Consider the following 71800-nt stretch of genomic DNA (forward strand, 5'->3'; position numbering starts at 1 on the left):
GAGTGCTGGTTCAGAAGCTAGACATTTTTCTGGGTTCAAATCCTCATTTACCTCACATCCAGCTGCATGATTCTGGACAAGTAACAACCTCTCAAGTGCCTCAGTTCTCATCCCTCAAAATACGTTACTTAGCATTAGTTCAGATCGCCAGCTAGATCTCTACCATAGATTACTGCTATGGCATCTTAAGAGGTCTCCAGGCCTCCAGTCTGGCTTTTCTCCAATTCAGTCTCTTCAGTGTGGCCAGCATTCTTTCTAAAATATAAATCAAATCATGTTACTCCTTACTTTAAGCCCTTAAATGATTACCCACTGTCTTCAAGAAAAGCTTTAAACTCCTTAACAACGTATATAAGGTCTTTAAAATCTGTCCCTGTTAAATACTAAACCAGTCTCTTATTCCTGTTCTCTGTCATATGGAAACCTCAGACTTACCATGCTATTCTTTGCCTCTGGGTTCCACATATGCTGTTCTTCTGCCTGCAAGCCCTCTCCCTTCTAAACTCCTCTTCCCACCTGTACATACATGTGGTTAAATGGATACTTCTTTATTTCTCTGTTGGGTATCACTTTTAAAAGGCCTTCCTGACTCCTAAAACTGGTCAGGTGCACCCCAAGTAGGTCCTTAGCATCCCATACCTACCACTGTCTTAGCTTTCATTTGTTAGTCTATAATAATTGACTCTAAGTTTCTTAAGGATAGTGATTATGCCTTATTCACAACTATACTCCCCAGTGGTTAGCACAGTGATGGAAACATAGTAGAAATTCAATAAATATCTGTGGAATAAATTAATGAGTATGCACTGTTTGCACACCCTTTTAATTAACTGTATCTAGACTAAAATGATACATCTAACTAATCATGTCACCAGTTTACACAGTCCTTTAATGTAGAAGGGAATTTCTTATTTTTATCACATAACCTATGGAAGGAATGATATGAATACAAATACATCACATTTTGTAAAATGCAGGTAATCTTATGTTAAGATTAGCTTGACTACCAAGTTTTGTTTGTTTTGAGACAGAGTCTCACTCTATTGCCCAGGCTGGAGTGCAGTGACATGATCTCGGCTCACTGCAACCTCCGCCTTCTAGGTTCAAGCGATTCTCCTGCCTCAGCCTCCCAAGTAGCTGGGATTACAGGCATGCGCCACCATGTCCAGCTAAATTTTGTATTTTTAACAGAGTTGGGGTTTCACCATGTTGGTCAGGCTGGTCTCAAACTCCTGACCTCAAGTGATCCGCCCACCACAGCCTCCCAAAGTGCTGGGATTATAGCCATGAGTCACCACACTTGGCCTGACTGCCAAGTTTGTAAAGATATTTTTAAGATTACATTGAGAAAATTCTTAACACGTAAGTGAAAAGAGACAATAAAAGGAGGTTTTTTTATTCAAAGGTATAACTGGATAAGTAGATTTGTTTACAACCATTCTTGTGAAATACTTTTTAAAAAAATACGACCAACTTCTTTGCAAATAGCAGACACATACCTCAACTATGATGACCTAATTTTTGGTGGATAATGTACATGATTAGGCAGAAATAGGCAAGCTCACACTGGTAGATTAACTATCAAATACTCAGTCAAAACTCCGTTTGTGGCCCCCACTTCTTGATCGATTCCTATTCCCACTTCGTCTTCTACCATCTTGTCGACTTCCTGAGCGACTCCCTTGTCGACTCTGTCTACCTGACCGGCCACCAGATCGACCACCTGACCGGCCTGACCGGCCCGATCGACCACTTGACCAGCCACTCCTCTGTCTGGAATTAGAAGATGTGTTTCCATCATAATATTCTTCAATTTCAGGTAATTTGGCTGGCACTGAGAGTATCCAGTCGGAATCATGCCACTCTGCCTGTTAGGGGAATTTACAGGATTAATATAAATGCAAAATAGAAACCATAAGTAAACATGTAAGTATAGAAGACACCTTTTTCATATCTATTAGCTAAAGGCTATCTATTCTGTTAAAGTATCTGGAACAAAAATGAAAACCAGAAAATAAGCAAAAATATTTTCTATTTTCGAGATCATAAATTCATACTCAGTTCATAAATTCTAAAATTAAACTATGTATTACTAATTAAATATACTAATTACATTCTATAAATATGCATTCTAAATAAATACACATTCTAAATTCTAACATTCTAAATAAATATACTTCTATTCTAATAAATCCTAACATTCTAAATATACATTCTAAAATTATACTACATATTACGAATTAAATATACTAATTAAATAAATGTATAAAAGTATACATTATACTCAGTTTATACATTCTAAAACAGCACTATTTGATATCTCAGCACATTTATCTAATAAATTCTAACATTCTAAATATAATCTAATAAATATACATTCAAAATTATACTATGTATTAATAAATATACTAATTAAATAAATGTATAAAAGTATACATTATACTCAGTTTATACATTCTAAAACAGCACTATCTGGTATCTCAGCACAATGCAGATAGGACATTAATAAGTACTGCATTGTTTTCAGCAGGTATACTGACAAGCAAAAAGTAAAAGAGCCCATGATGGAGATTAAATACAAGTCAACACCAGCCAAGGACTAAAAAATGTAGCCACCAGAAACACTTTGATATTGGAGTAAACACGTGAAGATATACAAATCGGTAACCTATAAGAACATCACTATTTTATATCTTGCTACACTAACTGTTCCTTATTGTGATCATGAGTTGGCAAGGAAAGTTATTATTGGCTGGGCACAGTGGCTCATGTCTGTAATTCCAGCACTCTGGGAGGCCGAGGTGGGCAGATCACTTGAGGTCAGGAGTTCGAGACCAGCCTGGCCAACGTGGTGAAACCTCAACTCTACTAGAAATACAAAAATTAGTCAGGTGTGGTAGTGAGTGCCTGTAATCCCAGTTACTCAGGAGGCTGAGGCAGGAGAATTGCTTGAACCTGGGAGGCAGAGGTTTCAGTGAGCCTAGATCCTGCCACTACACTCCAGCCTGGGCAACAGAGGGAGACTCTGTCTCAAAAAAAGTTGTTATTAAGACACCGTTGCTAAAGCTATCTTTCTTTCCAATACTGGTACTTTTTGGGAAAAGACAAACGAACGTACCATTGGTGTGTTTGGCAATATATAACCAAAATTTTTTTAAAAAGGCACTAATCTTTTGGCCAAGCAATCACATTTAAAAAAGAGATAAACATGGCAATGCATAAAGAATTTGCTATACCAATGTTTAGGGCAGTCCTAATAATAGTAAATTTTAGAAAAAATATAAATTTCAGAAAATAGGACACTGGTTAAGAAAACCAGCCACCCAAATTACAGGGAGTAATTAAAAATAAGTAACTGTGGCTGGGTGCAATGGCTCACACCTGTGAACCCAGTACTTTGGGAGGCTGAGGTGGGAGGATCACTTGAGACCAAGAGTTTGAGACCAGCCTGGGCAACATAGCAAGATCCCATCTCTATTTAAAAATATAAAAAGGCCAGGCGCAGTGGCTCAAGCCTGTAATCCCAGCACTTTGGGAGGCCAAGGCGGGCAGATCATGAGGTCAAGAGATCAAGACCATCCTAACATGGTGAAACCCCATCTCTATTAAAAATACAAAAATTTCATCCTGGCTAACACGGTGAAACCACGTCTCTACTAAAAATACAAAAAATTAGCCGAGCGTGGTGGCGGGTGCCTGTAGTCCCAGCTACTCAGGAGGCTGAGGGATGAGAATCGCTTGAACCCGGGAGGCGGAGGTTGCAGTGAGCTGGGATTGCACCACTGCACTCCAGCCTGGCAATAGAGCAAGACTCTGTCTCAAAAAAAAAAAAAAAAAAATTAAAATATAAAAAGAAAAAAAAAAAGGAACTGTGTTGTTGACACAAAAATGTGTCTTTAATATATTCTGAATTTTTAAAAAGACTTCAAAAGCAGAATACTCATTTTTGTTTCAAAGTAGGTATATAAGTATGTACTGAGATATAATAGACAAATTCTTCATTATGGGAATCCAGTAGACAACTTCTTTCTTCAACAGATAAAATACAGGAATACTTTTTTAAAAGAGAGAAAGGGAGCAGAAAGAACCTATATATTAAAAGAGACTTAAGAAACATCAAATTACCATGTATGAGCTTTATGGACCCTATATTTAAAAAATTTAGGAAACAAATGGAAAAATTTAAACAAAATTGGACGATAATAAGGAATTATTATTTTGGGGGAGTTTAATTATGGTATTATGATAATGTATTTTTTAAAGTTGTTAATATTTAGAAATATGCAAATGTTTATGGTTGAAATGATAGAATACCTAGAATTTATTTCAAAAGAATGCAGAAAAGTGTAGATGAACACAGAAATGAAACAAAACTGGCTATGAACTGATCATTGTTGAAGCTGAGTGTTGGGTATATGGAGATTCATTATACAAGTCCCTCATCTAAAAAATATGTTTGAAATGATTTATAATAAAAAATTTTTTGCTGGGTATGGTGGCTCACACCAATATTCCCAACACTTTGGGAGGTCAAGGTGGGAGGATCACTTGAGGCCAGGAGTTCAAGACCAACCGGTGCTACAGACTCTGTCTCTACAAAATTTTTTTTAAAAATTAGCCAGGCATGGGGCCAGGAGCAGTGGCTCACACCTGTAATCCCAGCACTTTGGGAGGCCAAGGCAGGTGGATCACCTGAGGTTGGGAGTTTCAGACCAGCCTGACCAACATGGAGAAACTCCGTCTCTACTAAAAAAAAAAAAAAAAGTTATCCGGGTGTGGTGGCACATGTTAGCCAGGAATAGCGGCACATGCCTTGTAGTCCTAGCTACTTGGGAGTCTGAGGTGGGAGGATCACTTCAGCCCAGGAATTCAAGGTTGCAATGAGTTATGATCATGCCACTGCACTCCAGACTGAGAGAGACTCCATCTCTTTAAAAATACATTTAAGTTTGAGACAGACTGGTTATTTTATATTAAGGAATTCTTCATTGATTTAGGCATGATAATGACATTGTGACTATGATTCCCAAAATATCCCAATCTAAATGTTAGAGAATGTACTCAACTATTTAAAAAGATAAAATTTTTAAAATACCTGTAACCTTTCTGATTCAGTTGTGGGAACATCAAAGCAAACACCCTAAAAGCAAAACAAAGCAAAACATTTTAAATTACATGCATATGTGTTGATTTTTTTATTTTACTAATAATGCATGACTCAGTGGCTGCTTAATATATTTTCTAAATTTAAAAAGTTAACTAAACACAGTATCCAATAAGAATTTACAACTACTGCTAAGAATCTAGAGTATTCTCTAGAAGAGTTTGTGTAGACACTGTATGTTGTTCCATGTGCCCTGTAAAATGATCCTTCTAATAAATTTCTTTTAAAATTTAATGACGGAAAGTTTCATTTATAAAGAGCTGTAACAGGCCAGGCGTGGTAGTTCATGAATCCCAGCACTTTTCGGGGGCCAAGGTGGACAGATTGTTTGAGTCCAGGAATTCGATCGAGACCAGCCTGGGCAATATAGGGAAAACCCCATCTCTACAAAAAAAAAAAAATGCAAAAATTATCCAGGTGTGGTGATGTATGACTGTAGTCCCAGCAACTCGGGAGGCTGAGGTAGGAGTGGGAGGATCACTTGGGTCTGGGAGGTGGAAGTGGCAATGAGCTGAGATCACGCCACTGCACTCCAGCCTAGGTGACAGGGTGAGACCCTGTCTCAAAAAAAAGAAAAAAGCTGCAATATTTATTAGATAAGAATTATATAACCCAAGATGTTTCTTCCATGGTCTTAGTTGTCAATAAGCTGAAAATTAATTTAACACTCAAGTATAGCAACTAGTTTGGCCTATATGTCTTGTTATTTTTTCCCTTCCCTCTACATTTTTTTCCTGAAAGTATGTATTTGTCTCATACTTGCCCCACATCCTTTTTTTTTTTTTTTTTGAGACAGAGTCTCGCTCTGTCGCCCAGGCTGGAGTGCAGTGGCGCAATTTCGGCTCACTGCAAGCTCCGCCTCCCGGGTTCATGCCATTCTCCTGCCTCAGCCTCCCGAGTAGCTGGGACTACAGGCGCGCGCCACCACACCCAGATAATTTTTTGTATTTGTAGTAGAGACGGGGTTTCACCGTGTTAGCCAGGATGGTCTCGATCTCCTGACCTCGTGATCTGCCCACCTTGGCCTCCCAAAGTGCTGGGATTACAGGCATGAGCCACCGCGCCCGGCCACCACATCCTTTTTAAAGGTAAGTAATATTAAACTTTGAGAGAGATGATTATTTGCAATAAACAATCTAGTTAATAAATTCCAAGCTAGAATGAACCTATACAGTAAAGTTAAATTAATAACATAACATCATTTTTCAAAACCATTAGAAGAAATCAGTCACAAGATTACAGTTTTAATTTTGCTACCTAATTGTATTAAAATATTTATTTAATTCATATCATTAATTCATTAACAACGAAGAGCAGGCCACTTAAAAACTAACCTGCATGTCCTCAAAATTACAGAGCTGCTTAACTACTGCAATCATAAGCTACTTAGTCTTACAAAATAAACACACATGCCAGGTGCAATGGCTCAAGCCTGTAATCCCAGCACTTTGGGAGGCTGAGACAGGTGAATCCTTTGAGCTCAGGAGTTCAAGACCAGCCTGGGCAACATGGCAAAATCCTGTCTTTACCAAAATAATAATAATAATAATAATAATATGGGTAGGGTATGGTGGCTCATGCCTGTAATCCCAGCACTTTGGGAGGCTGAAGCAGGAGGATCACCTGAGGTCAGGAGTTCAAGACCAGCCCTGGTCAACATGGTGAAACCCCATCTCTACTAAAAATACAAAAATTAGCTGGGCATAGTGGCAGGCGCCTGTAATCTCAGCTACTCGGGAGGCTGAGGCAGGAGAATTGCTTAAACCCAGGAGGCACAGGTTGCAGTGAGCCAAGATTGTGCCACTGCACTCCAGCCTGGGTGACAAGAGTGAAACTCTGTCTCAAAAATAAAAATAATAATACAAAAAGGCCAGGTGCAGTGGCTCACACCTATAATCCCAGTAGTTTGGGAGTCCAAGACAAGAGGATCACTTGAGTCCCAGAGTTCAAGACCAGCCTAAGGGCCGGGCGCGGTGGCTCAAGCCTGTAATCCCAGCACTTTGGGAGGCCGAGACGGGTGGATCACGAGGTCAGGAGATCGAGACCATCCTGGCTAACACGGTGAAACCCCGTCTCTACTAAAAAAATACAAAAAAAAAACTAACCGGGCGAGGTGGCGGGCGCCTGTAGTCCCAGCTACTCGGGAGGCTGAGGCAGGAGAATGGCGTGAACCCGGGAGGCGGAGCTTGCAGTGAGCCGAGATCCGGTCACTGCACTCCAGCCCGGGCGACAGAGCAAGACTCCGTCTCAAAAAAAAAAAAAAAAAAAAAAAAGACCAGCCTAAGCAAATAGTGAGACCTCATCACTGTAAAGTAGTAAATAAATAAAATTTAAAAAATAAAAAGAATAAACACATGTACACAACTACATACGGTATGTGGCAGAAACTTAGATAACTTGGGTATCAGATAGTCAAACTGAACAGAATGACATAGCTCTAGAGGAATGGGTTACATATATAATGCCCCAAATTTATAACTAGAAACAAACTAACAAAGAGAAAACAGTATTATTCATGCCATTAGGCTTCAAAGAGAAAACAAAATTTGCTAGTGTTTGTAAACATTTGGGGTAGTTGATTAAAAAGCTTTTTAATTGTCTAGAAAAGCCTACCATATTTCCTTTCAGGAGGCACATTCTGGTAATCTGAGACACTGCATTACTACTCAGCTTTCTGTTAAGTTCTTTCCAAGCACAGCTGACATCCTGTATTTCCTCTAGGCTTTCCAGAGTCATGGTCACAAACCCCTTGAGGAATAAAAACCACATTATGTTTGGAAATAAATCAGCAGCAGCAGTACAATGAAATTCTAACTCTATAATCCTTCAAGATGTAACATTTCTTATGAGCCAAAAGTATATAAAACTGCAGCTAAAAAAATTTTTTGAAACTACATTATTAGAATAGTGTTTACAGATAATTGAAAGTACTATCCTATGTATTGCTGCAAGACTCTATTTAATTCTAACCATTATGCTTTAAGAGAGAATTAAGAATTAAGCAAACCAGAGCCGAGAAAGACACCATGGAAGTGAAGAATTAAGGAAATGTTGAGGGAGTCAAAGTCAGCTTGGAGTGAAAACCTTGGCTAGGTGTGGTGGCTCACACCTGTAATCTCAGCACTTTAGGAAACCAAGGCGGGAGGGTCACTTGAGCCCGGGAGTTTGAGACCAGCCTAGGCAACATGGTGAAATGCCATTGCTACAAAAAAAAAAAAAAGAAAAAATTAGCCAGGCATGGTGGCGCACTCCTACAGTCCCAGCTACTCGGGAGGCTTGAGCTCAGGAGCCCAGGAGGCAGAGGTTGCAGTGAGCCGAGATTGCACCACAGCACTCCAGCCTGGGTGACAGAACTAGACCCTGTCTCAAATAAATAAATAAATAAATAAATACAACATAAATTTCTTTAACCTTTTTTTTTTTTTTTTAAAGACAGGGCCTCGCTCTGTCACCCAGGCTGGAATGCAGTGGCACGATCTCAGCTCACTGCACCCTCAACCTTCTGGGCTCAAGCAATCCTCTCACCTCAGCCCCACAAGCATCAGGAACTACAGGTGTGTGCCACCATGCTGTGCTAATTTTTGTATTTTTAGTAGAGACGGGGTTGCTCAGGTTGGTCTTGAACTTCTGGACTCAAGTGGTCTGCCTGCTTCAGCTTCCCAAAGTGCTAGGATTACAGGCATGAGCCACCATGCCTGACCAATTTCTTTAAACTTTTGAAGGACTGTTACATAAGCAAAAATTATTTGTTCTGTAAAGCTTCACTAATAGCAAAAGAATCAACATTAAGAAGACATGGGGATGCATTCAGCAAACAAATATTTATTGAGTGCCCTCTATGTATGTGCCACAGACTGTACTAGGTGCTAGAGATTCAGCAATAAGTAGTCCTTTCTCTCATGGAGAGTAGATTCCAGTGCATGTGCATGTACCTACACCTGTATGTGGGGTTGGGTGGGTACACAGTAAACAAATAAGCAAATATATGGAATATCATATAGTAATAAGCATCACGAATACGAATAAAGCAGCGCTTAGAGAACAAAGAGTATAGGGAGGAGTAAGCTATTTTAGAGTGATCAAAAAAGACCTCTCTGGTATGATATTTGAGCAGAGACCAGAATGAAGTAGAGGAGTAAGCAACATGGTTATTAGAGGGAAAGAACATTCAAGACAATGAAAGTAGGCACAAAGGCCTTGTGTAATAGTTAAGTTTATGTCTGAGGAAAACCAAATAGGTTAGGGTGTCTGAAGTAAGAAAGGGGAGAGTGATAAGAGATTATATCAAGGAGACAGCAAGAGGAAAATCCTATAGGACATTCATGATAAAGACTGGATTTTGGTTTAACCCATGAAAGAAATTTAAAGCCACTAACACCCTGTTTCTAAGATATTTAATCAGAGATTAAATGACCCATCTGCCAAAGAGGGATTCTTTATTGGATGAGGGTTGAGACTAAATAACTTCTTAGGTACTTCTTAGCTCAAATCTCAATGCTTTCTAAAGATATATGTTTTAAATACTGTCTTAACAAGCATTTGGTGGGTTATTAGGGATAGGATATTTGCTCAATGCTAAAGTATCACCCCACAAGTTACTAATTACAGAAAGTAAAATACACGTTTAAAATATGGCAGTTTCCATCTTAAACAAATGCTCAAACTAAGCATTACTAGTACTGGAACAACCTAACATTTTATGCCTCTTGATGTGATGCAGTATGAGGTACATATTAACTATAAAGTACCCTTGCCAAAAATATTTAACCTAAATATAAAAACCAAGCTTTGATATTACTTCCAGTTTAAAAGAGGATAAAGGCAAAAGTTAAATGATGCTTGAAGAGATTGGGACAAATTCAGATAGTGAGATACTATACCAAACAACCGACCTAGACTCTTCACCAAATCAGTAGCAGAAAAAAATTAAAAAGATGGGAAAACAGTTCCAGACTAAAAAAGACTAAAGAGACATAATACCAAATGTAACATATTTAACTAGATTCTGAATTTTTAAAAAGATACATACAAACAGGTATACGTATACATACGGATAAATGGAATGGAGCCCAATAAGTCACTCGAAGCAAAATGACATTTAGCTAAACTATTAACACCTACCAGGTAGAAACCATCAGATACCCCAGCTGCGTTCACTTGCACTACAACAAATAAGTCACAACCAAGTGAACCTGCCCTGCCCTTTTTGTTCCCTCCTACCCATCACAGGGATGTGCTGCCCAAAATTAGTCTGTTCTGTTATTTGAAAATCCCACCAGCAGGCTCTAGTCTTATAGATGTCTCCAGGACCAGGCTCACTAACTCTCTCTCTCCACTCAGACATAAAAGAACTCTTATTTAAAATTCTCTTCACCAAGAAACTCCCCTCACTTACACTTGAATAAGTAAAAAATCTCTGAGCTACCTGCACCAATGGTTCTGGTGTGGTATGTTTTGGCACGTGATACGAAGCTGGTAGCAGGCGAGTTCAGATGGTGTCACACTTACACAACCCCTCCACACACACAGGCATTTACTTACTTTGCATGCTACTGTGTTAATTGTGCAGAGTCTATTTCTTACTTTGCAGGATTCCATGGAAACTTACAAAATGAAATGTAGGTTCTGGTATACAAGTTTCAGTTAACAAAGGTCTGTGCAAAGTAAGCATTTCCTATATTTCTCTCCAAATACCCAGACAGACATTTTCAGGATAATGAGAAAAAAATGGATATAAACTAAATATTAGATGATAATACAGAACTATCATTACTTTTCACAGATGAGCTTATTAGATTGTGGTTATGTAGCAGAATATCCTTATTCTCAGAGGATGCATGTTGAAATATTTAGGGATGATATCACAGTGTTTCAACTTACTTTCAAATGGTTTAGGAAAAAAATACAGGCCGGGTGAGGTGGTTCACGCCTGTAATCCCAGCACTTTGGGAGGCTGAGGAGGGTGGATCACCCGAGGTCAGGAGTTTGAGACCAGCCTGACCAATATGGTGAAACCCCATCTCTATTAAAAATACAAAAATTAGCTGGACGTGGTGGCATGTGCCTGTGGTCCCAGCTACTCAGGAGGCTGAGACAGGAGAATTGCTTGAACCTGGGAGGCAGAGGTTGCAGTGAGCCAAGATTGCGCAATTGCACTCCAGCCTGGGCAACAGAACAAGACTCCATCTCAAAAAATATATATATACTTATAAAGTTACAAAGCAAGAAGGAAGATATTGAATGGTTCCTAAAACAAAGAAATGATAAATGTTTAAGACGATGGATATGCTAATGACCCTGATCTGATCCCTATACACAGTATGTATTGAAACATCACTACATACCCTTTAAATATGTACAATTATTACATGTCACATTTTTTTAAAAATTACAAATTAAGAGCTCAAAAAGGATATAAAGCAAATGATACACACTTTTAACAGTTGAATCTAGGTGGATTGTATGTGGTTACTGCATTATTCTTTCAGTTTTTCTGTGGATTTGAAAAATTTGGAAGAGGTGATTGTCAAAAAAGAATTTATTAGGGAGTAGAAATAAAGAGACCAGTTTCTCATAGAGCAAAACAGTTTTTTTCTGCACAAAAAGCACAGTAATTCACTATACAATATTTACTATAGTTCAATTTTAACCTTTTCCCACTCATGTACAATTTTCTCACAGATTTCTACCTTATCAGAGGTAATCAAAGATCGTGGTTCGAAGCTTGATGCACCAGAAATGTGGGCTAAAGCAGCAGCCAATGCATCCACTGCCCCTTTCTCTTCTATCAGTCTCTGAGCTGATGGTCGGAAAAAATCAACAGCAGCATAAGAAACGGAAGCCAGAGACCTGTGGTTTAAAAATAGTATTCTTGGTCAAGACACAGGGAAAAAAAATAAAAGATAAGAGGATAAATGGGAAAAAGAAAGAGTAATTTTTTTTTTTTTTTTTTTTTTTTTTTTGAGACAGAGCCTTGCTCTGTCACCCAGTCTGGAGTGCACTGGCCCGATCTTGGCTCACTGCAGCCTCAACCTCCCAGGCTCAAGCGATCCTCCCGCCTCAGCCTTCCAAGTAGCTGGGACTACAGGTGCATGCGCCACCATTCCTGGCTAATCTCTGTATTTTTTGTAGAGACAAGGTTCCACCATGTTGGCCAAGCTAGTCTCAAACTCTTAAGCTCAAGCAATCTGCCCACCTCAGCCTCCCAAAGTGCTGGAATTACAGACACGCACCACAGCGCCCAGCCACATTTTTATATTTTAATATAACTAAATGTCTGCTGGTAAAACTGGTGATTAAAATTTTCTGCTATTTAAACAGGGAGAGCTTACAGATGAATAGCCTAATACAAAAGAAACAATTATTCAGCAAGTTCAGAAAGCATACCTGATGGCATCCATGCTTTTAGATTTAACTAAATCCATTGTAGAAGGAACACCTACACGTTTAAAAGTAATTCCCTGAAAATGAAAGAGTTACATTAAAGAAAAATGGAAGTCTTTACAATTAATTCCTAAATTAATATTTTAATAGTTCGTTGAATTTCTATTTCTTGGAGTTAAAGATTTCATAGCCCTAGCAGATTAAAAGATCTGTTTTTTGTTTGTTTGTTTGTTTTTTCGTTTTTGAGACAGATTCTTGCTCTGTTGCCCAGGCTGGAGTGTGGTGGCATGATCTTGGCTCACTGCAACCTCCACCTCCCAGGTTCAAGCAATTCTCCTGCCTCAGCCTCCCTAGTAGCTGGGATTACAGGTGCCTGCCACCATGCCCAGCTAATTTTGGTATTTTTAGTAGAGATGGGGTTTCACCATGTTGGGCAGGCTGGTCTTAAACTCCTGACCTCAAGTGATCTGCCCGTCTCCGCCTCCCAAAGTGCTGGGATTACAGGTGTGAGCCACTGCACCCAGCCAAGATCTGTTTTTTTCTAATAAATAATCAATTACAAATTTCAGAAAGAGAAAAATAATTTTTTGAATTGCCCCTTAGTTACAATCAAGGAATTTCACTTGTAAAACAAGCCTGATTTAAAAAAAAAAAAAAAAAAAAAAAAAAAAGATGTTTAAATCTATCAGCTTTTTTCCTTATTTTACAAAGTATATGAAATAGCATATAAAAACACATAAAATTAGGAAAAACTGAAAATTCAGATCACAGAAAACGTACAGTTTCTAAAGAAACTTGTACCATTACTTAAAAGAATCTTAACTATTATTACAAGACAATCTTTTAGTCACCCATTTACAATGCTGGACTAAGAAGCAGTGAAATCACAATGCACTTCTGATTTTAGTATGAAGAGAGAAATTCAAGGAAAAGATGAGAAAGTCAGCTCCACTGTCTTCAAAATAAAAGCTGTATTAAAAGTCTTGAAGCTAATATAAATTTAGATCTCCGCAGGCTTCACATCCAAATGCAGCTTAAATTGAGAAAAGTTATGAAGACCTACTTGTGAGAATAATTATAAGAACTCTCTTTTAAGGCACCATTTAGACAATAAGTCTGAAATAATTTAACTCTACTTACTGCTTTTTGTTCCACATATCTTAGTTGACCTCTTTCTCTTGGTTGATAAAAACATATACAAATCCCTGTCCGTCCAGCTCTACCTGTGCGTCCAGAGCGATGGATATAGGACTCAACATCCTAAAGATTATAAGAGGTAATACTTTTTAAAACTCTAGCAAGTTCCAGTCATTCTGGAATCCAAATAATAATATATTTATCTCAATCCTGTTGCCCTTTTCAATATTCCAAACAATTACATGTGTGGATTTTGGGGTAAAGGCAATATGATTTAAAACCTTTTAATCCACCTCATCCCAGGTTTCTTTACATGGCAACTTTTTAAAATTCTCTGCCTGATTTTGTTGCTCCATGCTTCAAATCCAAACAACAGAGTTAATCATCTGCAAAGGTATCAGAATCTGATCAATTTAATACCACACTAACAAAAAATGGCTAAGAGCAAGAAGAGATGACATATTTTTCACATCCCAAGCAATATGTTGTAAATCAAATGGTAATTTCTAAAATTGCTCTTATTTTTCCCAAATCAAATCCCATTTCCTACCTGAGGAGGAGAACTTTGAATCACCAGGTCAACTTCAGGAATGTCCAAACCACGGGCAGCCACATTGGTTGCCACCAAAACTTTAAAACTACCTTCTCTGAAGCCCTTTAGTGTAATTTCTCTTTGTGACTGTGCAATGTCCCCATGTAAACACTGGGCATTCTATTTGAGAAAGGGGGAGAAAATTAATTGTACAGTTCATACTTGCAACTGATAGCACCGCAACATCATCTAGTCTGTGCTCCTTTTGCATGTTTTTAAATCTTATTTTGGTAATTTTAACAATGCATGCTTATGTTTAAAAAAAGTCAAACATGACAGAAAATATTTAACATAAAATGTAAAAGCTTCCCTAATACTAGTCACTTAGAAATAATTCACTGTTAGGAGTTTGGTAAATATTCTGTCAGACTTTTTTTTTTTTTTTTCCCCAGACAGTTTCACTCTTACTGCCCAGGCTGGAGTGCAATGGAGTGATCCCGGCTCACTGCAACCTCCACCTTCCGAGTTCAAGTGATTCTCCTGCCTCAGCCTCCCGAGTAGCTGGGATTACAGGTGCCTGCCACCATGTCCAGCTAATGTTTGTATTTTTAGTAGAAACAGGGTTTCACCATGTTGATCAGGCTGGTCTTGAACTCCTGACCTCAGGTGATCCGCCAGCCTCAGCCTCCCAAAGTGCTGGGATTACAGGTGTGAGCCACCACACCTGGCCACTTTTTTTTTTTTTAAATACACACATACTCACATTACACAAGCATATACTATGACTTTATGTATTTATTTATAACATGAGATATTACATAGGTAGGGTTTTGTAACCTACTTTATAAATTTAGTGTATCTTACCTATCCACATCTACAGATAAAATGCTACTGAATTTTTTTAAACTGTATATAATTTATTCATATGGATCCTACTGATGAACTTTTGGGCTGTATTCAAATTTTCACGTTTAGAAACAATGCCGCAATGGGCCAGGCGCGGTGGTTCATGCCTGTAATCCCAGAACTCTGGGAGGCCGAGACAGGCAGATCACCTGAGGTCAGGAGTTTGAGACCAGCCTGGCCAACATGGTGAAACCCTGTCTCTACTAAAAATACAAAAAATTAGCCAGGCGTGATGGCAGGCACCTGTAATCCCAGCTACTTGGGAGGCTGAGGCAGGAGAATTGCTTGAACCTGGGAAGCGAAGGCTGCAGTGAGCTGAGATCATGCCATTGCACTCCAGCCTGGGGGACAAGAATGAAGCTTTGTCTCAAAAAAAAAAAAAAAGAAAGAAAGAAAGAAACAATGTTGCAATGAACAACTTTGTACTTGTATCTCTGGATGCCTCAGTATCTGTATATTTCAGTAGGATACATATCTAGAAGTTGAATTTCTGGGCCAAAAATTATGAACACATAGCATTTTAACAGAAACTGTATTATAAAAAAACAGTATTACAGAAAAAGTTGTATACCTTTTATTCTTCAATACTCTGTATTTATTTCATCATACCCCACCCAGCTTGTATATTATAAATCATTGTAATCTTTGTGAATTTAATAGGCAAAAATAATTTCCCAATGATGTTTTAATTTACATGTCTGTAATTTTTAGTGATGCTGAACCGATTTATATTAGGTTGATCTTCATCTCTGCTGCAAATTTCCTGGTATTATAAATACACTTCCTAGTATTCCTGGCCACTATATTAAAGTCAAAAAGTTCATAACAATGATCAGGCCGGGTTCAGTGGCTCAGGCCTATAAACCCAGCACTTTGGGAGGCTGACATGGGTGGATCACTTCAAGTCAGGAATTCAAGACCAGCCTGGCCAACATGGTGAACCCTCATCTCTACTAAAAATACAAAGATTAGCCAGGTGTGGTGGTGCATGCCTGTAATCCCAGCTACTCGAGAGGTTGAGGCAGGAGAATCATCTGAACCCGAGAAGTGAAAGTTGCAGTGAGCCGTAATCACTCCACTGCACTCTAGCCTGGGCGGCAGAACGAGACTCCGTCTCAAAAAACAAAAGTTCACAACAATAATTTAACCCCAACAGTATTTCAGCCTTGGTATCTAAATAGTTTAATGCATACATGAATGAATTCAGTGAGCACTTGCTATCTGTCTGAATTATACCTGGTTCTAGAACATTCATAATAAGAAACACAACTCTGGGGCCACCAGCTGACAGGCATCTTCAATAAATATGACGTGCTATCACAGGTGTAGGTTCAGAGTGCTACAGGAATACTTAAGAGGGAAATCTAACTCAATCTTGTTTGAGGGGAAAGCAGCACTGAAGCTGACACCTAACATCATAAGGAACCACTAGGTAAAAGAGGGAGCAGAAGGCTAGGGAGATCCTGGTAGAAAGAAATATCATACATAAAGAGTGGGGAGTGAAACCTACAAATATCTGAGCACTGCTGAAACAGAGTGAAAAGGGAGCGGGGGTGAGAGGATAGGGAGTGAGAGATGAGATTGGAATAGAATATAAACTTTATCCTGAGGACAATATGAAACAATTGAATGATTATAAGCAGGAAAATATCATGAACATATTAAATTATACGACCGGGCACAGTGGCTCATGCCCATAATCCCAGTACTTTGGGAGGCCAAGGCAGGCGGATCACCTGAGGTCAGGAGTTTGAGACCAACATGGTGAAACCCCGTCTCTACTAAAAATACTAAAAAAGTAGCCGGGTGTGGTGGCGAGTGCCTGTAATCCCAGAGACTCATGAAGCTGAGGCAAGAGAATCACTGGAACCTGGGAGGCGGAGGTTGCAGTGAGCCGAGATTGTGCCACTGCACTCCAGCCTGGGCGACAGAGCAAGATTCCGTGTCTCTCTCTCTCTCTCTCTCTATATATATATATATATATATTTTTTTTAGGTTCTGTCACCCACCCACCAGCCTGGGTGACAGAGCAATACCCTGTTTCTAAAAAAGGAAATAAAGAGTTATCAGTGGCCTCACTAAGGTGGTGGCAATAACCACCTATTACGCCACAAATATATAATGACCTACAACATGTTGGGCACTAGGGATAAAAAAGTGAACAAAAATAAGACTGCTGGCCGGGCGTGGTGGCTCATGCCTGTAATCCCAGCACTTTTGGAGGCCGAGGCAGGAGGATCATGAGGTCAGGAGATCGAGACCACAGTGAAACTCCATCTCTACTAAAAATAGAAAAAATTAGCCAGGCGTGGTGGCAGGCGCCTATAGTCCCAGCTACTTGGGAGGCTGAGGCAGGAGAATGGCGCAAACCCGGGAGGCGGAGTTTGCAGTGAGCCGGAGTTTGCAGTGAGCCGAGATTGTGCCACTGCACTCCAGCCTGGGCGACAGAGCAAGACTCTGTCTCAAAAAAAAAAAAAAAAAAAAAAAACTGCTTCTGTCCTCATAGTCTTCATATCCTGGTCAGAAAGACGGACATTAATCAAATAATTAGGCACACAAATAAATTTAGATAATGAATGTAATGGATGATGCACGGGTCTAAGAGGCAATGAGGCTTTATAAGAGGACAACCTGACCTAGCTTGGGGCAAGAAAGGATTCCCTAAAAAGTGATGCTTTGGACTGAGATCTGAAGAATGAGTAGGAGTTGTTAGGCAAGGTAGACTACAAATTCAAGAGCTGACCAGCATCGTGGCTCATGCCTATAATCCCAGCACATTGGGAGGCCAAGGTGGGAGGACTGCTGGAACCCAGGAGTTAAAGACCAGCCTAACAGCCATGCGAGGTGGCGGGTGCCTGTAGTCCCAGCTACTTGGGAGGCTGAGGCAGGAGAATGGCGTAAACCCGGGAGGCGGAGCTTCCAGTGAGCTGAGATTCGGCCACTGCACCCCAGCCTGGGTGACAGAGCAAGACTCCGTCTCAAAAAAAAAAAAAAAAAAAAGACTAGCCTAGGCTACATAAGGATATACCACCTCTATAAAAAATAAAAAGTTAGCCAGGTGTAGGGGCACACACGTGTCATCCCAGCTACTTGAGAGGCTGAGGTGGGAGGATCACTTGGTCCCAAGCCGTTGAGGCTCCAATAAGCCACTGCACCACTGTACTCCAGGCTAAGGGACAGAGCGAGACCCTGTCTCCACCCAAAAAAAACAAACCATGGCATGTATGGAGTGTGTGCACAAAATGAAAAAATGAGAGGGAAGTATAAGATGAGGCTGGAAAGGTAAGTAGGGGCTACACCATAACTGAATTCAAGAACTACTAGTTGATGAAATTGCAAGGACATACTCAAGGGAGTAGAAATTATGTATAAAGGAAAGAGATACATTATACACGATTCTCAGATTTTTAGATTCTGCAACTGGTATAAGAAATAAATGTAGGCTGGACGCGGTGGCTCCTGCCTGTATTCCCAGCACTTCGGGAGGGCAAGGCCCGTGGATCACCTGAGATCAGGAGTTTGAGACCAGCCTGGTCAATGTGGTGAAACCCTGTCTCTACTAAAAATACAAAAATTAGCCGGGCATGGTGGCAGGTACCTGTAATCCCAGCTACTCAGGAGGCTGAGGCAAGAGGATCACTTGAACCCGGAAGGCAGAGGTTGCAGTGAGCTGGGATCACATCACTGGACTCCAGCTTGGGCAACAAGAGCGAAACTCCATCTCAAAACAAGAAAAAAGAAAGAAAGAAAGAAATGGACCAGGCTGCTTTGGGAGGCCGAGGTGGGCGGATTACTTGAGGTCAGAAGTTCCAGACCAGCCTGGCCAACATGGCAAAACCCTGTCTCCACTAAAAATACAAAAATTAGCCGGGCGTGGTGGTGCATGCCTGTAATCCCAGCTACTAGGGAGGCTGAGGGAGGAGAATCACTTGAACCCGGGGGCAGAGGACGGACTTTTCAGTTAGTCGAGATCACACCACTGCACTCCAGCCCCCATCTCAAAAAAAAAAAAAAAAAAAATGAGGCCGGGCGCAGTGGCTCACGCCTATAATCCCAGCACTTTGGGAGGGAAAGGTGAGCAGATCATGAGGTCAAGGGATTGAAACTATCCTGGCCAAAATGGTGAAAACTCGTCTCTACTAAAAATACAAAAATTAGCTGGGTGTGGTGATGTGCACCTGTAGTTCCAGCTACTCAGGAGACTGAGGCAGGAGAATCGCTTGAACCTGGGAGGCGGAGGTTGCAGTGAGCCGAGATCACACCATTCTACTCCAGCCTGGGCGACAAGAGCGAAACTCCATCTCAGAAAAGAAAAAGAAAGAAAGAAATGGACAAGGCTGGGCACAGCGGCTCATACCTGTAATCTGAGTACTTTGGGAGACCGAGGTGGGCGGATCACTTGAAGTCAGGAGTTCCAGACCAGCCTGGCCAACATGGTGAAACCCCGTCTCCACTAACAATACAAAAATCAGTGGGGCATGGTGGCACACACCTGTAATACCAGCTATTGGGGAGGTTGAGGCAGGAGAATCGCTTGAACCCGGGAGCAGAGGATGCAGTGAGCCGAGATCATGCCACTGCACTCCAGCCTAGTAAAAAAGCAAGACTCCGTCTCAAAAAAAAAAAAAAAAAAAAAGAAATAAACAGAACACTTTAAACCATAGGAGACAGAATCCAAAAATACTATGTGGCTGGCTGGATGGCCAAGGGTAAGGAATAAATTCAAGAGTGATACACAAATTTCTGGTTTAAGCAACGGATAATGCTGGAGACAGATTGCATATAGGAGTGTAGAAAGTTAATTAATTTAGGTTTAGAAACATACAGGTTGGTGTGTCTGTAGCCAGTAGGTCTAGTATTCTTGAGGCAGATCCCAGTGAGAAAAAGATTTGCCTATCATTAGCGTATACTCAATAACTGGAGCCATAGGAGTGATTAGATCTATCTATACATATTTATACTTCTATATTCCTATACTAATTGACTCCTTGCTTCAAGAAAATAAATGCAGTATGCAAAATGCTTTAAATAAACAATTTTTTTTTTTTTTAAATAAAACAGAGACGAAGTCTCACTATGTTGCCCAGGCTGGTTTTAAACTCCTGAGCTCAAGTGATCCTCCTGCCTTGGCCTCCCAAAGTGCTAGGATTACAGACATAAGCCATCGTGCCTGGCACATCTAAATCTTAAAATGGTACAAAAGAAAGAAATTTTGGCCGGGCGCGGTGGCTCAAGCCTGTAATCCCAGCACTTTGGGAGGCCGAGACGGGCGGATCACGAGGTCAGGAGATCAAGACCATCCTGGCTAACATGGTGAAACCCCGTCTCTACTAAAAATACAAAAAACTAGCCGGGCGAGGTGGCAGGCGCCTGTGGTCCCAGCTACTCAGGAGGCTGAGGCAGGAGAATGGCGTGAACCTGGGAGGCGGAGCTTGCAGTGAGCTGAGATCCGGCCACTGCACTCCAGCCTGGGCGACAGAGCGAGACTCCGTCTCAAAAAAAAAAGAAAGAAAGAAATTTTTAATACCACCTTTTAAATTTTATTTATTTATTTTGGAGACAGGGTCTCACTCTGTCGCCCAGGGTGGAGGGCAGTGGCATGATCATTGCTCACTGTAGCCTCGACCTCCCGGACTCAAGAAATGCTTCTCACCTCAGCCTCCTCAGTAGCTTGGACCACAGGTGTGTCCCACCACACCTAGGCAATTTTTTTATTTTTTGTAGAGACAGTCTCGCGATGTTTCTCAGGCCGCTTTTGAATGCCTGGCCTCAATAAATTTTCCTGTCTTGGCTTCCCAGGGAAATTCTTTTAATTTCAAAAACATCCTTTTATTATTATTTTATTTTAATTTATTTTATTGAGACACAGTTTCACTCTGTCTCTTAGGCTAGAGTACAGTGCTGCACAATCTCAGCTCACTGCAACTGCCACCTCCTGGGTTCAAGCAATTCTCGTGCCTTGGCCTCCCAAGTAGCTGGGATTACAGGCACGTGCCACCAATTTTTGTATTTTTAGTAGATGTGGGGTTTCACCATGTTCGCCAGGCTGATCTCGAACTCCTGATCTCAAGTGATCCACTCGTCTCAGCCTCCCAAAATACTGGGATTACCGGTGTGAGCCACCAAGCCTGGCCTTATTCATTTATTTTTAAGAGATGGAATCTTGGTCTGTTGCCCAAGCTACAGTGCAATGGCAAAATCATAGCTCATTACAACCTCAAAATACTGGGCTAAGAGATCCTCCCACCTCAGCCTCCTGAGTAGCTAGAATCGCAGGCATGAACCATGGCAGCCGGCTCAGAAGTATCCCTTTAAATAGGAAGCTTAATTAATACAATTTCCATAATACACTTTAAGATGCTTAATTTATGCATAAGACTCCCTTTAAAAATATATCTACTATATAAATGAAACGCCCACGCTAGTCTCAAATTCCTGGGCTCAAGCAATCTTTCTATCCTGGCCTCCCAAAGTGCTGGGATAACAGGCATGGGCCACCACACCTGGCTAATATATATATTTTTTTAATTTACTTTTTCTTCACCAAAAGCAGATACTTGAAATACCACTTCATAAGAACAGGACAATATATATACATAAGTATGTGTACATATGTACGTAGGTACAAAATTATGCTAGTAAGTAGCACAACTAAGATTTAAACCCCAATCTGACTCCCAAGTCTGTGCTATTAATCACTATTCTTTTCTCCTCCATGAAAAATATGTAGAGTAAGAATCAGATCCATGAGGAACGCCAATATTTAAAGTACAGACAAGAATACAGAAAGATAAGCAGGAACCGGGAAAGGTTAGCCAAAGAAGAAAATAAACCTGCGTGGTTATCATATAACCCAAGTTAAAAATATTTCAAGAAAAGAAACACCTAATTTTTGAAAGAAAGTTATAAACAAATATACTTTAAATAAGTTGGACAGTTTTTCATAGTGAATTTTTCAATTGCAACACAGGTTTTTTTCTCATGCCTGTAATCCCAGCACTTTGGGAGGCCAAGGTGGGAGGACTGCTTGAGGCTAAGAGTTCAAGAACAGTCTGGGTAACACAAGGAGATCCTGTCTCTACAAAAAATAAAAAATTAGCCAGGTGTCGTGGTGCATGCCTGTAGTCCCAGCTTGTTGGGTGGCTGAGGTGGGAGAATCACTGGAGCCTGGGAGACTGGGGCTGCAGTGAGTCATGATCACACCACTGCACTTCAGCCTGGGTGACAGAGTAAGACCCTGTCTAAAAACAAAACAAAACAAAACAAAACAAAAAAACACAGGGTTTTTTTTACTTGATAATTTGTCCTAAGAGGAACATACTACATTCATAGTATCAGCGATGGTTTCCAGGTCTCCAACTTTTGAGTAATTTTTTTTCCAAACATGTGTGTGTGTGTGTTTCTCTCTTTGTGAGAGATACAGACTGTTTAACGATTCGTTCATTCATTCATTCATTCATTCATTCATTCATTCATTCAGAGAGGGCGTTCTTGCTGTGTTGCCTAGGGCTTAATAGATCCTCCCGCCGCAACCTCCTGAGTAGCCGGAATTACAAGTGCACAACCAAACCCAGCTGTTTAGAATTTAGAAGGCATTCGTTTCTGGGGGAAACCAAGTAAAACCTGACTTTTTACAAGTAAATTACAATTTTTAACTAAAAAAAAAAGCAACTATTCAGGTTCTCTGGTTAATCCAAAAAATCCCATATAACTCGTAATAAGATACTACTAGTATGTTCTACCTAAATAGAAAAGTCACCCAGCAGAATGGAGAATAGAGAGTTCCATTCTCCAAATCACAGAAACAGATTATTATCCACTGAAAGGCGAATTCTCCCCCAGCCTTTGTAGCAAGGTAATTTCTTCAAGATTAAAAAATGGCTTCTGCAAGCCAACTGCTACTATTTTAAAGCAACGAAAAGAAAAGTAAATCAATTACCCTCTACCACTCTTTCACTATTTAGCAAATATCTGTTTATAGAGGACTTTATTTTATTTTATTTTATTTTGAGATGGAGTCTCACTCTGTCGCCCAGGCTCGAGTTCAGTGGCATGATCTCGGCTCACTGCAACCTCCGACTCCTGGGTTCACATCATTCTCCTGACTCAGCCTCCCAAGTAGCTGGGACTACAGGTGCCCAACACCACGCCCGGTTAATTTTTTCTATTTTTCAGTAGAGACGGGGTTTCACGGTGTTAGCCAGGATGGTCTCGATCTCCTGACCTCGTGATCCGCCCGCATCGGCCTCCCAAAGTCCTGGGATTACAGGTGTCAGCCACCGCACCCGGCCTTTTTTTATTTTTTTAAGAGATAGGGTCTCACTTTGTCGCCCAGGCTGGAATGCAGTGTCATGTTCATAGCTCACTGCAACCTCTAACTCCTGGGCTCGAGCAATCCTCTTGCCTTAGCCTCCCAAGTAGACAGGAATAGAGGAACATGCCACCACACCTGGCTAATTTTTTTTTTTTTTTTTTTTTGAGACAGAGTCTTGCTCTGTTGCCCAGGATGGAGTGCAGTGGCGCAATCTCAGCTCACTGCAACCTCCGCTTCCCAGGTTCAAGTGATTCTCGTCCTTCAGCCTCCCAAGTAGCTGGGACTACAGGTGTGCACCACCACACCTGGCTACTTTTTTGTATTTTAGTGGAGGCCGGGTTTCACCATGTTGCACAAGGTGGTCTCGAACTCCTGAGCTCAGGCAATCCACCTGCCTCGGCCTCCCAAAATGCTAGGATTACAGGCGTGAGCCATTGCAGCCGACCCTGGCTAATTTTTAACTTTTTATAGAGATGGTGTCTCATTATACTGCCCAGGTTGGTCTCAAATTCCTGGCCTCAAGTGATCCTCCCACATCAGCCTCCCAAAGTGCTAGAATTACAGGCATGCCTGGCCTATACTGGACATTTAAACATCAAAGCTAATGCTATACAATTAGTTAAAATGACACAGAGGAAGACAGTGACTTTGAATCTCTAGTTCCCACATAACACATATCAACTAGGATAACAAAACTAAAAATCCACAGACAACACACATAACAAACAAGCGACAAAAGTAGTCTCATGATTTCCAAAACATGAGCAGAGGACAGGTGCGGTGGCTCATGCCTGTAATCCCAGCACTTTGGGAGGCTGAGGCAGGCAGATCACCTGAGGTCGAGAGTTCAAGACCAGCCTGATGAACATGGAGAAACCCTGTCTCTACTAAAAATACAAAAAAAAAAAAAAAAAAATTAGTTGGGTATGTTGGCACATGCCTGTCATCCCAGCTACTTGGGAGACTGAGGCAGGAGAATCACTTGAACCTGGGAGGCAGAGGTTGTGGTGAGCCAAGATCACGCCATTGCACTCCAATCTGGGCAACAAGAGCAAAACTCCTTCTCAAAGAAAAGAAAAAAACATGAGCAGGGAAGGATAAATTCTTTTACCTATGTGGGGGAATTTGCTAGTCCTAAGAACAGGCAATTCAGGGACCTAGTCTTTCAGGTCTGCCATCTTGAAAACATAATGAAAAGCTACCTGGAAGGCGTATTCTCAAACAAATTGTTGACAACAGCAGCTGAACCTGGAAGGATTTTTATATACTTGAGGGTGATTGTGAGGAGCCAGAGTTAAGGTCTGCGGGGACTGGAGCAAGCTGGGCCCTATATAAACTTTCTAAACTAACAGCCAACGCTCACTTTCTGGGACAAAGCCCCATACTGAGGAGAAACTGCTGGACAGAGGATCTAAACTAAGGATGCCAAGAATAACAGGATCAAAGGAAAAAAAAGATACAGAGAAAAGTGAGGAAAGACACAGCTAGAACCAGAAAGTAGACCTTTTTTTTTAACAGCTTCACTCAGATATAATTTACAGACTATATTTTAAGCACTAACAAAAATAACAGAAGCAGCAGCTCTAGAGCTGTGACGCCAGAAGTATTCTCACCAATGCCTTCCCAACGACAGTTCAAAAAGTTTAACTTAATCTAAAAATGAGCAACAGAAAAGATCACACTCAAATCTCACAGAAAGTAATTAGGAAGGAAAAAAAGAGGAAACAGAATAAGCTGGGGGCAGTGGCACATGCCTGTAATCCCAGTTACTCAGGAGGCTGATGAGAGAGGATCCCTTAAGGCCAGGAGTTAGAGGCTGCAGTGTGCTATTACTGTGTCTGTGCCAAGGTACTCCAATGCTGGCAACATGGTGGGACCCTGTCTCTTAAAAAAAAACAATTTTGGCAGACACGGTGGCTCATGCCTGTAATCCCAGCACTTTGGGAGGCCTAGGTGATCATTTGAGGTCAGGAGTTCTAGACCAGCCTGGACAACTTGGTGAAAACCCATCTCTACTAAAAATACAAAAATTAGCTGGGTGTGGTGCTGGAGCCTGCAATTCCAGCTACTCTGGAGGATGAGGCAGGAGAATCGCTTGAACCTAGGAGGCAGAGGTTGCAGTGAGCTGACATCACACTACTGCACTCCAGCCTGGGTCACAAAGCTTGACTACATCTTAAAAATAAACAAATAAATAAATAAATAAAAAGCAGATTATCTCCACAAATAAAGTGATCTAGAAAGGCTCATCCACAAAACAAATAAAAGCATACCATTTTGAATGAACTCAAACATATATGGCTGGGCACGGTGGCTCACGTCTATAATCCCAGCACTTAGGAGAGCCGAGGCAGACGGATCACTTGAGGTCAGCAGTTTGAGACCAGCCTGGCTAACATGGTGAAACGCCATCTCTACTAAATATACAAAAATTAGCCAGGTGTGGTTGTGTGTACCTGTAATCCCAGCTAGTCTGGAAGCTGAGGCATAAGAATCGCTTGAACCTAAGAGGAGCAGGTTGCAGTGAGCCGAGATCTTGCCACTGCACTCCACCTGGGTGATAGAGTGAAACTGTGTCTCAAAAAATAAATAAATAAATAAATAAATAAGAAATAAAATAAAATATATGTATATATCATATATTGGCTTGGCACAGTGGCTCTCGCCTATAATCCCAGCACTTTGGGAGGCAGAGGCAAGTGGATCGCTTGAGCTCAGGATTAAGAGCAGCCTGGGCAACTTAGAGAGATCCCATCTCTACAAAAATGAAACTTAGCCAGGCATGGTAGCACGCACCTGTGGTCTCAGATACTCAGGAGGCTGAGGTGGGAGGATCACTTGAACCTGGAAGGTGAAGGTTGCAGTGAGCCAAGATCATGCCACTGCACTCCAGCCTGGGTGACAAAGACCCCATCTCAGAAAAAATAAAATAAAATAATATATATATATTAAATATATAAAAAATACATAAAAGTTTTTAAAATTATATACACACACAAACACAGATTTTTTTTTTTTTTTTTTTTGAGAAAAGGTCATACTCAGCTGGGTGCGGTGGCTCACACCTGTAATCCCAGCACTTTGGGAGGCCGAGGCGGGTGGATCACGAGGTCAGGAGTTTGAGACCAGCCTGGCTAATATAGTGAAACCCTGTTTCTACTAAAAATACAAAAACTAGCAGGGTGTAGTGGCGCGTGCCTACAGTCCCAGCTACTCAAGAGGCTGAGCCAGGAGAATCGCTTGAACCCAGGAGGCAGAGGTTGCAGTGAGCCAAGATTATACCACTGCACTCCAGCCTGGGCAATAGAGGGAGACTCTCAAAAAAAAAAAAAAAAAAGGGGGGGGGAGGGGGTCGTACTCTGTCACCCAGGATAGAGTACAGCATCATGATCATAGCTCACTGTAACCTCTAGCTCCTGGACTCATGAAGTTCTCCCACCTCAGCCTCCCAAGTAGCTGGGACTACAGGCACACACCACCACCTCTGCTAATTTTTTTTATTTTTTGTAGTGACAGGGTCTCACTAAGTTGCCCAGGCTTGTCTTGAACTCCTGGGCTCAAGCAATCCTTCAGACTTAGCTTCCCAGAGTGCTGAGATTACAGGTATGAGCCACCATGCCTGCTAAAAGAAAAAATTTTAATGCTACGGCAAAGAACAAAAATCAAGAAAAACCTTTCAGTTTTTCAATGAGATAAAATAAATCAAGAAAGAAGTAGAAATAAAAGATAACTTTTCACAAATGAAGACTATACTAGAAAGAGTAAAAGACTGAATAAACACAACAGATTTCTTAAAAATGGGAAATTTTGAGGCATGTGTAGTGGTGCATGCCTACAGTCCCAGCTACAGGAGCTCAAAGCTATCAAGTGCCATGATTACATGTGTGAATAGCCACTGCACACCCATGTGGGCAACACAGTAAGATCCTGTCTCTTAAAAAAAAAAAGATAAATTTTGAAAACTGAATAAGGAAAAAGATGAAAAAGATTTGATGTGACATGGCAGATTCAAAAAAGAGAGCCAACACATGCACAAGAGCCCCTAAAGAAGAAAACCAAAGCAACTGGAAAACCAAATGCTAAAAATTGTAAATCAAGAAAATTTTGCTGAAACTTAAAAAAAATACATATGAAATTACAAATTGAAAGTGAACACTGTGTACCCAGAAAAACTGACAAAGAACACCACCAAAATATATTCTAGTAAAACTACTGATTTTTAAAGGAAATCACTTAGAAAAAATATTTTAAGAAAATCACATAAGGAAAAAAGATTAGACTGGCATCTCACTTTTTATAGCGATGCTTTGTTCCAAAAACAGTAAAGTAACATATTTAAGACAATGAAGGAAAGAAAATGTGAACTAAGAATTTTATATACAGCCAAAATAATTTTCAGGTATAAAGTCACATATAAGATATTATCAATAGGCAGTACTGTTTCCATAAGCCCTTTCTCAGGAATCTACCCAATAACAAGTCACAAACAACAAAAATGACTGGAGACACTGACATAAGGACTGACGGCACTGATTATTAGTGGATGTTAGCACCACAAAAAGAACTAGACATATATTATCTCCTGCCAGAAGTACACCACCTATGAAGTAGTTCTGCCCTAAACAAACAAACAAACAAACCTGAATATTCAGAAAATATAGAAGACAGAGGAACATGTTAAATGACATCATGGGAAAGCAATACTCTAGATTTATGACAATGTAGTTTCTTAAACAAAAAAAGCTATAAAAAATACATAAAGGAGAAATCCATATACAAAAAGCAACTTAATAATCACACAATGTAAAAATCTTATTTGGACCCAGATTCAAGAAAACAAACAATAAAAGAAAATAAACATTTCTAAGACAACTGATAATGTAAAATGAATATTTTGAAATATTAATTTTTTAGAAGTGATAACCGTATTGTTGGTTTTTCTGAAAATCCTTTTCTTTTAGAGATATATACCCAAACATTTATGGATATAATAACATGTTACCTAGGGTTTGCATAAAAATAATTCTGAAAGAGGAGGTATGTTAGCATATAGATAAAATAATTATTGAAGCTGGTGGATGAATACACAGGGGTTCATTACATGATTCTATCAACTTTTGTACATGTTTGAAATTTTCTATAAAAGGTTTTTTTTTCCTTTTTCTTTGAGATGGAGTCTCACTCTGTCATCCAGGCTGGATTGTAGTGGCACAATCTCAGCTCACCACAACCTCCACCCCTGGGTTCAAGCGATTCTCCTTCCTCAGCCTTCTGAGTAGCTGGGATTACAGGCACCCACCACCACACCCGGCTAATTTTTATATTTTTAGTAGAGATGGGGTTTCACTATGCTGACCAGGCTTGGTCTGAACTCCTGACCTCAGGCGATCCACCCACCTCGGCCTCCCAAAGTGCTGGGATTACAGCCGTAAGCCACCGCACCCAGCCAAAATATATTTTTTTAAGAAAGAAAAAGACACATGGATTTAGTATTCTGATTTAGTAATTTAATAAAAATTTGTAGTTTTGTAACACAACTCTAAAATATTACTCTCTCTTACCCATAGAAATTCATTTTGTTTCAACTTTTATATTTTCCAGATCACATTTTCAAAGTTTAAAAAAAAAATGATAACATCTGATAGAGGTCAGGTGTGATGGCTCACATCCGTAATCCCAGCACTTCGACAGGCCAAGGCGGGTGCGGGGGCCAGGGAGTGGGGAAGGCGGGGAATTGCTTGAGCCCAGGAGTTCAAGACCAGTCTGGGCTACATGGTGAAATCTCATCTCTACAAAATATGCAAAAAATCAGCTGGGCATTCTGGCACGCACCTGTAGTCCCAGCTACTCAAGAGGCTGGGGTGGGAGAATCACCCGAGCCCAGGAAGTCAAGAATGCAGTGAGCCATGATTATCCCACTGCACTCCAGCCTGGGCATAACAGGGAGACCCTGTCTCAAGACAAACAAAACTGATAAAATCTATCCTGACTTATCAAGTCACAGGATTACAGGTGTGAGCCACGACACCCAGCCTTACAACTCAATTTTGAGAATGACTATCAAATCTAGTCCACAAAGGACAAAATAATTTTCGTTCAGTGATTCATCCCCATAATTTCAATTACAGAAAGCATGAAAAAAAGACTTACCTGTTTTATGTGTGGATTCATGGCCATTTCAGTTACATTCTTTTTGGTCTCACAGAAAATAATAGCCCTCCCTTCAGACCCACTGTAGACTTGCAGGACATCTCCAATAACTGCTGGCCTCTGAGACCAATGACACTGGATGGCCAAATGCTTTGAAGAAAGAAAATATCATATTATTTGTTTCATTAAAATTATTTTAAAATATTTCTCTTGTGTAGTTTTTCTATCCGGTCAAGAATTAGCCTTCCTGGGAGACTGTAAGACAAAGACTCTCCTCAACAGCACTTAAAAACAATATAGACAATTGGACATCAATAAACTGATGAAAGAATAAACAAACTGCAGTATATTCAAACAGAATACCATTCAACAATTAAAAGAAACCAACTACTGATATACACGGAACAATATGAACCTTAAAAAAAATGCCAAATAAAGTCTTAACAGAAAATGAGCACACACAGTATAATTCCATTTATATGAAGTTCTAGAATAGGCAAAACCAATCAATTGCGGAAGAAAAATCAGAACACTGGTTGTCTCTGAAGCGGGGATACTGACTGGGGAGAGGCATATGGGAACTTTCTGGGATGATGGCAATATTCTATATGGTGATAAGGGTTTGGGTTACACACATATGAATTTTTCAAAAATAGGCAAATGTACAAAGATTTTGCATTTCATTGTACATAATAAAAATAATAATATGAATGAACCTCAAAAACATATGCTAAGTGAATGAAACGACATAAAAAGTCACATATTGTATGATTACATTTATAGTCACGCGTTGCTTAATGACAGGGATACGTTCTGAGAAATGTATTGTTAGGCAGCTTCATCATTATGCAAATATCACAGAGTGTACTTACACAAACCTAGGGTATAGCCTACTACACACACCTAGGCTATATGGTATGTCCTATCGCTCCTAGGCTACAAATCTAAACAGCATGTTACTGTACTGAACATTGTAGGCAATGGTAAGTATGTGTGTCTCTCAACATATCTAAACACAGAAAAGGTACGGTAAGAACATGGCATAAAAGATAAAAACTGATACACCTGTATAGGACGGCTCCATTATAATCTTATGGGACCACCATCGAATATGTGCCACCGTATATATGGTCCATCGCTGACCAAAACATTGGTATGCAGCACATGACTGTACACGAAATATCCAAAACAGGTATATCCATTGAGACAAAAAACAGACTAGTGATTGACAGTGGATAAAGAAAGGAGGGAATGGAGGCTGGGAATGGTGGCTCACGCCTGTAATCCCAGCACTTTGGGAGGCTGAGGCGGGCAGATCACATGAGATAAGGACTTCAGACTAGCCTGGCCAACATGGCAAAACAACATCTCTTCTAAAAATACAAAAATTAGCCGGGCATGGTGGCGCATGCCTGTAGTCCCAGCTACTCAGGTGGTTGAGGCAGGAGAATCACTTGAACCTGGGAGGTGGAGGCTGCAGAGAGCTGAGATCATGCTTTAATTTTTTAATGATATTAAAGAATTACATTGCACTGCAGCCTGGGTGACAAGAGCAAGACTCTGTCTCAAAACAAAAACAAAAACACAACACAAACAAACAAGAAAACCCACCACATCTTTGAGTGGTGTTAACAGTAAAAAGAATAAATAAATAAAAACCACAGGGATGCAAATCAGCAAAACAGACTATGGGAAACTCGTAAGACAAATGAGTTTTTCTGTTGTTATTGTTTTTTTCTGAGACGGAGTCTCACATTGTCGCCCAGGCTAGAGTTCAGACGCACGATGTCAGCTCACTGCAACCTCCAGCTCCTGGGTTCAAGCGATTCTCCTTTTTCAGCCTCCCAAGTAGCTGGGACTACAGGCACGTGCCACGGTGCCTTGCTAATTTGTGTATTTTTAGTAGAGATGGGGTTTCATCGTATCAGTCAGGTTGGTCTCGAACTCCTGACTTCAGGTGATCTACTGGCCTCAGCCTCCCAAAGTGCTGGGATTATAGGTGAGCCACCGCGCCTGACCAACCAATCAGTTTTTTCAACAGAAAATTGCAAAGAAAAAATAGGAACTATAGATTATAAAATGTTTAAGACTCATATCAATCAGTAGCAATGTAAGAATTCTATTTGGATCCAGATTCAAACAAACTATTTAAAAAAGATAGCAAGGGCAATGTGCACACTAGGTATTTAATGACATTATAAGCATTACTATGCCAGTCGCAGTGGCTCATGCCTGTAATCCTAGGACTTTGGGAGACTGAGGTCATGAGTTCGAGACCATCCTGGCCAACATCATGAAACACCCATCTCTACTAAAAATACAAAAAATTAGCCGGGTGTGGTGGTGAGCACCTGTAATCCCAGCTACTCGGGAGGCTGAGGCAGGAGAATCGCTTGAACTGGGGAGGCGGAGGTTGCAGTGTGCTGAGCTCACACCACTGCACTCCAGCCTGGGCAACAAGAGTGAAACTCCATCTCAAAAATAAATAAATAAATTACTGTTTTTCTTCTACTGTGATAATGACTGTGGTTTTAAAGAGTCCTTAGTTACCATTTTACAAGAATATACTATTACTTGAAGATGAAATGACTGGGATTATTTCAAATGCAGGGGTGAAGAAAAGATCATTGTTAAAGACTAGTAAAAGGTAATGGGTACATCATGTTCTTTATACTATTCAATCTTTCTATTCAATTTACTATTCAATATGTTTGAAAATGTCCTTATCAACTTTTTTTACTGGTACATTTTACATTCTTACTGCAAAACTTTCAACCATTACAAAATATACAAAGCTTCTTATTTTTTACTCGTTTTTTTTGAGACAGAGTCTCAATCTGTTGCCCAGGCTGGAGTGCAGTGGCACAATCTCGGCTCACTGCAAGCTCCACCCCCTGGGTTCAAGCAATTCTCCTACCTTAGCCTCCCGAGTAGTTGGTACTACAGGCATGCACCACCATGCCCAGCCAATTTTTGTATTTTTAGTAGAGATGGGGTTTCACTATGTTGACCAGGTTGGTCTCCATCTCCTGACCTCATGATCCACCCGCCTTGGCCTCCCAAAATGCTGGCATTACAGGCATGAGCTACCATGCCTGGCCCACAAAGCTTCTTTTGACCATCCAGCACTCCCTTTCCCAGAAGTAATCATTATTTGATGTTTATTCTTTCAACCTGTTTTCGCATATTTACATAAACGCCTAAGGAATCCATTTAGCACTTTGTGTATTTTTTTAGATAGTAATTCTTAACCACTGCATTACATTCTGCAGATACTACTATTCACTTAGTCACCTAGTCTTTCCTACATACACATATATATGCATCTATTAAATAGAAAGATGACATATGTTACCTAGTTGACTGTCATAAATACTGTAAATATTACTTTTTTTTTTTGAGATGTTGTCTCACACTGTCACCAGCCTGGAGTGCAATGGCACGATCTTGGCTCACTGCAACCTCCGCCTCCTGGGTTCAAGCAATTCTCCTGCCTCAGACTCCCGAGTTGCTGGGATTAGTTGCGCGTCACCACACCCAGCTAACTGTTGTATTTTTAGTAGAGACAGAGTTTCGCCATGTTGGCTAGGATGGTCTTGATCTCCTGACCCTGTGATCTGCCTGCCTTGGCCTCCCAAAATGCTGGGATTACACACGTGAGCCACCACGCCCAGCCCTAATTCTTTTTTTAAACATACCATTGGTTTAACTTTCAAGGAGTCAAAATTATAAACCTTTTCCCTCATGGATTCTTCTTCTGACTTCTCTGGGCTTTTTTGAGACAGGGTCTCCCTCTGTCACCCAGGCTGGAGTATGGTGGCGCCATCTCAGCTTACTGCAACCTCCACCTCCCGAGTTCAAGTGATTTTCGTGCCTCAGCCTCCCAAATAGCTGGGACTAGAGGGACCCACCACCAGGCCAGCTAATTTTTCTATTAGTAGAGACAGGGTTTTACCATATTGGCCAGGCTGGTCTCAAACCCCTGACCTCAAGTGCTCTGCCCACCTTGGGCTCCCAAAGTGCTGGGATTATAGGCATGAGCCACCATGCCCCACCCAACTTGTATGTTAGAAAAGCATTCCCTCTCCTGAAATCAAAAAACTCTTTATTCACCTACATCTGCTTTAAGTTGTTTTACAGCTTAATTTTTCAAATCTTTGAGAAATGTTTTTGGTTTGGGGGAATGGGATGAGGATCTAACTTTTTTTCACCTCACCTTTAACAAATTATCTCCACACTATTCTTTTCTAGTCAATATAAATAGCCTTGTCATGTTGTAAATATTTTGTTGTTTTTTGTTTTTGTTTTTTGAGCTGCTTTAAAGAGAGAAAGAAACACTTCAAATCTGTCTCTATGGCTGCTTGTGTGTTTCCTATTAGGACTTGCCTATTCATGTGCTTGTTTTCCCTCTATTTATTCTATTCTGCTACTCAGTCTCAGACTATAAAAATATATAGGTATCTTATTAACAGCAAAAAAGAAAGATTAGGCCTGAAGAGGTACCCAAAACTTAAGTTTAGCTTCAACAAATGTCAAAAGTAAATACCAACTAAAAGCTAAAATCTATCATGCTAGAAAGCTACTTACTTCCACAGTAGTTGCAGCCTTTTGAGTCATTTTTCCAACAAGGTCAACCTGCTCATATCTGGATTTCATGTATTTTTTTGCAACTTTGTATACCCACTGTGGGCAAGTTGCAGAAAAAAGTAAAGTCTGAGGATTGTCTTCAGAATCTTAAATAAACAAAAAGAATTCAAATGTTTTCTTAATTTCCCACGATGTAGCCAGCTTTTAAAAATTCCCCCAAGCTTCAAAAAAATAATGAAAAATTTAAAACTTGGGGTGAATTTTTAACACAGAGACTTCATTGTAATTATTAAAACTTTCAACTTGCAAAACTGGGGGACAATAGGAAGAGAACTGAACCTAAAAGGAAGGTGAGAATTTAAGAAGGAACAATGAACAAAAAAATCAATAAAATGAGTTAGTAAATCTAACCACTGACTATAAAAAAAAAAACCACACAATAAAGCATAGAAAGCTAAGAAAATAGTTAAAAGGATGCTATCATACTTTCTTTTTCCAGGACAGAACAGATACCAAATTATTTTAGTTTTGTTAGAACACAGGGGACACTGCAATAAGAATTATTAAATAAAAACTCGTTTGCATTTAAGATCGAAGAATAATTGCTAATGTGCTTATTTTGAATTAGGATATACCAGTTTTGTAGGATTCGTGAATAATATCTTCAACTTGTTCAGCAAAACCTAAATCTAACATTTGATCCACTTCATCAAGCACAACATGTCGCAGTTTAGAAAGATCCAATCGGCCACTCTGCAGATGGTCTTTGATACGACCAGGGGTTCCAACCAAGATGTCAATACCATTTCGAATATGATTAACTGTGAGAAGAGAGAAATGCCAACAATTGTAAAATTCACACTTTCACATTATTTACTTAAATATAAGTACCAAATAAATCTTTGCGTTTCTATCATACATATTTACTCACTTTGGCTTTGATATGATGTTCCACCATAAAAACACGCCACACTGAGTTTCCTAGTTATATCTTTGAAGTCTTTGGCTACTTGGTTTGCCAGTTCCCTTGTTGGAGCCAAAACAAGTACCTGAGCAAGAGGTTTAAAAAACAAAAAGATACTTTTCTAAAGACATATCTGAATTAAAACCGAGAAGACTTTTTGTAGGTGCATTTGAAACCAGGAATCTCTACATTAATGTCATAGTATTTAAAGATACAACACAAATAGCAACAAGAACAGCGGTGTATATTTATTATATCCTCCCTTACTTCCTTCAGGTCTCTTCAGTAAGGTTTCCAAGCCCATTTTCATATTCCCCTGCCCCTTTATTATTTCTGCTCAGCACTTACACCACCCAAGATACTGATATTTTACTTATTTGCGATTGTCTATCTCACCCGATAAAATGTAAGCTCCATGAAGGCAGGAATTTATGTCAGGTTGGGTTACTGTATTCCTTGCACTTCAAACAGTGCCTGGTACAGTACAGGAAACTCAAAAATGTTTGATAAACGAATGAATGTTCACCATGTGCTAGGAACTAATGCTTTACAGGAATTATCTAATTTGATTCTCATAAAAACCCATGAGTGGCATTATTACACCATTTTCATAAATGACAGACTCGTGTCTCAGAGAATTAAAGTCTTGCCCAAAATCAAATACCTAGAAATGGTGGAGCTGGAATCTCCAGTAACATCTTTCTAATACAAAAGTTTTTTAAGGCAGCTTTGGGGCCAGGCATGGAGGCTCACGCCTGTAATCCCAACACCTTGGGAGGCCAAGGTGGAAGGATCACTCAAGGCCAGGAGTTCAAAACCAGCCTGGACTACACAGTGAGACCTCCAACTCTACAAAAAATAAAAAATTAGCCAGGTGTGGTGGCACCTGCCTGTAGTCCTACCTACTGGAGAGATTGAGAGGAAGAGAGAATTGCTTGAGCCCAGGAGTTCGTGGTTACAGTGAGCCATGATCACCCCACTGTACTTCATCCTGGGAAACAGAGTGAGACCATGTCTTTTAAAAAAAAAAAAAAAAAAAAAAAAAGCCAGGCGCGGTGGCTCACACCTGTAATCCCAGCACTTTGAGAGGCCGAAGCGGGTGGATCACAAGGTCAGCAGATCAAGACCATCCTGGCTAACACGGTGAAACCCGGTCTCTACTAAAAATACAAAAAATTAGCCGGGCATGGTGGCGGGTGCCTGTATTCCCAACTACTCCAGAGGCTGAGGCAGGAAAATGGCGTGAACCCAGGAGGCGGGGCCTGCAGTGAGCTGAGATTCCACCAAGGCACTCCAGCCTGGGAGACTGAGCGAGTCTCCGCCTCAAAAAAAAAAAAAAAAAAAGGCAGTGTTGAGATTATATCCTATGTCCTATTTCAGTCTTTTCCTAATTTCACCCCAAAAACATAACTCTCCAAAAAGATTTATCCTGTAAGTCAATACAGCCAACCTGATTTGGGATAGTTAATCCAAGACTATTATGATTTAATTATATTTATATATGTTAATTTGCTCTTCTAATACCACTCAGTTGTCTTACAAAGAACAAATTACTTTTAGTCATACAACTATTCATATTATGATGCTGATTTTCTTCTTCACTTTTACAAACCTTAAGTGCACACAGCTTTTTAGGTCAAATTTTAGGCTTACATTTTACAAGTCCCCTCTGTCGGTTGATTTTACATTTATAAAATAAGAAAGATGTCTAGCACCCCAATAATATATAAACAAGCAATATCATTTCAATAATACTCTTCTTAAAAAGTCCATCTGGGCCGGGCGCGGTAGCTCACGCCTGTAATCCCAGCACTTTGGGAGGCCAAGGCGGGTGGATCACGAGGTCAGGAGATCAAGACCATCCTGGCTAACACGGTGAAACCCCGTCTCTATTAAAAGATACAAAAAACGAGCCGGGCATGGTGGCAGGCACCTGTAGTCCCAGTTACTCGGGAGGCTGAGGCAGGAGAATGGTGTGAACTCGGGAGGCACAGCTTGCAATGAGCCAACATCGTGCCACTGCACTCCAGCCTAGGTGACAGAGCGAGACTCCGTCTCAAAAAAAAAAAAGTCCATCTGTGTGTACTCACTTCAGCAGCACATACACTAAAATTGGAATGACACATAGAAGATTAGAATGACCCCTGCACAAGGATGACATGAAAATTCATGATGCATTCCATACTAAAGGGAAAAAAAGTCAACACTGAAATAAATGATGCTGAACATTTACTGAATGACAAATAAATGAATACCTCTTTAGAAAATTCATTTGTTTAAAAGCAAAGGTCAGGACTGAAAAAAAGAGAAGAAAAGGCTCAACTAAATATATAAACTGTAAATAAGATATACCAGCTTTGTAATTCATGAAATTATAAAAGTCATCTATGGATCCATTCACATCACATTCATATGCAAAAACTACTTCATTTTAACTATGCTTGAAATTTCTTTTTGTGAAAAACAACGTATTTTTGCTTTATAACACAGTGTTAACTTTTCTATCTTGGGGGTACTAGAACTCAGGACTGGTATAACTTTCTTTCCCTTGCTGTTAGAGTAACATTTAAAGCTTTTACCCCCTATAATGATTACCTTTGGTGAGCGGCTTTTTTTAATTGTTTCTTGATTTCTTTGGAGTCTTTCAATTAAGGGGATGGCAAAAGAGAATGTCTTTCCTGTTCCTGTCCGTGCTTGAGCTATTAAATCTTTTCCTTCATATACAGGACCAAAGGTCTTAACTTGAATAGGAAAGAGATATGTTACCCCTCGACCTGTAAAATGAGATTTAATTAACATACTTCTTTACGACTAGCATTAGGAAAAAATATATTCATTTGAAAATGACAATCATGATTCTTCTACGTCTGCCTAAAGACATACCTCCTGGTGACACAGCTATTCCTACCACAAACAAGAATTACTAAAAAATTAGTCTAAACTTTTGACAAATGCATATAAATTTTAAAGCTAAAAACAAGTCAGAATATTGAAAAGGATGATGTAAAAGTAACTGCAATTAAAGAAGAGCTACTTCTCCATTCTTTTTATGTTCTCCTTTTGGTCAGAAAAGGCACAAAAGTTTTACAAAATCTAGTGATAGATTTTTAATTGCATATCCATTAAAACTGCATACCTTTGGGCCAGCTGTGCTGGCTCACGCCTGTAATCCCAGCACTTTGGGAGCCCAAGGCGGACAGATCACAATGTCAGGAGTTCGAGACCAGCCTGACGAATATGGTGAAACACTGTCTCTACTAAAAACACAAAAATTAGCCGGGCGTGGTGGCGTGCGCCTGTAATCCCAACTACTTAGGAGGCTGAGGTAGGAGAATCACTTGAACCCAGGAGGCGGAGGTTGCAGTGAGCCAAGATCGCGCCATTGCACTCCAGCCTGGGCAACACAGCAAGGCTCCATCTCAAAAACAACAACAACAACAACAACAAAACCACATACCTTTCAGAAGCTTTATAGTCTCTTCAGAAATAGGAAAATTGGAGAAGGCTCCTTCTTTCTGTTCACGTGTTAAGGTCTGTAAAAATGAAATCAATGGCCTGAATAATATAATTTATATTCAACTCTTCTTCATTTACTGTTTTTAATTTTGTACAGATTCACTTACAAGGAAACCTAGTGGAACACTCTTTTCTTTTTTTTTTGAGACAGGGTCCCACTCTGTTGCCCAGGTTGGAGTGCAGTGGCACCATCACAGCTCACTGTGGCCACAACCTCTCGGCTCAACCCCCTCCCACCTCAGCCTCCCAAGCAGCCAGGACCACAGGCGCACGCCGCCATGCTCACTTACTTTCTTATTTTTTGTAGAGACAGTGTCTCACCATGTTACCCAGGTTAGTCTTAAACTCTTGGCCTCAAGAGATCCTCTTGGCCAGGTGCAGTGGCTCGCGCCTGTAATCCCAGCACTTTCGGAGGCCGAGACAGGTGGATCACCTGAGGTTAGGAGTTCAAGACCAGCCTGACCAACATGGAGAAACCCTGTCTCTACTAAAAATACAAAATTAGCCAGGTGTGGTGGCGCATGCCTGTAATCTCAGCTACTCGGGAGGCTGAGGCAGGAGAATCACTTGAACCCAGGAGGCGGAGGTTGTGGTGAGCCGAGATTGCGCCATTGCACTCCAACTGGGGCAACAAGAGCGAAACTCCGTCTCAAGAAAAAAAAAAAAAAAAGAGATCCTCCCACCTTGGCCTCCCAAACTGCTGAGATTACAAGCATGAGCCACTATGCCCAGCCAAAAAGGTTATTTATTAATCTAAATCATACAGATGTAGACAAAATTATAAAGATTAACACAAGCCTATAAACTAAGCTAAAAGAAATTACATAATGAGGAATGTAAAGTTTTTCTGAAAATAAGTTAATTTATTCTATAGCTTTTGAAAGCTTTTTTATTTAGGTTGCTAATACAAGAGAAAATTACTGTAAGTTTGAAGATTTCTTTAACATATATACAAGTTAGCATGACATTATCATTTAACATTTATTGAAAACTTTGTACACTAATGTGTACACAGAACAAAAACAGTATGCCTACCCAGTCAGCTTTACTGTTCATGTGTTTAAAGAGACATATACTAACAATTTTCAAACTTGGAGTTAGATAAAAAATAATTTCAAATTCAAATTGCATGCCATTTAAACAAACCTCAAGGCTGCTGTTACCTTTTTATGATTAAAAAAAAAATGACAAAAATAATACGCTGTTGGCCAGGCAGGGTGGCTCATGCCTGTAATTCCAGCACTTCGGGAGGCCAAGGTGCTAGGATCACTTAAGCCCAGGAGTTCAAGACTAGTCTGGGCAACACAGTGAGACCCTGTCTCTATCAAAAACAAACAAACAAACAAAAAATAAATAATACACTGTCATCGTAGAAACTTTTGAAACTGGCAGGGCCGAGTGGTTTATATCTGTAATCCCGGCACTTTGGGAGGCCAAGGCGGCTGGATCACTTAAGCCCAGGAGTTCAAGACCAGTCTGGGCAACACAGTGAATGAAACACCATCTCTCCTAAAAATACACAAATTAGCCAGGCTTGGTGGTACATGCCTATAGTCCCAGCTACTCAGGAGGCTGAGGTGAGAGGATCATCTGAGCCCAGGAAGGATGAGGCTGCAGCAGTGAGCCATGATCGCACCATTGCACTCCATCCTAGGTGACAGAGTGAGACCTCATCTCAAAAAAAAAAAAAAAAAAAGAAAAGTAAAGAAACTTTAATAACTACAGAGGAAAGACAAACAAATTTAAAAGTTATTTATAATCCACTCAGCTAAAGCCACATTTGAAACATACTCCTTCAATCTTCACTCTATGCACATAAAATTTTTTAAATAGAAATAAAATCACACTGTATATACCATTTTATAATCTTCTGTTGTTGTTGTTGTTGTTTTTGAGATGGAATTTCGCTCGTGTTGCCCAGGCTGGAATGCAGTGGTACGATCTCGGCTCACTGCAACCTCTGCTTCCCAGGTTCAAGCAATTCTCCTGCCTCAGCCTCCCAAGTAGCTGGGATTACAGGCATGTGCCACCACACCCAACTAATTTTTTTGTATTTAGTAGAGACGGGGTTTCACCCTGTTGGTCAGGATGGTCTTGGAACTCCTGACCTCAGGTGATCCACCTGCCTCAGCCTCCCAAAGTGCTGGGATTACAAGCGTGAGCCACCACGCCCATCCAATTTTTATCTTTTAACAAGATACAATGACTACCTTTTCTATTGTAGACCCTTTGGGATAACTGTATTCTATTACATAACTATTGTATGTTTTATTTAAACCAATTGTCTACTATCAGACATTTAGGATGTTTAAATATTTGCTATTATCAACAATATTACTGTGATAAGAGTACTTATTCATAAAGCTCTGCACACCTCTTGATCATCTCCTTAGGATAAATTCCTTTAAGTAGAATTCCTAAACTCTCATGTGATCTAAACAAAATAATAAACTGTTAAACCTATTATAATACAGATTTTACCAAGCAAAATCCCACCAAAGCGAGAAGCAAGCCATACATTCCACTGTTAGCAATACAGATTTAAAGGACCTTATTTAGATCAACAAACACATGTGCTTCCTGACAAACAGCAAATTCACAAATTAAAAAAAAAAAGTCAAAAGTCATAAGACAAGGATTCAACATCTTTTCCCAATGCTCCCCAAAGATTAGGCATTAAGCTCAAATGTGTATCAGCAATTATCATATTTAAAGAATATAAAGAATTACTAATTATCAACCTGGGGTAGTGGCTCACACCTGTAATCCCAGCACTTTCGGGAGCCGAGGCAGGTGGATCACTTTGAGGTCAGGAGTTCAAGACCAGCCTAACCAACATGGAGAAACACCATCTCTACTAAAAATACAAAAATTAGCCAGGCATGGTGGTGTGTGCCTGTAATCTCAGCAACTCGAGAGGCTGAGTCAGGAGAATCACTTGAACCCTGGGGCAGAGGTTGCCATGAGCCGAGATTGTGCCATTCCACTCCAGCCTGGGGAATAGAGTGAGCCTCTGACTCAAAAAAAAAAAAAAAAGAAAAAAGAAAGAAAAGAAATTCAAGTAGGTGACCATCAAGCAATTCAGAATAACTTTAGGAACCCAAATGTACAGAAAAGGTTTAAATTTGACTATTTCTCCCATCAGGCCCCAAGAAAAAAGTCATACAATGAAATAAACAAGGGCCAAAGGAAAAAAGACTCAGACTTCACCTGTACAGACTCTCTAATGTAACTAAAAGTAAGCACTAGACACTAATCAAGAAATATTATATAATCAATTATAATTAGCCTAAAAAAATCAACCTATAGTTCAAGTATAATGTCAAATGCAAAATAAAAAGCATCCATACCTCCTCTAGTTTATTATCACTTGATTTATGAGTAGAACTATCTAAGGATGATACTCGCTTTGATTTTTTTTCATATTCATCAATATCTCCATTTGGTAGATCTTTTCTTCTTGACTTATGAGATTTAGAGAATTCATCTGAAAGTCTATTAAATCCTTCTTCAGTGTCTCCATTTAGCTTCTCTTTCATTTTAGTTTTTTTGGCCTTGGGAGCATCCAGGTCATCTGTAACACCATTTTCTCTTGTTTCTGATTTCTCATCCGAGTCATAATGGTGCCTTGACTTCCTTCTGTCACTCTGTGAACAAACAAAGTAGCAATGACAAGATGGTCAGAGGTTTTCTTTTAAGACTCTAGAGAAGTTAGTGTATGACTCCCCCACCAGTTCAGTTCAATCTACAGTTACTTTGAAAACCTACCTGGTAAAAATCCAGACTGGTTACTAATGCCAAGCTCTAAGCCTCAACTATTGCTATTTTTCTCATCCCATTCCTAGCATTCTCAAGACTCATCCTCTAGCCCCTCTCTAATCCCTTCATAAGATTTAAGGAAAATTAAAACGGTTTCTCCTTAGGGAAAGAAAGACAACCCCAGAATTATAAACACTAAACAAACAAAAACTTGCAACATTTCCAAGAGAAAATAATTAATACTTATTGAATACCTACCCAGCACTGTGTAATGTGTTTTCAGCTTATCTTGTTTAAATCTTCATAACAACCCTATAAGGGAAGTACAGGTCCATAATCCCTTATCCGAAATTGCGATATCCATAAAGCTCTGAAAACCGAAAGTTTTTTTGTAACTTATTTGGAGGCAAAACCTTACCTGAGAACTCATTTGATGGCAAAATTTAACTTGAACTAATGTGAGGCTCTTTATAGTCTTTATTTATCCTACTTAGTATGACTACTCATATTTAATATTAAGGTGTTTGATTACAGGTTTTGGGCCCCAAACCCTACCTGGGTGTTACCCTTCTAAAAATCCCCAGAATTCTCAATTCCAAAATACAACTAGTTCCAAGGATTTTGGATAAGGGATAGTGAACCTGTATTACCTTTGCCATTTTATTTATTTATTTTTGAGATAGAATTTTGCTCTGTCACCCAGGCTGGAGAGCAGTGGCGCAATCTTGGCTCACTGCAACCTCCGCCTCCCAGGTTCAAGTGATTCTCCTGCCTCTCAGCCTCCCAAGTAGCTGGGACAACAGGCGTACACCACCACCAGTAGAGATGGGGTTTCATCACGTTGGCCAGACTGGTCTCAAACTCCTGACCTCAGGTGATCCACCCGCTTCCGCCTCCCAAAGTGCTGGGATTACAGGCGAGAGCCACTGCGCCCAGCCACCTTTGCCATTTTATAGACAAGGAAACAGAAGCTCTAAGAGGTTAAGCAACTTGCCAAAGATCCACATGTGGGATTTCCTGCAGCTCTAAGTACTAGAAATTGAATCTAGCACTGCCTGACTTGAAAGCCCAGTCTCTTTTCACATTATACTTCCTCCCTGCACTTTGACAATTCACAGGTTAAAGGAAAACGAAACAAAACTATATAATTCATACAGAAGTCCAATTGTTATACCTCCATGGAAGGACAGTAACCCCTGGAATTTTTTTTTACTTTTTTAATTTAGTTTAAAAAAAAAAAGCACTATTCTGCAACTTCAATTTTAAAATGCCAAACTACTGGTCAGTGTTGTGATATTTACAGAACACAAGAAAGGATTTGGGAATTTAGGACTTTAGCCTGGTGGCTAGCTGCAGTGGCTCACGCCTATAATCCCAGCACTTTGGGAGGCCGAGGTTGGGTGGATCACCTGTGGTCAGGAGTTCGAGACCAGCCTGGCCAACATGGTGAAACCCCATCTCTACTAAAAATACAAAAATTAGGTAGGTGTTGTGGCACACGCCTGTAATCTCAGCCACTCTCAAAAAAATGAATTACCTGGTCAAATGTTCAAAACAGATAGCAGTGACTAGTGACAGTAAAAACTACCACCACCAAAATGTTCACCATAACTTACACAACTTTTAGAGTTCTTTCACATATAATTTTCTCATCCATAAAACTAGAATTGCTGTGAGAACTGAACAATATGTGTGAAAATGCTTTGCAGTTACACATTACATCATCTGATTGATCTACAGTTAACTGCACTAGCCCATATCTTTCCAAACCAATAGGTTCTACAGAAAAACAAAATTATTTATAGAGTCAGCCTTGGGGCTTGAATTGCTCCTGGGCCCTGCACTTCAGGGAGAAGTTGAAGCAAGGCAAAGTGAAACCTCTCGGTCCAAGCCCAGTAACATCTCAAGGTGATTAAATATATTATTCCACTTTAGACCCACAATGCTTGGCACTCTCCGTTTACTTGGTTTCAGTTACACTTTATATTCCCTTCTTACCTCTATCTTCTTACCTCTACCACATATCTTCTTCAATGGTTCCTCTCCTTCCTCCTCCAGTGGATGCTCCTTGAGTATCTGTTCTCTATGTTCACTTTTATTACTATTTTCATGGCTCAACACATACTTCTAGACTCCCTTCCTCACCTACATTCCAATTCTAAGAATCTAAGGACCAGCTCCATATCTCAACACATCCAAACCAAAGTTATCTTCATCTCAATACCAGACCACTATTTGTTTTTGTTTTATTTTGTTTTCTGAGACAGGTCTTACTCCATCTCCCAGGCTGGAGTGCAGTGGCTCAATCATGGTTCACTGTAGCCTCAACCTCCCTGGCTCAAGTGATCCTCCCACCTCAGCCTTCTGAGTAGCTGAGTCTACAGGCACGCGCTAAAACGGCGGCTAACTTTTTTTTTCTTTTTTGAGACAGAGTTTCGCTCTTGTTGCCCAGACTGGAGTGCAATGGTGTGATCGTGGCTCTCTGCAACCTCTGCCTCCTGGATTCAAGCAATTCTCCTGTCTTAGCATCCCGAGTAGATGGGATTAACAAGCGCCTGCCACCATGCCTGGCTGGTTTTTTTTTTTTTTTTTTTTTTTTGAGACAGAGTCTTGCTCTGTCGCCCAGGATGGAGTGCAATGGTGGGATCTTGGCTCACTGCAACCGCTGTCTCCCGGGTTCAAGCAATTCTTATACCTCAGCCTCCTGAGTAGCTGGGATTACAGGCACACACCACCACACCCAGTTAATTTTGGGGTGTTTTTTTTTTTTTTGAGATGGAGTCTGGCTGTGTCACCCAGGCTGGAGTCCAGTGGCGCGATTTCGACTCACTGCAACCTCAGACTCCCAGGTTGTTCATGTGATTCTCTTGCCTCAGCCTCCTGAGTAGCTGGGATTACAGGCGCCTGCCACCACGCCCAGCTAATTTTTGTATTTTTAGTAGAGACGGGGTGTCACCATGTTGCTCAGGCTGGCCTCAAACTCCTGACCTCAGGTGATCCACCTGCCACAGTCTCCCAAAATGCTGGGATTACAGACGTGAGCCATTGCACCTAGCCTTTTTTGGTATTTTTAGTAGAGATGGGGTTTCACCATGCTGGCCAGGATGGTCTCGATCTCCTGACCTCATGATCCACCCACCTCAACCTCCCAAAGTGCTGAGATTACAGGAGAGAGCCACCACGTCCGGCCTAATTTTTATATTTTTAGTAGAGACAGGGTTTCACCATGTTGGCCAGGCTGGTCTTGAACTCCTGACCTCAGGTAATCCACCTGCCTCAGCCTCCCAAAGTGCTGGGATTACAGGCATGAGCCACCGCGCCTGGTTAATTTTTTCATTTTTTGTAGAGACAGGGTCTCTATAAAACTCTACCTAAACTCCTAGGCTCACGCAACCCTCCCATCTTAGTGTTCCAAAGTGCTAGGATTACAAGCATAAGCCACTGCGGCTAGCCACCAGACCAGTATTCTAATGCTCCATTTCTTTTAGTTGGTATTCCAATCCGTTTCCAAATCTCTGGTTATCTTTCATAGTTAAAGGGCTGTCAACACGTATTTCTGGAGAATTTACAATGTGAAAGCCACCAATTTACAATACAGTGAAACATAAGGATGGAAAACGATTGGGTCATTTTCCTCAAGAACTTTTCGGAAATATGTGGCACAATATAGGAAAAATGAACTAATTTTACATAGAAATGCATAACAAATGTCAATCAAATGATAAGGATAGCCACTGAAACTTGGTAACTGTACACTAGGGTTGTTAGGAAAGACATAAACTAGGCCTTGACAGGTGGACAGGATTTGGATGCAAAACATAAGAATTTCAAAAGAAGCCTTTTTAAAAAATACCTGCTTGGTTTTCTGCTTACACTCTAGGTACCTTCAGTAGTCAAATTCACAGAGCGAAAGTAGAATGGTGGTTGCCGGGAGTGGAAGGAGAAAGGAATGAGAAGTGAGTGTTTAATGGGCACAGAGTTTCAGTCTGGGACAATGAAAAGTTCTGGAGATGGATGGCGGTGACAGCTGCAAAACGATGTAAATATATTTAATGTCACAGAGCTATATACCTAAAAATGGTTAAAATGATAAATGTTACGTATATTTTAGCACAATAAAAGAAAAGTGTTAGCTGGAATGGCAAGTTTCCCTTAGTGATAAGGTCAGAGAGGTAGATTCTGCTTTCTAAGGCTATACAAAATAAGTCTCATTATTTGGTTGAATGTCAGCCTCCGAATACTGCCACCTTAGCCTCTTCAGCTGATTTCTTTTTTCCAGGTCAAATGTCTCCAGTAATAATTTTACCTGGGCATTTTTCAGCACCTTGTGATCCTCTTAGTGTTTCAGGAAGGTTTTTCCTTTTCCTATTTTTTTTTTTTTTTTTTTTTTTTGGAGGCCATGGGGTTGGGAGGAGGAGAGACTACAACTCCTCTACAGGCTCCTTGAGAGCAGGGACTATTTCTTTACTTATTTAGTTTCACCTCCTTGGTGCTCAGCAAAGAGTATGGTACAAATTAGGTTCAATAAACACCTGCGGATTGAAAGAAAATACTGACCGTAAAAGCTATTAATAATGCAACCCACACGATCTCCATCACTGACAAATCCTGGCAAGGCTCACTGTCACACTTTTCCTTAAGCCTCTATAGTTATTGAGGTTTGTAAACCTAAGATCGCTTTCCCCAGGATTCTTGCACAGGGGACACAGTGACAGAAGCAACACATATTCAAAGCAATCATTTTTTCTTAATTATCTTCTAAGAGGGCCAATGAGAACGAAATGACAGGCGTCACTGCTTAAGGAGAGAGAACAGATTCCACGGTGATGCGAGCTTGAGTCTGCCCATCTCTGAGATTCAGGCGCCAACGGGAAGGGCTTAGGGGCCACGCGGGGGGGAGGCCCACAGCCCAGGGCCATCTTTATCCGGGTCGGGAGTGTGGAGGTGGAAACGGTCCCTGAGCGACCTCAGAGGGCCGAGGGCGGCGCGAAGGGAGGCCCTCGCATGCTCCGGCCCGGTTCTGACAGGCCATCATCAGGGACAGACAGTTCCCCTCCCCGCCCAAGCCGGCGCAGCCCAAAAGGAGGCGCGGCCCATGCTCAGCGCACCTTTTGCCTCTCCTTCTTCTGGCTCTCGGACTCCTCCAAGGGTGCTTCCAGCTCCATAATGTCCCCCCAGAGGAGTTTCCCAGGCATTACTGGCCACCGCCGCCTCCCTCCGGGCACAGTGGCCACAACCACCTACGGGCAGCGACAGCGTGAAAGGAAGCGGGGGCAGGGCGGCCGCCCGGCCTTAGCCGTGCGTCACTTCCGGGACACGCACCGCACGGCGGGGAAAAATAATCCCGGATACTCTCAGTTTAAGTCCTTCCATTGCGCCGCAACTTCTCAACCAATGAGTGTGAGAGATCTCAACTGTCCCACCCTTGTTATGAAGTGATTGGCTACTAGAGTAAAGCCCTGGCCAATCTCCATAAGGAAAGCACGCACTGATTAGCATAAATAGTTCGGTTTATCTTCCCCTCCCCCACTCCGAACTGGTCTTCTCGGCCCCGGAGAGTCTTTTGGGGGCTTCCCAGTGTTCACTGCTGGGGCTGGGAAGCCCTTCAACGTCGGTAGACACTGTCCGGCGCGCGGTGGCGGGTGTGTGGGCAGGTCTGCGCTGAGGCCAGTGGGCACCGCCACGCGCCGCCTCGCTATTTGCCGCCGGAAGCTGAAGCCCTCCGCCCCGCCCATTGCGGGGGAGATGTTAACGACCAACGGCTTAGCGCGAGGCCACGGGCCTGGCAACGGTGGAGACTGGCTTTGCGCAGTTTGCGGTAGGCCAAATGGGCCGGAGGTGTAGCCGGGAACGGACACATGTCTGTCCCTGAAGTCTTAGGTTTTAATCGTGAAGTTGGTCCCTGGTTCATTGTGATCCTTCCCACGCTGTCCATTTGACATAAGAAGAAACTCGAGAAATGAATGTATTTGTCTGAAGTCCCACAGCCTGTTAGTGGCACAGTCAGGACCAGAGACTTCAGCTCCTGAAGCCGAGATTAGTGCTTTCTCTGCCACATCAACCTGAAAACTTTGTTTTGCAGTGTTTTGGGGAAGATGCTCCCATGAAACTACAGGAAAAACCCGAAGAAGCCTCACATTTTCTGCTAGCCGAAAGAGCCAAAATGTCTTCCACAGAGTATCTATTTGCAGTGAATAAAAAAGGATTTAATTTTAGCAATGGGGATTAACTGCCCGTGAATCACAACCTCACACAAAACTGAAACCTTTGACAATACAAAGGGTAACTTCCTTAGTGTGTTTGTATACCTTTGCTTACTATCACCGAGGCTAGCTAGTTGCCTTTTCACAGTCATTTCCTCATCTCTTCATGATCCTTTCAACCCAGCTACTCAACCCAATGGAGACACAAGGCTACTCATAAACCTCTTGATAACGTCTAGCACACCGCCTTAAAACCTAAGCATCAAACTGTGTCCCAGCAAAATTACAAATTGTTAGGTGTTGTGGAGTTTGGGAATTGGTCCTGAACAGCTGGAACCACGAATGTTAAATCTGTGATTGCTTCAAGCATTCTGCATAACTACGGCTTGGCCTGAAGGCAAGGGCTATACGTTTGCATGGAACTTTATGGATTCAGTACTTACAAACACAAGGAGTGTTCAGTAATTGATGACGCAGAAAGGCACCTCTCTTCCTAGATTATTAGAATAGCTATGCATCTCTAGATCTGCGGTTTTCTACATCCTTTTATCCTAATCCCTCAATCCACTCCCAATTCTACTTTAGTAGGGTCTTTATCACCCTACAACAGGGTATGATGATGTGCATAAAAACACAGTGTAGATATGGCTAAGAATGCCGCACGTAAAATTGGGATAAAAGGAACAGATGTTATTGTCCTGTGGTTGAAGGTTAATAACAGATGAAGTAAAAGTTGAGCTCCTGAGCACTTTGGCATTCGTTTGTATGTCAGGTCCTAAGAGCGGGCCTGAAAAAAGATAGGAGTAGATTGTTCAAATCTCCGATTCAAGTGATTAACAAGTATACGAGTGTTTCAGAATGACCTTCTGTGACTTGCAACACTACAAACTCTGCCTTTCTAAGCCCTAAATTCACTGAGCCAAATCTCTGGCTGCTGTCTGGGTCAGGTGGAAAGGGCGAGTATAAACTGATGTGTCAGTAATTTGACCAAGGAGTGGCTTAGCTGAAAAAAATATGTGCCACATTACACATCTGTCTCTGGGAATATCATTTTGCCTCAATCAACTAGAAAACGTGGGAATGGGATGCAGGAATGGAGAACTTTGTTTTCTTCATATTTGCTCCCTCTGTAAATCTCAAGAGATTGTGTCTGATGAGATTTGGGGTTGGGGGGAGGCATACTGTGCATGAATAATTAAAATGCACAACAATTCAAAATACGATCTTATTAGAACATCTTTATTTTCCAAACATCTTACCAGAGTCACTGATACACTCTCTTTTACAACAGTTAAGAGTTGGGTGCTTCAATTGCTACTACTGTTACAAGGTCCTATAAAGATTTCCCTTACCCTTTGCCTCAGCTTGTTTAAACTGACCATTAAGATATAAAAAGAAAAGGGCCGGGCGCGGTGGCTTACGCCTGTAATCCCAGCACTTTGGGAGGCCAGGGCGGGCGGATCACCTCAGGTCGGGAGTTCCAAGACTAGGCTAACCAACATGGAGAAACTCCGTCTCTACTAAAAATAGGAAATTAGCCAGGCATGGTGGCACAGGCCTGTAATCCCAGCTACTCTGGAGGCTGAGGCAGGAGAATCGCTTGAACCTTGGAGGTGGAGATTGCGGCAAGCCATAATCAAGCCATTGCACTCCAGCCTGGGCTACAAGAGTGAAACTCCATTAAAAAATATATATATATATGTCTGTGTGTGTATATATATACACGTGTATATATATACATGTGTGTGTATATATATATATGATGACTATTTCCAAACTTGCCTCTCTCTAATCTTTTTAGAACTACAGGGCTAGATTAGTTTTACTCTGTAGTTAGAGAGTTGAAGGTAAAAGTCATCAAATAACCATTTTGCCTCTGCACATCAATTTTATGTGACAAGAGGAATTGAACCTTTTTTTTTTACTTTATCCCAAGCAGCTTTGTTATGAACCATCATTTTTAAATGCTGTGACATGGAAATAGTTTAAGGGGCAGTTAAAAACTGATTTAAGACACACTGGGGTCACAAAATAAGTGTTGAGTGTGGAAAAGCAGAAAGAAAGTAAAGGCAAAGAGAATAGGAGGGAAGGAGGAGGGTATTTTTACCATTGCCATGGGACCTAAACCAAGTCAGTTCTAAAATCTTGCTAGTAAAGTGAGGAGAGTAATGCTGGTAGCACAGGAAATTGGATCCGCTGATATAACAGCACCATGGAACTGAGGCACAGAGGTGCTTACATTAGCTTGAGGTTTTGACAGCATTGGAAAAGAGACATCTTTGAGCACATTTATCATATGTACATTTATGCATGTATCTAGCTCCTAAATTCAGACTTTTAAATGATTTTTTAAGTGTTTAACCTTTAGTCTCATTGTTTCTGTAGTCAATTACTTTCTGGATGTTTTCAACCAAGTAGTAGGAGAGAGGGTTTCAGAGTCATATTAGTCTTCCCAAAAGAGGGCACCATCATCCAAGTAATGTTTGGAAGGAAGCTGCTTGTGCTATAGAAAAAATGTTGCTAAGATTTCAAAGGGGAGAAAGTCCTGTAACACACCAGCAAAGTAATCATGAATTTGTCTTTGATGCCCCCATTCTTGTTTCATGACATTCACGTCTCTCTTCCCCACCCCTGTTAAGCAATAGCCTGTTTTCCCAACACCCAAAAAGCCTTAGTAGCTGTAGATAGGTTCTCAAAATACCATAGTTCCCTATCTTTTCCCTTCTACAGGCTCTTTCAATTGCTCTTTCTCATGGACTTGACACTTTGGTTTGGGGTGTGTGTGTGTGTGTGTGTGTGTGTGTGCGCACTGCTACGTGAAAAAAGATCTGGGGCCAGGCGCGGTGACTCACGCCTATAATCCCAGCACTTTGGGAGGTTGAGGTGGGCAGTTCACCTGAGGTCAGGAGTTCGAGACCAGCCTGGTCAACATGGTGAAACTCCATCTCTACAGAAAATATGAAAATTAGCTGGGCGTGGTGGCACTTGCCAATAATCCCAGCTACTTGGGAGGATGAGGCAGGAGAATCACTTGAACTCAGGAGGTGGAGCTTGCAGTGAGCAGAGATTGCGCCACTGCACTCCAGCCTGAGTGACAGAGTGAGACTTCATCTCAAATAAATACTAAAAAAATAAAGGAAACAAGAAAAAGGATTTGGGCCAAGGATGGTGGCTCACACCTGTATTCCCAGCACTTTGGGAGGCCGAAGCAGACAGATCACCTGAGGACAGGGGCAGGAGTTCAAGACCAGCCTGGTATGGCCGGGCGCGGTGGCTCAAGCCTGTAATCCCAGCACTTTGGGAGGCCAAAACGGGCGGATCACGAGGTCAGGAGATGGAGACCATCCTGGCTAACACTGTGAAACCCCGTCTCTACTAAAAAGTACAAAAAAAAATTAGCCGGGCAAGGTGGTGGGTGCCTGTAGTCCCAGCTACTCCGGAGGCTGAGGCAGGAGAATGGCATGAACCCGGGAGGCGGAGCTTGCAGTGAGCTGAGATCCGGCCACTGCACTCCAGCCTGGGTGGCAGACCGAGACTCCGTTTAAAAAAAAAAAAAAAAAAGACCAGCCTGGTTCAAGACCAGTCCCAGCACTTTGGGAGGCAGAGGCAGGCAGATCTCGAGGTCAGGAGTTCGAGACCATCCTGGCCAACATGGTGAAACCCCATCTCTACTAAAAATACAAAGATTAGCTGGGCATAGTGGCATGCACCTGTAGTCCCAGCTACTTGGGAGGCTGAGGCAGGAGAATCGCGTGAATCGGAGGTTGCAGAGAGCTGAGATTATGCCATTGCACTCCAGCCTGGGCAACACAGCGGGACTCTGAAAAAAAAAAATAATAAAAAGAAGATTTGAAATTTTGTAACATTTTGTCTGATAAATTGTATTTAGGGATAATTGATCCATGGTCATTATTCTAATCTAAGAATAAGATACAAATGCAGTTTAACCGCCACACCAGCATGGGATAGTGTTGCATTACTGAGCTGGTGTAATTTCAACTATTTGGAAAGGAATGATCTTCTAGCTAGCAAGGAGTTAGAGTAAGGCAAAGGAAATGAGTACAATTTATATTAGAATTTTTGAAATAATGAAAATACTTTGCAAAAAACCTAGCTATGCCAGAGATTCCTAGGAGTCTGAAATCTCAGATGAGAGGATGAATGTTATATGAATGTCTGCAATAAGCCCATATTTTGTATATTTTATTCCTACTTATAAGCTATCAACTGAAAACTTGTTAGTTAAAGGCATAATACCTCCCCGTGGCATACCTGGATTTTGATGGCAGATACATCCTATAACCTTCCCAAAGGACTAAATCTGTAATGGAGGAATTCCTGACAACCTGACAAAAACAGGGGACCTGTATAGTGGGCCATGTATTTACCTATCAAGCAAGTTTTGTCACTATAAAATATATTAAAATACATGCATATATATGTAAAATAATATTAGGTACCTCCTGCCTTGGGCATTTTTTTTTTAAGACCTGAAGCCATTCCACAGCCGTGCCCACAGTGGGGTTGCTCAGGCCTACATTGGGCACTTTTGATAGATCATCCCCAAGCCTCACCACAATCCTGTAAGGGAGACATCATTACTATCTCCCTTTTACAGACGAGAAAACCAATTCAGAGGAATCTGGTGACTTGCTCCATCACACAGCTACGAAGGATTTCGAATTGGAATTCCAACTTGTGTCTGACTCCTAAGCTCAGATCATTAAGCTGCCTCAAGACAACAGTTTTCTCGTTACAGAATAGACTACATTAGGAAAGATAAATCAATAACTAAAGTTGTCACAAAAAGCAGTTACTACTGGGGAGAAAAATGCAGGTCAACTATTTTAGAGAATAATCTCCCATCTTTAATGTCTGTGTTATATGATAAGTTTCGTAGAAGAAAATTTTACTGGTTTCATAATGAGCTTGATTCATTTAATACATTCATTTAAAACAGGCAGAGTGTCATAATGCATCCAGTGGCAAAATTAGATGAACTTCATTAGTTGTGCAACATGGCAAAACCACATCTCCTAAAAAAACAAAACAAATTAAAAACCTTATAGTTGGAAGGATTCTTCAAAATCATATAGTTCAGCCAGCCAGTTAAACTAAGTTCTGGAAATTGCTCTGCAACATATCAGTAAAGGGATCACCAAGCCTCTGCTCGAATGCCCTAAACAATGGGAAATTCATTCTTTTTCAAAGCTGCCTACTTCATCTTCAGACAGCTTTTGTCTAATAGAAAATTCTGCCAGGCACAGTGGCTCACACCTGTAATTCCAGCACTTTGGGAGGCCCAGGTGGGAGGATTGCTTGAGGACAGGAGTTCAAGACCAGCCTGGCCAACATAGTGAGATCCTGTCTCTACAAAAAATAAAATTAGACAAGCCTGGTGGCTTACGCCTATAGTCCCAGCTACTCAGGGGCTAAAGTGGGAGGATCAGTTGAATCCAACAGGTTGAGGCTGCAGTGTGCTGTGATCACACCACTGTACTCCAGCCTGAGTGACAAAGACCCTGTCTCAAAAAAATTTTTTTTCTTTGTTAAAATACTTCTCTTTACCTCCATTCACTGGTGGTGATTCCATGCTGTAAGGCCCCCTAAAACAATACTCTCACCTCTACCTCCCCTAGAAGTCTTTTCTATTCCAGATTACCCACCTCTCTTGGTACTTGCAGCAGGGTTTACACTGTCATTGTGACAACAATTAATCTTCTCAGAATGTCAGTCAGTTGGGGTCCACTGAAAACCAGTAGTCAAGAGTGAGTGGTCTGACCACTGTAAAAGAGAGCAGTGAGAGTCATTTGCTCTTCCACAGGGACTGCACAAAGTTCTCCAGTGCTGGTCTTCTCTCTAGGCTTCATTGTTGTCAGTATGGTGAGAGTCAGACAGAGACACTCTCCAATTATTCAATCATTCACGCCTGTAATTCCAACACTTTGGAAGCTGAGGCAGGTGAATCACAAGGTCGGGAGTTCGAGACTAGCCTGGTCAACATAGTGAAACCCTGTCTCTACTAAAAATACAAAAAGTTAGCCAGGCATGGTGGTGCACACCTGTAATCCCAGCTACTCAGGAGGCTGAGGCAGGAGAATCGCTTGAATTTGGGAGGCGAAGAGGTTGCATTAAACTGAGATTACGCCATTGCACTGCCGCCCTGGCAGCAGTGCGAGACTCTGTCTCAAAAAAAAAAAAAAGAAAGAAAGAAAGAAAGAAAGGAAAAGAAAAGAAAAGAAAAAACATTACCTCAATCATCTTCTCAACATGCTGAAACCAGTCTTGATTGCTCCATGTTCCCCAAACCCAAGAGAATTGACCATTCCACTACTTGGTCTGAAAAGGTTTAACAGAGAAAATTCTAGGTCTTACCATGAGTGGAAATGGACCAAAATGCAGATGAATTGCTAAATGTCTACCAGACTCCTTCCACCTTTCTCTAAACCTCTCATTCAGAACTTCCCTTTTACTCCCAAGTCATTCGGTAACCATTCTGCTTCCCTTCTATCTCCACATTCTATCTCCACCATCTGACTTCTCACTGCCATCTACAAATCACTTGAACTCAGGAGATAGAGCTTGTAGTGAGCCGAGATGGCTCCACTGCACCCCAGCCTGGGTGACAGAGCTAGACTCCATCTCAAAAAAACCAAAAAACAAAAAGGGAAAAACATTCTGATCTGCTTGTTGCTCTGGTTGCTAAATCTTAAAAAAAAAAAAAAAAAAAAAAAAAAGGCCAGTACAGTGGCTCATGCCTGTAATCCCAGCATTTTGGGAGGCAGAGGCAGGCAGATCTCGAGGTCAGGAATTTGAGACCATCCTGGCCAACATGGTGAAACTCCATCTCTACTAAAAATAGAAAAATTAGCCAGGTGTGGTGGCATGCGCCTGTAGTCCCAGCTACTTGGGAGGCTGAGGCAAGAGAATCACTTGAACCCAGGAGGCGGAGGTTGCAGTGAGCCGAGATCGTGACTCTGCACTTCAGCCTGGCGACAGAGCAAGACTCTTGTCTCAAAAAAAAAAAAAAAAAAAAAAAAAAGGACAGTGTAATCCTCTATCCAGCTTCTGGTTGGTTTGTTCATTTTAGGAGTTGCAAGAGCATCAGGACGAGAAGGCAGAGCTGCAGAAGATCTGTGAGGAGCAGGAACAACCTCTCCAGGAAACGGGCCTGCACCTCAGCCAGTAAGAACCCCACTCCCCTCGTCTGCAACTGCAGGCACACCAGTCTACCCACCACGTCCCTCAGGCCCCAAACCTACCTCCTTTTGGCGAAAGGAGGGTGGGCCATTTAGGAGTCCAGTCCACTGTTCACAGATGAGCTCTCAGGAAGCCAGGTCTCAGAAGGACCCAGGACTGATTTCTGCTAACCATACGGGGATGTCAGTCAGCTCTTAGTTAATTCATCAAGTACGTTCATTCCTGGTGACCAGGACACTCCTATTGCTTAGCTTCATATCCAGGGCCTTAGGGAACAGATGGGCAATGAGAGGATTGCTTGGTCAGCCTACAGTCAGGCCAGAGGGAGCGTGGCTGGTTTGAGAATGGAAGCCTGGCATGGTAGAGGTGCACTCACCGGCCTTGCGCAGTACAGCCCCCTTCCTTTCGGGGAACTGGCCACTGTATCTGCCAGAGTCCATCTGTCTGCTGCAGGTGCTGATGGGATGCAGACCCTGGTAGTTCTGCTCCCCTCTGACTTGACAGCTCCCCTCCTTGGTGTCCCAGTCTAGACACGTTGCTCTGGACACCTGGGCCTTGGGGTAGATCACACTGCGGATTGTGGAACTTGTCCATTTATGTGATGAGTGCATTTTCAACAGTGGGTAGCTTTTTCTCCTTGAGTCAGGACTCATGGTTGCAAGTAACAGAAATCCAACTCAAAGTGGTTTAAGCAAAAGCAGCCATCAGGAATCGATCTCTGTCTCCTACCTCTGCTATCCTGTCTACCTCACAGATGGGTCTGGACCTTGTAGGGGCAAAACAGCACTCAGCAAAAACACCTATCAGAGGAACAAAGTCCCTCTTCTTTCTGCATAGTTCCCAAGATCACCCGAGGTTGATTCTCTGCTACCGAGTACCCATGCCTGACATAAGCATCATGACCAAGGAGATGGGGCTCACGACCTCAGCACAGCCTGGGCTCAGGTCCAGCACTGCATATATTTGACCAGAAAAGGTCCACACATGGAGACCAAAATGAGAATCAGCTCGAAACACACTAGCGTATAGATGTGTGCAGCCTTAGAATTTTTCTCACAGTCTGGAAATTTGTAGAGTCTAGTACTATTAAGAAAATAGGCCAGGCACAGTGGCTGATGCCTGTAATCCCATCACTTTGGGATACTGAGGTGGGCAGATCACCTGAGGTCAGGAGTTCGAGACCATCCTGGCCAACATGGTGAAACCCGGTCTCTACTAAAAATACAAAAATTAGCCAGGCATGGTGGCAGGCACCTGTAATCCCAGCTACTCAGGAGGCTGAGACAGCGGAATTACTTGAACCCGGGAGGCATAGATTGCAGTAAGCTGAGATTGCGCCATTGCACTCCAGCCTGGGTGACAAAAGCATCAGTCTCAAAAAAAAAAAAAAAAAAAGTAGCTGGTCAAGGAATCTGATATATCTGGTGGGAATGTGGTCTGTTCACTCCCAGATGCAGGTGCTGTCCACTTGCCATCTCTCCTACGCCCCTTACCTTTCTAGACTAGCCCATGGCCACCACTCCCTCCCCTCCCACCCTCCGCCCTGCCTGCCACTGACTCAGCTGAGTGCCCTGTGCTGCTCTGGCCTGTCAACTTGCCGTGCTCTGGCCCCTGTTCCTTCCCAACCCCCAGGGAGTGAAGCAAGGCCCAGTGCCTGTCCCCATGCTTACAGCATAGGCCAGCTGTGAGGGCATCCCAAGAGCACTCACTAGAAGCAGACGTGGAACAGAGGCTGGTGTGGAGCTGGCTTCTGGGGTTTGCAGCCAGTGTTTTCCTCTTTACATTGGATGGACAGCAAGGCAGTGTCATAGGTCCCCTCCTAGTGGACCATAGACCTTGAAACTGTGGATGGTCTCTAATCTTTAAAATGTATCATTGTGGCCAGGTGTGGTGGCTCATGCCTGTAATCCCAGCGCTTTGGGAGGCTGAGGTGAGTGGATCACCTGAGGTCGGGAGTTTGAGACCAGCCTGACCGACATGGAGAAACCCCATCTCTACCAAAAATATAAAATTAGCCAGGCATGGTGGAGTGTGCCTGTAATCCCAGCTACTCAGGAGGCTGAGGCAGGAGAATTGCTGAACCTGGGAGGCAGAGGTTGCAGTGAGCCGAGATCACGCCATTGCACTCCAGCCTGAGCAACAAGAGTGAAACTCTGTCTCAGAAACAAAAAAATGTATTGTTGCACTTTGTAGCCACCTGGCGCTACTGGCTCACCTAGCTTCCGAATCCCAGTGTGAGGCTGCCTGGTCACCATTCCCTCCCAGAGAGTGCTGTGGGTATCACAGTATCAGTTGTATGCAAACCCAGACAGGGCTACCTGAGGAGTTGCTTTTGTGCTCTCTCCCCTCTTCCCTTCTTCCTCTTGCAAGCCTATACTGGATGACAGATATGGCAAAGCCTCTTCGCAGACCCTACATTAGCTTCAGGAACAGTTTTCCAGTTTCATTATCTTGGGAACATCTGGATTCTTCCTAAATTGTGTTTCCCAGAGTTCTTGTATATTCAGTTTGCCATCTTTACCTGGCTTCCCAAGGTCTGTCCATCTGGGCAACCTCTTCTGATCCTGTCAATCTGCTGGCCTATTTCCTATTTCTGTAGCCGGACCCAGAAGGGAAGGAGCTGCCTCCCAATCTTTAGTAAAAGCCACAGAGATTTTTCTAAATGCCCTTATGCTGTTTTCTAATCCCTCCCTTAGAAGTCTAGCCTGTGTTTCCCAGAGACCTGCCATTTTGTCACTTAGATTAGTCTGATGATAGTTCAGACTAATCTCAGTTTTTAAGAAAGACTCAGGCCAGGCTGGGCATGGTGGCTCACGCCTGTAATTCCAGCACTTTGGGAGGCCGAGGCAGGTGGATCACTTGAGGTCAGGAGTTCAAGACCAGCCAGGCCAATATGGTGAAACCCCATCTCTAGTACAAGTGCAAGAAAATAAGCCGGGAGTGGTGTCAGGTGCCTGTCATCCCAGCTACTTGGGAAGCTGAGGCAGGAGAATCGCTTGAACCCAGGAAGCAGAGGTTGCAGTGAGCCGAGATTATCCCACTGCACTCCAGCCTGGGCGACTCAGCGAGACTCCATCTCAAACAAAAGGAAGGAAGGAAGGAAGGAAGGAAGGAAGGAAAGAAAGAAAGAGAGAGAAAGGAAAGAGGCTCAGGCCTATAATCCCAGCACTTTGGAAGGCCGAGGCAGGCGGATCACTTGAGGTCAGGAGTTCAAGATCAGCCTGGGCAACATGGTGAAACCCTACCTCTACAAAAAATACAAAAATTAGCCAGGCATGATAGCACGCACCTGTAGTCTCAGCTACTTGGGAGGCTGAAGTGGGAGGATCACTTGAGCCCAGGAGGTCAAGGCTGCAGTGAGCCATGATTGCACCACTGCATTCCAGCCTGGGCAACAGAGCGAGACCCCATTGCCAAAAAAAAAAGGTCAGAGTGTTTCCCCAAATTGCACAAACTTCTTCATTTTATTTGGTTTAATTCTGCCCATTTAGACCATGTTCAGTCCTGTCTCTTAAGTAAACAAAAGAATTCTTCTGACACTAACAAGAATGGAGCAAGAACAAATGGGTGTGCCCTCTGAGCCTGCTCCTTCCAGACAGCAGGCAGCAGAATGGAGGCCAGGGAGAAGCCTGCAGACTCAGGTTCCTGCTGGGGAGAGCGGTAGAGACTAGCGCAGAACAGGGCCAGGTCTTGGACTTATAGCCTTAGGCCATCCTCTGGCCTCAGCCTCCCTCAAAGTGGTTTTGAGCCCCTGCAGGCTAAGCGTTGTGTTCTTGTGCCAGATGTAGTCCCAGGCTCAGCCGCAGCCCTCAGCAGACGGGAGCCAGTGTGATGAGGCGACTCTGGGATTGTACAGAGGCGGAAGGCATCTTAACAACTCATATTCTGGATCTCCTCACAAGTCCGTTATCCTCACAAAGCTAGTCATGGGAGTCAGCCGTGTTAGGGATTCAGAGCCTCACACTCTCTCACTGCTGTGAAATGGCCTTTTTTCCCATAGGTTCAAGCTGAAGATGGAAATGTAAAAGAAGTGAACCAGGCACTGAAGGTACTGGCTTGCTAAGAACCACTTCGCTGTCAGCTTGCACTGATGGGCTGTGTGCTCCTACGTTTAAGTATCCCAACAGTCAGGTGTGAGGGTGTGTGGTTGAGGCAGTGGTGGTGATGACGTATTTACAGAGAACCAAACACTGCTCAGAAATGTGCCCCTCAGCTGAGGGCGATGCTGACAGGTGGCAGGACCAAAGCTGAACCTAAGTCTTCTGACTCCAGTTCTTCTGCCATCAGCTTTGAAAATAGGCCTGATGGGTATTCTTAAAGGAGGAAGCAAGTGGCAGAGAAGAGAGACCCGCGGATATATTTTAACAGTGAAAAACAGGCTGACCGGGCGCGGTGGCTCACGCTTGTAATCCCAGCACTTTGGGAGGCTGAGGCAGGCGGATCACCAGGTCAGGAGATAGAGACCACGGTGAAACCCCATCTCTACTAAAAATACAAAACAGTTAGCCGGGCATGGTGATGGGCACCTGTAGTCCCAGCGACTAGGGAGGCTGAAGCAGGAGAATGGCGTGAACCCGGGAGGCGGAGCTTGCAGTGAGCCGAGATCGCGCCACTGCACTGCAGCCTGGGCGACAGAGTGAGACTCCGTCTCAAAAGAAAAGAGAAAAGAAAAGAAAAAAGAAAAGAAAAGAAAAACAGGCCCTTCTGTTGAAGTGAGGGCCAGAGGCCAGCCAGCCCCACTGCAGTGCTCTGTGCCTTTGCTAGGGACCACTCAAGCCAAGCCCGGAGTTGGGTCAGGTTTGCTCACCCTTATGGAGAGGGCAGAATGGCACATTCCACTGAAGAGCAGCAGCTTGCAGGTGGCCTGGTGCAGGTGCGGGTGCGAGTGCCAGGCTGAGCTGCAGGGCAGAGAGTATGGGAGAGGAGGCAGACATTCAGGGTCATGGTAGCCTGGCCTTCAAGATGGCCTTGCCTGCAGGAGCGTCCACCCTATGGCCTCAGCTGTGCCATGGCAGCAATGCAAAAGCAGTCCCTTTCCACACTCTTCCACGTGGTGCAGAGCAGGGACCCTAATGTCTCTGGGCATCTAACTTCCAAGTGCCAGGTCAGGGGCAGCAACTAACAGCAGCCTGGACTTCTAGGTAACATCAGTTTCACAGCATTAGAGGAAGGATAAAAATCATAAAACAGGACTCTAGAGCCGCCAGAGCTCTTTGATGTCAGGATGAATGTCCTGGGCACACACTGGCAGCCCCAAGGGTATGTGACTCAAGCTCAGTCATGAGGATCTGTTTGTCAGCAAGAAAATCACATCCAGCAGATGCTAACAGGTCAGAAAAGTACCTCATGCCTTTGACTTCTCTGGAATACTCCAGTCCCTAAGCCTGAATAAATCACAGGTGCTGCTTTTCTCTGAGAAAGCCCTCCCAAGAGCCACCTTTCAAAGCCTCGGCCGCCTCCCCTGTGGAATGGAGTCCGTCCGCTCCCCAGGGCTGTTCAAGAATCAGGGTTTTGGCCCGCATAGAGAAGGACTTCCTTAGGCCTGTGGGACACGGTGCCCACCGTCCATCACCTTCTGTCTCTCCACAGGGATCAGCGTCAGCAAGTGTGCCAGTCTCACTCAGATTTGGCCCTTCTCCCCCACCTGCCAGTTCAGCTAGTCACTTTGACCAGTGTCTCCGGCAGGGTCTAGGGTTGCAGGCACTAGAAGCTCACTCTGCTTACTTCAGCCAAAGGGAACTCATTGAAAGTGGGAGTGCGCCTGAGTGAGCGGATGCTGGAGACTGCCTTGAGGCCCCAGGGCAGCCTGCAGAGGCCAGGAGGTGGAGCACGGAGCTAGGACGCAGGAATCCTGGCTGTGGCTGCGGCCAGACCAGAAAAGGGCCCCTTGATGACAGTGCTGTGAAGCCACATCTGATGGAGAAAAAACAGTGCCTCACTAGGAAACAGGTGCTATGAGGGACAATGGATGCAGCCAGAACACAGCTATCCACTCATCAGGGGCTTAGACAGAAAGTAGATTCTAAAGTGTCCTTTCCTGTTCAGGGCCATGCCTGGCTGAAAGATGACGAAGCGATGCACTGTAGGCAGTGTGAAAAGGAGTTCTCCGTTTCCCAGAGAAATGTATGTGGGGGCTCCACCCACCCTCCCAGTGCCCTGAGTCATTGCCCGCTGAGATTCCCCTTTCTCTGGTTCCAGAAGCCCGCATCAGACCAGGCTCACTGCCCTGTGACTGTGCTCACTGGTTGGCAGATGGGCAGCCCCACCTCTCCTGCTTGCCTGTGCAGATGGCTTTCCATCCTGGCAACCTCTTTCTGGGAGGCCTTGGCCAGTCATAGGCCCTTGGTCTCCAGCACATCCTTTCAGTGATTGACAATGAATTTTGGGGAGATGGGGCTCCTTGTGTGCAGAGCTGCTCCAGGGGAGTGTCATTGAAAATTCTATGCGGCAGGACCAAAATCTGGCCCAACTTAGGCAAAAACAGAATCTATGGGGAACTTATAGGGCAGTAGGTCACCAAAAATCACTGGTGATCCAGGCAGGGTGCTTGCCCCTGCCTTTTAGGTTCTGGAAACAAGGTCCTGGGCTCACCCTTGGGTCCAGGGTTGACAGGGCCTTATTAACAGTCTCACCAAGACCAGCTGGGTAGGGGAAGAGTTGGGTATAAGCAAAACTGGGAGCTAAAGGAAATACTACCAGCGCCACCTCCCTTCCTGCCACAGCCATGTTCTGTCTATTCCCATCAATAGCCTACCTCTGTGGAAAAGAGGAAGACACAGCTACCCCTATCCTCACCCCACCACCTGCCCCCCAAGTTTCAGGCAGTGCCTCACAGTAAGCTCAGAGCTAGAAACCATGTCCTGAGGCTGCCTTTGAGATGACATGTGTCTGCAAGGCCTGGCTGTCCCCATCTGTGGAGTCACAGAAGCAGAGGCTGCACAGGTGCTCATCTCGGTGTCTTATTAGGACCCAGGGAACCTGTTTAGAAAGTGAAAGACCCACTCCCACCCCCTTGGAATGCAGCAAAGAGAACGAACCAGACTCTTCCTGTAACATGGACTAGCAGCTCACTGGCTTAGTGAGGTACAGCAAAAGTAAACTTTTTGTCTTAAAAAGACCCTTAGGCCAGGCGCGGTGGCTCATGCCTATAATCCTAACACTTTGGGAGGCCAAGGCGGGTGGGTCACGAGGTCAGGAGTTCAAGACCAGCCTGGCCAAGATGGTGAAACCCCATCTCTACTAAAAAAATAGAAAAACTAACCAGGCACGGTGGCAGGCGCCTATAATCCCAGTTACTTGGGAGGCTGAGGCAGGAGAATCGCTTGAACCCGGGCAGCAGAGGTTGCAGTGAGCCGAGATTGTGCCACTGCAGCCCAGCCTGGATGACAGAGACTCAAAAAAAAAAAAAAAAAAAAAAAGACCCTTATGCATCCATCCTCAGGAACACAGCCTCACCGACAGTGCCAAACCCTGTGGGTCTCCAGGGGCCAACCAGGGGCTTGAGAAATGTGTTCTTTCCCAAGAGAATCAAAGGAAAAAATCAAATTTCTTGCCCAGCCACTGGCACTCCAGAAGATAGTGTGCTGGAACCAGAAGCTCTCACCTTTCCGTGATTTGTTCGGAATTAACTCCTCTGGATGGAAACTTCCGTCGTACTTGGTTACATCACGGCTCTGGTTCAGATATAACTTCATGATTTTGCTACTATCATTTTTCACTTTTCAAAGAATTTAACCTATTTTACAGCGGTTCATTTCTGCTAGTGAGTAGTTTTCCTCTCCCACCTCCCTTCTAAAAACCTGATTTGTGCACAGCATTTGACACACATGGGGTCTGTCAGCGTGCCTTCTCTGCTTCAGTCAAGAGATCTGCCATTCCATGCCCTGTGACTACCTGTCGTTGGCCCTGCAATAAAATCATTTATTTTTCACTCTGGCACATGCAGAATCCTGTGTCAGCTTCCAAAGAGCCCACCACATCCTCACCTCCAGCCTACTACTGGAGGAGGACTCAGCGCACCCCTTGTTCCCCAGCCCAGTGTGAGCAGGAGGCTGCTGGTGCTACCCTAGAGCCTGCAGGGCTGTGCCTGGTGAGCCAAGGGCAGTTTGCAGGGTCAGCCTGCCATCAACAGGCAGAGGAAGTGACCCCAAGTCTGTCACCAAAGTGCAAGAGTAGTTTACATCATTGGGAGTTTGATAGGTTACAGATAGAGACACCTGTGGAAAGGCACTTGCCAGGCAGCCATTTTTTACATTTCAAATGCAGTGCTAGCACTGGCTTCCAGTCTCTCCCTCAGAGAAGCCCCCTTCAAAGAGCCAATGGCCCGGGGATCTCTTTGGGTAGAGATAACAGTAGAGATAACAGCGTTGTCAAGTCCAGACAGCCAGCAGTCAGTCCTTCACCTCTATACATACACCTTGTCCTCGACCCTACCTTCCCTTCCCACCAAATCCAGGCCTCAGGATCCCACCCCTCCTCCGGGCTCTTCCCACGAAGCAGGCTCCTCCACGACCTGGTCAGCCCTGGTAGATGCTTGCATGGCACCCTCAACTGAGATTCCTCCTCTGCCACTCACTCCCTCAGACCACTCTAAAGATGGAAAAGATGGCAGCTTGGGCAAGGCTCAAGGATTCACCCTCCATCCTATACAGCTTAGGACTGTGCGGCCAGACTTCAAGACGAGGTCTGCCCTGCTCCAAAGCATGTCCTAGCAGGTTTCCAACCCTATTAGGGAAGCACATTGGCAGCCCTCCCCTTCCCTCACCTCACTGTAGCAGCTGCATCTCATACAGGGCCAAACTTTCAGAAAAAACTCCCTATCACTCACTACCCCCAACTGGCATATATGACATCTGTGCCTTTTTCTTTTTTTTTTTTTTTTGAGACAGAGTCTCGCTCTGTTGCCCAGGCTGGAGTACAGTGGTGTGATCTCGGGTCACTGCAACCTCTGCCTCCTGGGTTCACGCCATTCTCCTGCCTCAGCCTCCCGAGTAGCTGGGACTACAGGTGCCCGCCACCACACCTGGCTAATTTTTTGTATTTTTGTAGAGATGGAGTTTCACCGTGTTAGCCAGGATGGTCTCGATCTCCTGACTTCATGATCCGCCTGCCTCGGCCTCCCAAAGTGCTGGTATTACAGGTATGAGCCACCGCACCCGGCCTATGCCTTTTCAATACACCCAGTTTGGACCCCTAACTTGCTGGGCAGCCTTAGGCAAGTCAGTTCATTTGAGTCTGAGCTCTCTTCTGCACACACAAAAGCAGAATAATCCATCACTCCCCCTACTTCAAGTCTGTTCTGTTCTGTTCAGCTCAATCAAAACATGCAGGAGGTTCCCATCTCTGTGCCTGACACTTTGTTTTTAAGTGAAAATTTATCATACCATTTTCAAAGTTGGCAATATTTGGTCAAGATAACTTCCCTACTCAGAAATTCAAACATATTCCAAGCCCTAACTTTGGAATCTCCAGTCTCTGTTCTGGTGCCATACCACCTTTACCCAGCCTGAGAAACGAAGGATAGATGTTCTAAGACAGCACTTCCCAAGTCAACTGAGGTAGGGGTGAGTGGTCAGAATTTTGTTTAAAATGCAGATTCCAACTGACAATGTCAGGAGGTTAAGTCACTGCAAACAAGCTATGGAGCACAAGATTCCAAAGAACTATAATGCTTCTAGACTTTTTTTTTTTTTTTTGAGACAGAAATTTTGCTTGTCGCCCAGACTAGAGTACGACGACGTGATCTTGGCTCACTGCAACCTCTGCCTCCCAAGTTCAAGCGATTCTCCCCTGCCTCAGTAGCTGGGATTACAGGTGTGCACCACCACACCCAGCTAATTTTTGTATTTTTTAGTAGAGACAGGGTTTTACCACGTTGGCCAGGCTGGTCTCAAACTCCTGACCTCAGGTGATTCGCCCACCTCAGCCTCCCAAAGTGCTGAAATTACAGGCATGAACCACCGTGCCTGGCCTAGACTCACTTCTTAAAAGCCATACGGCTCTGGATTTAGTTTAACCTTACTCCGAGTTCCTAGTTCTAGTCCCTTCTCTGACAGGGCAAGCTTTATCCCTAAATGCACCACAGTTAACTAAAGGACCCAGAGAAGGAACCCTCAAGCCTTCTCAATACTGGGCTTCAATACCAAACTCTATTAACACAAGATCTCAAGGGCAGTAACCAGGCTTAGAACACAGCTCAACAACTCTCAACACTGCCTCCCCACTGAAAACTGCTGCTCTCTCTAGACCTGCTGAAGACAAAACCAACAATACACATTCTAGACCCTTCCCTCTGGTAGTGTCCAGTCCTAGTAGGGCAATCTGGTAGGGCAAGGAAGGTAGGATCTGCAAAGCCCTCCATGTCTCCTGCATGCACTGCTCCTGTGGGCAGATGGTTAGAAATGACCGATACTAAGCCACTCTGTCCACCCTACCTAGCCCTAACCCAACAACAAACTCAAGAAAAGCTTCAGTGTAGTCACAGGAAAGAGAAAGCTTATCTACTTTGCTTTAAAGGGCACAAGCCTATGTGACAGCCTAGCTCGGACACTACATTCTAATTTCATTATCAGGGACTTGAATCTAATGGGATGAAAGAGTAGCATTCAGTTCCCAAACTGCAGTGCCCCTAAGCATCTACTGAAGGAACTCTGGGACCACCCTTTTCAGGACTACTTTAAAGCAGCTTGAATACTTCTAGCATCACGTTGGAGCTCCAAACTACCAAAACGGGGATATATTTAGAGTTCATTTCAACTAGTCCTATTAGCTCTCAACCACCATCCATCATTTTACCTCAGGAGATTTACATGGAATTTTGCTTCCAAGTGGAATTTTTAGGAATGAGCCAAAAATACAAAATTCAAAACCTCAATATGAAAACCATCTGTGAAGGTTGGGCACAGTGGCTCAAGTCTAGAATCCCAGCACTTTGGGAGGCCGAGGTGGGCAGCTCACATGAGGTCAGGAGTTGGAGACCAGCCTGGCCAACATTGTGAAACCCAGTGTCTACTAAAAATACAAAAAAATTAGCCTGGAGTGATGGCGGGCGCCTGTAACCCCAGCTACTTGGGAGGCTGAGGCAGGAGAATGGCTTCAGCCTGAGGTGAAGATTACAGGTGAGCTGAGATCACACCACTGCAATCCAGCCTGAGACAAGAGTTGGATTCCTCCTCGGGAGGCAGGGAGGGAACCATCTGTGAACTCCTCCTCAGGAGCGGGAGGAAGGAACCATCTGTGAACTCCTCCTCAGGAGGGAGGGGAGGGAACCATCTGTGAGCTGGAGACATCTATACAACAGCCTCAACTGCCAAGCTGCTCTGCCACAGCCAGAGATGTGGCCCTGGGCCCCATGTGAGCACAGAACACCAAGACTCAGTTCACATGGCACTGAAGCACAGATGAGACACAGTGCAGTTTTTAAAAGGATTTATTTGACAAGTTTCACTTAGCGCAATATACCTAAAAAGAAATCACACTACAATGAAAGATTTACATCGAGGCCTCAGAATTTCATACAAACACCAAGACCAAAATCACCAAGACCAAAATCCTAAAGTATTGGTATTGCATCTCAAATTTTTCTTTTTTTTCTTTTTTTTTGAGACAGAGTCTCGCTCTGTGGCCCAGGCTGGAGTGCAGTGGCCGGATCTCAGCTCACTGCAAGCTCCGCCTCCTGGGTTCACGCCATTCTCCTGCCTCAGCCTCCCGAGTAGCTGGGACTACAGGCGCCCACCACCTCGCCCGGCTAGTTTTTTGTATTTTTTTTTTTACGTTTTTTTTAATTTTTTTTTTAGAGAGGGGGGGTCTCACCATATTGCCCAGGCTAGTCTTGAACTCCTGGGCTCAAGCCATCCACCAGCTTCAGTCTCCCAAAGTGCTGTAATTAAAGATGCGAGCCACCGCACCTAGTTTTTTGTATTTTTTGGTAGAGACGGGGTTTCACCGTGTTAGCCAGGATGGTCTTGATCTGCTGACCTCGTGATCCACCCGTTTCGACCTCCCAAAGTGCTGGGATTACAGGCTTGAGCCACTGCACTCGGCCCCCAAATTTTTCCCATTAACTTAAAAAAAAAAAAAAAAAGGCTTAAACTTATGTGCCTCACAGGTTACTAAATGAAACTAGAATTAATAAACATGCCAAAAATGTTTCACTTTTAATTGTAGACACAGCTCCTATATTGAGTTTTACAAAAAAATAAAAGCATGTCTTTCAACATGCATCCAGTGTTCAATGTAAGGTGACAAAGGGCAACATTTAACATAATCCAACTGCTTTTACCTAAATACGCTTACTGCTTAAGTATATCCTATAACTAACTTGAGTTTACTCAGCTTCACTGTTACATCGTAGATAGTACTATATTCAAAAATACTGGGCCTTAAGTCCTCATAACAATCCTGATTTCCACTTAGAGTAAGCGTAAATCACAAGCTTGTATTGCAGAAACTGTTAAACTGAAGTTTTTTTTTTCTTTAAAAAACCCCGTCTCTACTAAAAAATAGAAAAAAATTAGCCGGGCGCAGTGGTGGGCGCCTGTAGTCCCAGCTACTCGGGAGGCTGAGGTAGGAGAATGGCATGAACCCGGGAGGCGGAGCTTGCAGTGAGCCGAGATTGCGCCACTGCACTCCAGCCTGGGCGACAGAGCGAGACTCCGTCTCAAAAAAAAAAAAAAAAAATTAAAAAAAAAAAAAAGTTGACCAAGAGTCAGTGATCAGGATCGATCAATTACATTCCCCATCCCCCACGCACACTGGACATGCCAGACATCCCTCCCATTCCATTCACGTCCATAGATGCACGGCTTCCACTACTGTAGTAGCTGCTGTTCATTGCTCCTTGGTTACCTGCAAAGAGATCAATTTGACAAGTTAGGAGTAATGTCAGACTACCAGTCAAATAAAATATAGTATTCCAAGAAAAAGTTTAAAAAGTATACAAGTACAAATGGCTGCTGTCCAAGTGGTGAGACGCATGTTTGGGAAAGGGGAATCCCGACTCCAAACAAGCCTCAATTAACCCCTTTTCTCTGCAGTACCAACTTGCCAGACTCTTGTGCTACCATTTTAACGGATTCTTTAGGATCAACGTGAACAATTAAGTTTAAAGGAAAACTAGTATTTTTCAAAAATTGCAAAATTACTTCATATTTTTAAAGCTAAACAAGGCATCTTTTTAAAACATTTAACATAAACATTCACAATGTGTCCCTCAAATGGCATTTGGGAAAAGGAAACACAGGAGAACTCCTGTCTCTTGCTTTTCCTATTCATGGTGGGCAGGAAGTGTGACAACCAAGTTGGACTAAGGCAACTCACTGTGCCCAAATGGCAGCCTCCATGGAGTTAAGTCAGAGGCATTGACTGCTATAGAAAATATTATTACAACATATCAATATTTGCTATTGGGAATTTAAATTATATTTTTTGAGAAAATATTTACCTATGCAATGTTTGATTGAAAAATCACTTAAGTTTTCCTGTAAAACTTGGTCTGCAAAAGGATTTTGTGGGGTAAGATTATAATACCAAAATCACCATTCTTTAGACCAATTGAAAAAAAATAAATAAAGCCAATCCTAGGTTAACTGACTAATACATATGGTCCTGAACCCAACCACCATTCTACTATTTCAAATCCTCCCTCCATCTAAAATTGATTTAATGCTAACCAAAAGACAAAAAAGCAAACAATTTTATTTAACGTTTTAATAAATGAAGGCAGATATTTTCTGGCTCGACAGTACTCCACCAAAGTTGCAATGACTAGTTTTCTTCTTTTTTTTTTTTTTTTTTGAGATAGAGTCTCGCTCTGTCGCCCAGGCTGGAGTGCAGTGGCGTGATGTGATCTCTGCTCACTGCGAGCGCCGCCTCCTGGATTCACGCCACTCGCCTGCCTCAGCCTCCCCAGCAGCTGGGACTACAGGTGCCCACCACCACGCCTGGCTAATTTTTTTGTATTTTTAGTAGAGACGGGGTTTCACCATGTTAGCCAGGGTGGTCTCGATCTCCTGACCTCGTGATCCACCTGCCTCGGCCTCCCAAAGTGCTGGGATTACAGGCGTGAGCCACTATTCCCAGCCAGCTGCAATGACTAGTTTTTAATTCACAAAATACTTCCCCCTCCCAATGATTGTTTCCGAAAATTAAGCTAGTAAAAATAGTTACATTTGGATTGAAAGCATACATGTAATAACCCGATTTCACCAAAAAGGAGCCTGCATCTTCCCAACTAAAGAAATCTGCCTAAAACTTATTCTAAGTATATTAAAAAAACAAAAACAGGCTTACCGTATCCACTCATGCTGCTCTGGCCACCACACACATCCGCCTCCATAATCACCACTCAGCTGCTGGCTGGCTGGGCCATCATAACTGGACTGGTTTGCTGTTAAGAAAACATTAGAACCTTGTTCCTTATGTAATGTAGTACCTGGTGGTACCGGGCTTGTAATTCTCTATGATTTTCCAGTATTGATCTTATATTACTATAACCCCTCCGCCTCCTTCTGCCTACTGTCTATAACCAGGCTACCCTTCTATCCATCATTTCAGCCAGTCAAATATTGATAAACCAAAGTGCTAATGGTATACACTTCAGCAGGACTAAACTCCAAATGATTCCATAAGTAGAGGCATTTTGTGAAGATCTTATGAAACTGCTTGACTGGATTTAGTGGGGTTTCCTCCTTAATTTGATGTATCAAAGGCATGTCAGTACACCTAATTATGCCCGCATTTATCTTAATCCTGTTTTGCTATTTTAGATTTAACCTTTATACTCAGAAAATTTAAGTAGTTTCACTCTGTAGTCCCCTCCCCAAGAGTACTTAAATCTGATTTGAAATATCTATCCTAAGGAACTTCGTAACTCACAAGGATTTAAGAAAGACAAATACAAAATTCAAATATCAAGAAATTGCTCTCTTTGACTAAATTTGTTATGCTAAACTTATTAAATAAATAGATTAACTTAACTTATAATTGACTTATACATATATAAACATTTTGGTTTTTAAAGAAACTAACGATATTTACGCAAACCCATGTCTCCAATCATTTGGCTACCAAAAGCACCACCACTTGCTCCTGCTGTAGAATTCAAGAAGAGTTCTACATATCTGTGTTCTGAAATGAGAAAAAAAAAAGTTTGAAAATGTTTGTTGGTGAAACAAAACAGGATAAGCACTTTTATAAAGTTTTTAAACAAGCAGATCTGTGAACTTCAAATACTTTGGCAAAGAAAATTCTAGCTACTTCTCTTAGGTCATCTACTTTAACTCCAAAATCTAGCCTTTACATATTCATCTACATTGTCAATTAAGGATATATACTTCAAGATGTGCGCATCACAAATCCCTGTTATACTAATTTTTAAAATCCAAACCTGCTTCAACACACTGCCCCCCATCCCCCAAGAATTAATCTATTACTGGAGAGGAAACTTCTCAAATATCCTTATTTTTCTATTTCTCAATTGTAAATGTTAGTCACACAATCACCTGTTAAGAGCCCACAAATGCTCAATCACACTTCCGCATATTTGCTTTGTCTTTTGACACAGCTGCCACAGCATCTTCACGAGCTGCAAACTCAACATCTGCCTCACCAGTTACTCTGCCATCAGGACCAATTTCAATGTGTACTCTCTCAGGATTCAGCGGTGAAAAAAACTACAACACAAGGCATTTCCAAGAATTAAATCAACTTTCTAATGTTACAAAATAAAACTAAAATTTCTAACGCAGTGCTCACTTTATAGAATAAGGCTCAGACTTTTACTGCCATACTGAAATATTGACTTGTGAGTTCATCTTACACTTACATTATAAATGTCATTCTCAGGAGCTCTGTAAGGTAATCTATGCATGTCTCATTGTCAGTAGCTCTGTAACATAATCCACACATGTGTACAGTGTCCTGTTGTGCTCTGGAAAGTAGAGCCACCATCCCTGTATCTGTGATCAGACATTCCTGAAAAACAGTA

The 71800-nt window shown here is 42.5% G+C and overlaps 2 protein-coding genes, 1 long non-coding RNA gene and 1 other non-coding gene across 8 annotated transcripts in view; 1 reads left to right on the forward strand and 3 right to left on the reverse strand.

Annotated features, from left to right (window-relative positions):
• Nucleotides 1-1367: 1367 nt before the first annotated feature.
• DDX50 (DExD-box helicase 50) lies at nt 1368-47712 on the reverse strand. 2 transcript variants are annotated; one of them, XM_038009142.2, is made up of 16 exons: nt 47521-47683; nt 42671-42782; nt 42004-42300; nt 38595-38670; nt 37733-37911; nt 35105-35222; nt 34809-34994; nt 34174-34319; nt 29587-29736; nt 14235-14396; nt 13688-13807; nt 12551-12624; nt 11854-12013; nt 7778-7912; nt 5096-5140; nt 1368-1868 (listed from the first exon to the last, which is right to left on the reverse strand). In XM_038009142.2, exons 3-16 carry the CDS (start codon nt 42190-42192, stop codon nt 1590-1592), a joined length of 2019 nt encoding a protein of 672 aa, XP_037865070.1. In that variant the 5' UTR covers nt 42193-42300; nt 42671-42782; nt 47521-47683; the 3' UTR covers nt 1368-1589. The 2 variants fall into 2 exon arrangements, with proteins under 2 accessions (XP_037865070.1, XP_007961427.1); XM_007963236.3 differs by lacking the exon at nt 42671-42782 and having other exon boundaries at nt 47521-47712.
• Nucleotides 37220-37326, forward strand: LOC119628143 (U6 spliceosomal RNA). Its single transcript, XR_005244457.1, has one exon. It is a non-coding gene; the product is annotated as a U6 spliceosomal RNA (small nuclear RNA).
• A 6459-nt stretch (nt 47713-54171) lies between the features above and the next one.
• LOC103216086 (uncharacterized) lies at nt 54172-57115 on the reverse strand. Its single transcript, XR_490424.3, has 4 exons — nt 56192-57115; nt 55878-56081; nt 54868-54954; nt 54172-54399 (listed from the first exon to the last, which is right to left on the reverse strand). It is a non-coding gene; the product is annotated as an uncharacterized lncRNA (long non-coding RNA).
• Nucleotides 57116-67225: 10110 nt separating this feature from the next.
• Nucleotides 67226-71800, reverse strand: part of LOC103216790 (uncharacterized) — a 9547-nt gene continuing 4972 nt past the window's right edge. For 3 of the 4 annotated variants that reach the window (XM_073019102.1, XM_073019101.1, XM_073019098.1), the window contains 5 exons: nt 71639-71800; nt 71316-71486; nt 70852-70941; nt 70105-70201; nt 67226-68661 (listed from right to left, as the gene is read on the reverse strand). The exon at nt 71639-71800 is cut by the window's right edge and continues 8 nt beyond it. The gene's annotated coding sequence lies outside the window, so the exon portion shown is untranslated. Of the gene's footprint in view, nt 68662-70104; nt 70202-70842; nt 70942-71315; nt 71487-71638 lie in introns of all 4 variants that reach the window. The other variant, XM_073019099.1, reaches the window with a different exon arrangement.

Source organism: Chlorocebus sabaeus, chromosome 9, assembly GCF_047675955.1.
Source record: "Chlorocebus sabaeus isolate Y175 chromosome 9, mChlSab1.0.hap1, whole genome shotgun sequence".
Classification (NCBI taxonomy): Eukaryota; Metazoa; Chordata; class Mammalia; order Primates; family Cercopithecidae; genus Chlorocebus; species Chlorocebus sabaeus.

Bases quoted from the DNA above. Each gene is read 5' to 3' on its own strand.
- DDX50 (XM_007963236.3), bottom strand. From the start codon at position 47,607: ATGCCTGGGAAACTCCTCTGGGGGGACATTATGGAGCTGGAAGCACCC. The intron at 37,912-38,594 runs GTATGTGGTTTT...CTCATTTTACAG, and splicing joins GACTATAAAGCTTCTGAAAG to GTCGAGGGGTAACATATCTC. The intron at 35,223-37,732 runs GTAATCATTATA...CCTCTTGCTCAG, and splicing joins AAAAAAGCCGCTCACCAAAG to GTACTTGTTTTGGCTCCAAC.